Genomic DNA, 72089 nt, shown 5'->3' on the forward strand with positions numbered 1-72089 from the left:
GATAAAGGCACTTGAGCATAGAAGTACTAGGAAAAGTAGATGGGGACAAGTATAACCAAGGGAAATAGCACATGCCTTTACTCCTAGCTTATTTGCACTCGTCTCAAATTCAGTCAGATCAGCATGTACCTGAATTTGCCCAAATCTGCAACCATCCCAAGTAGAGAGTTTTTAGTTCCCAATGAAAACGGAAGCAACGATCTAAATGAATAAAATTAATCAGTTAATCACCCAGAAACATAGTAGTAAATAACAACTGAAACCAAAGAAAATGAATTAGAAACCAAATAATAATACTGGATCATTTGTATGCACTACCTTAATTGCATGCATAGCTGATTGCCATCAATATTCTCCACAATAACACAAAGAAACTCATGAAAGGCCTTTAGGTTCTTCCAAGTATTAACATGTGAAATGTTTATTAAATTCTTAGACTCGTTCAGATTATAATATTATTGTAGTTCTAGATGTGAAAAAAATATACAAGTTTTTACAATTCCTACATATTGGCTTCTAAGAAGTAGCCTCATCATACATTCCCATATTACAGCAATGTCGGTCTTACAACCAGAACCAAAGAGTGCATATTCTTCACTAGTTGCAAAATTGGTCAAGTACACCAATTATATTGTACAATCCTTGGGTTTGAAAATCAATCTACTGATATAAAGATTAACATGAAAATTATTATATGTTTGACATTCAATACATAAATCAAAACAAATGACACAGAGAATAAAGGGGAGGAAAAACCAAATCTCTACAAATGTCGACCCTAATAAGCAAAATATCTGCAGATTTTAGAACAAAGATGTCACGCCCCGAATTTTGAATAAAGTAATTCAAATCCGAAATGCGAAAACACACAAGGAAACACATGGAAAAATTTTCATTTAAAATAAGCAACTAAATAGCTGAGCTTACAAACTAGACTGAATGTAAATTCAACATGTAACCACACTCACCAACTCACTACACAGCGGAAGACTACAAGTATAAGTGCCCTTCTACACCCACGTGACGGAAAGTCCACCTCAGCTTCCATAACGGTCACTCGATATTCTAACCTGCACAAAAACCCCTACACCATAGAATAGTGCACCGGGAATGAACAAAACAAACCCGGTAAGCTTTTCAGCCCGTATGAGTAAACTCAATTAAAGTGACTCACGTCACACATGCTTATAATTCCTCAATTCGTGAGACAATTAAAGCATTAACATTTAATTCCACAAAACAAGCTTTCACTATCTCAGTCTAACAACATCAATAAGCAATTATCTCAACAAAAGCATCAAGTTCAAATAAATCTTATCATGCTCAATAATTTCAACCCAACTAAAACCTACATGCTCTGTCTCTCAATTCATTTTATCTCACTTCCCACAATCTCCAACTATACAAATAACTCCCAATATTTTAAACATTTTACGTCCCCACAATCTATCTGATCACCATTCCTTTGCCTCAACGGCATAACCACGAAATCATACTCATTGTCTCACAATAACAACCAACTGCCAACCTTAGGGCATCACAACTCAGTTCACCTCACTCCAAATCCCACAACACCACTGTACTCACAACAATCATTAAGTAAAATCAGTAATCCCTGCATAGAAACTTAGTTCAGGAGATCACATTAAAACAAACAAAAGAAATCATAGTAATCCCTGCATATAGTATAGTTCAGGAGATTACATTAAAATTAAACAAAAGAAGGCATAGTAATCCCTGCATATAGTATAGTTCAGGGAATTACATTAAAACAACCAATAAAATCATAGTAATCCCTGCATATAACTTAGTTCAGGAGATTACATTAAAACAATCAATTCAGAAACAGTAATCCCTGCATAGAATTTAGTTCAGGAGATTACCAAGAAAACAAATAATTCAATAATAGAAATAAATAGAAACATTTACTAAAAACATCCATTAATAACGCCAACCACCACACAGCTCATCACACAGATCACCAAACAGGTCATCACATACTATTGTTTCCTCATCTCCAATAGCCTCAAACAATAACGAAATCATTTTCCAAATATTGTTTCTCAACTCAAACCATCACCAAAACCATACCTATTCTTTCAAAACTCAAAGCCAACAAAACCATCTTTTATTTCCAAAACCATACATTTTCCTTAACATCACATTGCACAACAATAGTAAACTACACACTCAATTCCACCAAGATATATATATTTCACGTAAATATATATATACGTAATCATCCACTCAGGAATGACCACTAATACCAACTATAGTTCACACGTAGTAAAACCAAGAAATTCATTTTTTTATATACTTTAAAACTCATTCCTTAAAACCATTTTTCACACATAACGAATAATTGTGCAATAAGGAAATTCGGTTCGTAAATGAACCATGTGAGATTTACTCACCTCTAAACTCCCGTTGCGTCTTCTTACAGCTCAAAATCACAATCACAACCGTCCGCCAACTCAAACCGTCAATCACCTAATCACATACGGTCACAACTTAGCACACAATTCATAAAACACAATTATACGAAGATCTAACGGTCGGATCTTCATCCGTGACCACACTAGGTCATCAGGACAGTCCTACGATCTTTATATCAAAACTATAAGTCCATTGGACGGTCCGATCTTTACAGATCATAAATCGAACGATCGAAATCGATCGAAATCGTAAAATTCGTAACTTAATCATACGATCTCCAAAAATTACAAACTATATATTGAAATGCTTGTATCGACGAGTAGATTACACTGAGGAGCAGAAACTGCCCCAGAGGTGGCTGGAAGCTGCCGGAAACCACCACCACAGTGGCGGCACCGCCACCAAACCAAAGTCAAAATTTGACAAAACTTCCAACATGAACGTTCTTCATCTCAACTCCAATTGAAACATTCATAACTAGCACAAAGTCAGAATCAAAGCCATTTGACCGGAATTTACCTCGCAAGTTCAGAAATTCGAAGAACCCTAGATTCCCAATCTTTAAAACTTGAGCTCCACAGATCAAATCGCAGGAAGCCTTCTTGGATGTAGCTTCTACTTCCTCTGGGCTAGAAAAGCCCTCAAAGAACTCGAGCTATAGTGGCCGGAGCTGGGAGATTCCAGGCCGGCGATTTGAGGCGATTTGCAGCTCGACCGTGCAACTTCTCGGCCTTGTAGCGTCGTCTACGGTGCTTCCCACTACGAATCACCACCACAGACGTGTAGAGGGGACTGAGGAGAGCAGGATTCCTTTTGGATTCGAAGCAAAAGGTGGCTAGACGGTGGAGAAATCGGCCAGCGAAGGGGAGGGGGTGACTCGGGCTCGGGGAGAGAGAAAGAGAGGCCGACTGCACCAAAAATAGAAACCCTACTATTTTTGGAAATTTCCAAAAATAGCTAGGTATATATACCCAAAATGGAAACTTTTCCAAACGCAATAACGTCTTCATACCAACTCCAATTCTTGCGTTCCGCATATCCACGAACTCGTATCGACGCGCTCTACAACTTACGTGAAGAAAGTTTTTGGAGAAACCCAACGAATAAAAAGTCAACCCTTTGACCCTTCGAAAATAAAATGTTTCGAATAATTATTCGTCCGAAACACTTCCGCTCTGCCCTCGAACCACGAAATCGTACTAACGAACATTTTATTAATTCAAGGAAATTCCAAGACATTAATAACGAATTTCCGGGGTCTTACAAAAGAGAATATCCTAAATTGAAAAAAATCTTCAAAGAAGGACGACTCACAAAAATCTCGATTCTCGCACTTTAAAACTTGACGTTGAAACTGCATCAGCATTTCAATTGGTTGCTTCAAACAACTGTAAAAGATTTTTTATTTTATTTTATTTTATTTTATTTAAAAGAGGATCAAAGGATTTCACTCTTACCCCCATGGTGACTCGAACTCATGACTTCGTATATAGGTAGTGGGTGCTCTAACAACTGTAAAAGAATACATCTGAGTAAAATTTGCTTCCCTTAATGCAGACTACTACAAGCATTACACAGGGTGAAACAACAGTTGGCTTGGGATTCAACTGAAGCAGACATGGGTAGGATTTCTTCAAGGAATTGGCTGCAAAATTGCAATATTCCATGTAATCAGCATAATGGCAAAGATGAGATACTTGAGACCTCAGTGTATAGGTCTTTAAATTGAGGATACTCCGATACTTTCAACTGTTTTCTAAATTTACAGAGGAACTTGTGAAAATGAGCTATTCTTTCATTTTTCCATTAAATCAGTTTGTGATTGTAGGATTAGATCAAACAAAGTCTAAGGGGAAATATCACCAATGGTCACTGAGTTATGACTTATTCGACACTTAACTCACTGTATTTTCAACAATATCACTTAACTCACTCAGTTTTACATCCGTCTTTCACTTAACTCACTGCCGTTAATTCTACCATTAGAAACCGTTAAAATTGAGGGTATATTTGTCAAAACACTTAAAAATCATTTTTAACTTAAAAAAACTACATTTATTAGACTTTTTTTCAATTTTTTTAAATTTCTGAAATTTCTAATAAAAAATGATTTTTTTAACGTAAATATAATTTGAAAAAAAAATTGTCTTTTAAAAAAAAAAAAAGAGTTAGAAATGCTTTTTTTTAGTGTTTAGACAAATATACCCTCAATTTTAATAGCTTTTAACGTCAGAATTAACGAAAATGAGTTAAGTGAAAGACGAATGTAAAATTGAGTGAGTTAAGTGATATTGTTGAAAATACAATGAGTTAAGTGTCGAATAAGTCATAACTCAATGACCATTGATGATGTTTTCCCCAAAGTCTAAATACAAACCTTAATGGGTACGCACTATTATTTAGAAACTGAATAGTTTTAATACTTCCTCCAAGTTACAAAACTTGAAAGAAGAAATGATACACGCATTTAACTACTCATTCTACGAGGACTACATACATACACTTACTCATTCTACGAGGACTACATACATACACTTACTCATTGATTAGTTTTGATGAATAAAAATGTTTTTGGAGAGAGCCTGATCTGTAGCAACCTCTAAAGAGACTCATGCCACTTTCTAATGAATAGAAAACTCTCATCAAGCACCACATATGATCACTGCAATGCAATAGAGGCAATCAGAAATTTTCAAGAACACATTAGAAATAAAAATTGCCATCAATTGGAATATTAAGATTGATCCAAGTTCTTTCATAATATAAGTATTAAGTAGAAGTAGTAGCTCTTCTATCTTAAAGTGCCACTAGACATAGTGAATGGTAATCCAGATTGATGTTAGCTATTGAATATATGCTGCTCTCTTGCATGAATCTACAACAGAGGCAAACTCCAAGAAGGCGCGCATAGAGCCATTTTGTTTCCTTCTGAGTGATTTTAGTCACATAGTTTGAAGATGAATGTCATTTTCCTCTCTTTTTTCTTATATTAACAATTTCAGAGTAATAAAATCAATGTCAATGCCTTGTGTACTGTAGCCACTAGTTACTGCCTTAGAATAGTGCATGGACTATACATATATATGTAGGACTGCCGATGCATAGATCACTTTGAATATACATGTGTAGTGCTTATAGTATAAATTGACAAGCTTGTTCAATTCTGGAGTAAGAGTTGCTAGCTAGGCTGAAAATGTGAAACTTGCCCTTAATGCACCTCAAAACAAGCCATAGTTAATTGTACATGGTGTACATGGTTACAAAGTATCAAATTCTAATGCAGTAGTAACACACAAGATAGATCTGCCCGTCTGCTCTAAAAGAAGACTAGGCATTACAGAAGGTATAACAATGGTTGCAATTCAATTGTTAGCAGACATGGATAAGAATTTCTTCATGGAATTGGATGCAACTGAGATTATTCTCAATGTAATCAAGACAATGCTGGAGTCCCAGAGTTGAGATACTCATAGATTTCAATGCATAGGTATTCAAAATGAGGGTATGTCCTTTCAACCTTTTTCTAAAATTTCAGAGGAAGAATTGTTTTTTGAGAGGACCCTATTTGTGATGCCCCGGAAATTCGTAATTATTTTCCTAGGATTTTTCCGGAATCTAATTTTTGGTTGTTGGATGATTTTGTGGCTCGTGGATGGAGCGGAAGTGTTTCGGATGAATTTTTATTCGGAAAGAATGACTTTAGGGGGGTAGCAAAGGTTGACTTTTGAAGCGTTGGGATTCTCTGAAAACTTCCTTCACGAAAGTTGTAGAGCGCGTCGATACGAGTTCGTGCACATGTGGAACATGAGAATCGGAGTTCGTATGAGAAAGTTATGAGTGTTTGAAGTTTTGGGAAAGTTCTATAAATAGTAGTTTCCATTTTCAGAAACTTACTATTTTCATTTCTTTCACTCTTCTTTTTCGGGAAATCAGAAGCTCTGTTCTCTCTCTTCTTTGCGCGTGACCCGACGCGAACCCAGCGACCCGACCCGGGTTTTCCGGGGATCTCCGGCCACCTCTAACCTTGAAACCTGCACAGAACGATTCGCCTCTCTCGTGCGGTCGTCCCTGTGGCAGCCTCTTGCGGCGATTCGTGGTGGAGGAAGTGCAGCAAGGCGGTGCAGTTTGAAGATTTCAGACCCGGTCGGAAATCCTTGTTCCGACGTCGGCAAGGCTTCAAGTCTTCTTGGTTGAGCTCAGAGCAGCCTCGTCGATCGATCCTTGGTGGTTGTTTGGATCGTTTCACGTGAAACCTTGTTCAACTCAGTTGGGATTACTGTTCACAGCTTGTGAGGTAGTTTTCGATCCCTTAAGCTTGTTTTCTGACTTCGAGCCAGTTATGAAAGTTCACAAGCATGCTTAGATGAAGAACTTTGATGTTGGGAGTTTTGTGAAATATTGAGTTTTGGCCGGCGGTGCGCCACCACCTGTGGTGGCGTTCCGGCGGTGTTCCGGCCACTTAAGGAACTGTTTTTGGTATTATATATATTCTACTCGTTGATACGAGCGTTTCGATATATAATATGCAAATTTTGGTGTTCGTATGGAATTGTTATGATTTTTGCAGTTTCATACCGATCGATTATTCTATCCATGAGGATTTGAGCGTCCGATCGACTTGTGGTTTGGTCACATCGATCGTGGACGTATTCCAGAGACTTTGGGAGGTCTCAGATGTGGTTTCGCCTCGATTGGCGCCACTTTGGGGATTTTAGTTCAAAACAGCGGTTTCGGACTTAAATTGGTTGTGAATCGTTACTGATTTGAGATCATTGGTGAATAGGTGCTTCTAAAAGGTGAATTGGACGAGTTGTTAGTGATAGTGTTAGTTCGGTTCTGTATAGAAGACGCAGCGGGATTCTGAGGTGAGTAATCTCACGAACGGGAATACCTTATTGTTTTGAGAGTTATTAGTTAACTGCAAACTATAGTTGGTATTAGTAGGCATTCCTGAGCGGATAACTACATATATAGATATATATTTGCGTGAAATATATATGTTTTGGGTGGTTTGTGGATTTATGAAAACAATATGCATGAAATGATGCTTTTTATTGTTTTGGGGTGTGGCTTTTGGAAAACAAATGATTTGTGGAAATGATTGATTTCGATTTGTTTTGAAAAGTGTTGAGATTTGAGAAAAGCGTTGAGATTTGGGTATGAAAACAATAGGCATGAATTGATGCTTTTTATTGTTTTGTGTTATGGCTTTTTCGGAAAACAATGATTATGGAAATGTTGATTTCGATTGTTTTCAAAAGCATTGTGATTTGTGTAACATTTTGGGTCCAGTGTGACTCCTTTGATGTTTTGCTCCAAGGGACAGTGCGGTCCGAGGATCAAAGGTCTAAGACCTTGGGCAGAATCTCAGGTGACCACGTCTTTGGCTGGACGAGTGGTTACGTTTTCAGTTAGAGCTCTAATCTATCTGCCATATAGGTAATTCATGGGGTAACGGGAATTGGTTATTAATAACTCATGACATTACGTATTTTTAGGGAACAAGGTGTGAGTTGCTTCCTTATTAATGGTTTTTAAGGGGACAAGGTGTGAGTTGTTTTCCTTATTAACGTTTTGATAGATATCAAGGTGTGAGTTGCTTTCTATGGTACGCTTATGGTACAACTAATAGAATTCAAGGTGTGAGTTGTTTTCTATGTTTTATTGATGGAAATCAAGGTGTGAGTTGCTTTCTATGGTACGCTTATGGTACAGCCGATAGAATTCAAGGTGTGAGTTGTTTTCTATGTTTTAACTGATAGAATTCAAGTGTGGGTTGTTTTCTATGGTACGATTTTGGTACACATGATGGGAACCAAGGAGTGAGTTGTTTTCTATGTTTCGATTTGAAAGGAAATTAAAGTGTGAGTTATTCTCCTTTATTTCATGTTTTAAGGAATCAAAGTGTGAGTTGTTTTCCTCTTTTTGGCGTGAGTTGTGCATGTGTGTTTTGAGTTACTCATACGGGCTTGCAAAAGCTTACCAGGTTTGTTGTGTGGCAACCCGGTACACTATTCAAACGGTGTAGGGGTTTATCCTATAGGTTAGGAAAATCGAGGTTGAGGCAGCGAGCTAGCAGCTTTACGGTAGGAAACCATCTTTGTGACTTCACCGTTATTTGGACTTCCGTTGTAGTGAGCTCTGAGGAGCATTTACGTTTTATCTTGTTGTTGACAATTTAATTCGTAAGCTTGTGTAGTATATAACTCTTTGGGGTGAGTGTATATTAACTTGAGGGTTCAGGGCATCAATATGTGTGTAAGTTTAAGGGAAAAAGATTTCAGGTATTTTGTATTGGTGACTGAACGTTCACGCATGTATAATTATGAGATTATATATATCGATTTTCATGTGTAAAATTAGAGGCGTGACACTATTAGAGTGAGCTATTTATCAATGTTGTATTGATTTTACTAAATGGGTTTCTGGAATGGGACGGAGATAATAGTTGATATGAATGAGGATAACTTGGAGGAAGATAATAGTATATATATATATATATATTAGACATTCTTCTTTTCTATCACTTTTTAAACATTCTTGCTCTTGATTAGGTTCAGTTTTCTTGCTGACATTGACCATGGTTGACCGGTGCTCTACTATTATGTCTTTTTGTCGGAATTGCTAATTTGCTCTATTTTCACGTTTTTTACCTCGATTTCCACATCTTTGCTTATTACCTACGAAATAAATAAAAGGGATAATTTCACAAATGATCACTCAACTATGACTCGTTCGACGCTTTGGTCACTCAATTTTCAAATATATCACTTTAATCACTCAACTATTACTCTATCAATCACTTTAGTCACCGAATAGGCATTTTGTCTCACTTTAATCACTTCTCCCAATCATTCTAATTTAGATTTCTCAATTTTTTACTATTGGTTGGACGAAAATATCCTTAATATTGTGGCAAATAATTTTTTTTAATGAAAAGATTAACGAAATGACTAGAGTGAATAATACAGTTAAAGTTGAGTGACCAAAGTGATATATTTAAAAAGTTAGTGACCAAAGTGTCAAACAGGTAAAACTTGAGTGACCATTTGTGATATTCTCCCTAAATAAAATGAATTAGTTACGTAATAATTGGCGTCAAGATTAGCTTAATTCTTGTGTCTAGAATGCAATTACGCACATATTAATGCGTGTAACACAAAACTTAACAGAAATAAAAGTACGTATAGAACTGAAACTTATCTTATAGTGTGGAGTCTAATTTGTAATATGTATTTCGGAATAGAACCTATTGAGTTATTTTTCCTGCAGCTTTGTATACATCATCAGTGCCAATAGCAAAATAGAAAGTCATCTTTTATTCATTTATTAAAATAAATTAGAAAATAAAAATAATTGAGCAAAGTATTTATTTCCTTTTTGTTTAAGGAAAACTAAATTGGGAGAGAATTGGATGATGCTTTCATTGATAATAGAGGCCTCTTTATATAGAGGATTATAAGACATAGAATCAGAGTTGTACAAGGATAGTTAATAGTACAATTAATCGGATATCTATGAATATCTCCGAGAATATCTCCAATTCCTAACCCTATTTAGGTCAAGTAACCTAGAATTTGGGCCAGACACATATTCTGGATTTACTTGAACACTCTCCCTTGTGTCGCCCAAACGTGGTGCTTCTTTCGTTGCCTTATTAAAAACCTTGCCGAGTAACAAAAATCTTATGGGACAAAAATAACCTCGGTCGAAGGGGAAAAAGAGCACAACACACTCTTCACGTTTCGAGACCATATATGTAGACACCTCCCCATGATGTCTGCATCTCCCCCTGACGACAACGGTCATTGGAGTTCGGATAACTTCCGCAAACAATGCCACCAACATGTTTCTCGAAAGTGGAATTTAGGCAATGACTTAGTGAGCAAGCCTGCCGCACGGTCCTCAGATTGAACCTAGTTCACTGTAAGACCTCAGAAATTTGTTATTAATTCCTAAATGTTTCCTGGGATTATTAAAGTGCTCGTTTGTACGATTTCTGGGTTCGAGGGTGGAGTGGAATTATTTTCGAACGAATAATTATTCGAAGTGCATGTTTTAGGTTTTGTGAGAACTTCGTGGATATGCGGAACGCGAGAATCGGAGTTCGTATGAAGAAGTTATGGCATTCGGAAAAAGTTTCTATTTTGGTTAAATAGGAAAAAAATCAGAAAAATCAGAAGTTTCCGAAATGGGAAACTTTTTCTCTCTCTTCGGTCCCGACCCCGGTTCGCCCCCTCACCTTCGCCGGCCGATTTCTTCCTCCTCTGGCCACCTTTTGCTTCGATTCCAAAGGGAATCCTGCTCTCCTCAGTCCCCTCTACACGTCTGTGGTGGTGATTCGTCGTGGGAAGCACCGTAGACGATGCTACAAGGCCGAGAAGTTGAACGGTGGAGCTGCACCCAAGAAGGCTTGCAGCGATTTGATCTATGGTGATCGAATTTTGGAGTTTTTGAAACTAGGGTTTTTCGAATCCTTCGGCTTGCGAGGTAAAATTATATTTTTTGGCTCATAATCTGATTATGGTGTAGTTATGAAAGTTTCAATTGGAGTTGGGATGAAGAACTTTGATGTTGGAAGTTTTGTCAAATTTTGACTTTGGTTTGGTGGCGGTGCCGCCACTGTGGTGGTGTTTTCCTGCAGTTTCCAGCCACCTCAGGGACAGTTTCTATTCCTGATTTCGATCTACTCGTCGATACGAGCATTTCGATATATAGTTTGTAATTTTTGGAAATCGTATGAGCATGTTATGAATTTTCCAAGTTTTAGGGTTTTCGGTTCGAACGGTTTTCTATCCGTGAGGATTCGGCCGTTCAATCGACTTGTAGTTTTGATTTTTTGATCGTAGAAGTGTTCCAAAGACGTTGGATGGTCTCGGATGAGGATCCGACTATGGATAGTCGTATAATTGTGTTTTGTGAATTGTGTGGTATTGAGTGTGACCTTGATGTGATTAGGTGATTGATGGAATTGTGTGAGCGGAGTTTGGATGATTTTGTGCTTGTCTTGGTATTTGTGTGAAGACGCAGCTGGAGTTAGAGGTGAGTAAATCTCACGTGGTTCATTTACGAACGGATTTATTTTATTACTCGGAATTACTTGTATAATTGTTAAATCATTTTCGAAACAAATTTTAAAATATATGAACTTGATCGACAACGGTTCATGGGTAAGTTAAAACAATGTTTTGATATAAAATGATTTTCCAGAAATTTATAAAACTATAGTTGGTATTAGTGGCATCCCTGAGTGGATGACTACGTATATATATATTTACGTGAAATATATATATCTTGGTGGAATTGAGTGTGTATTTTACTATTGTTGTGCAATGTGATGTTGAGGAAAATATATGATTTTGGAAATAAAAGATGGTTTTGTTGGCTTTGAGTTTTGAAAGAATAGGTATGGTTTTGGTGATGATTTGAGTTGAGGAACAATATTTGGAAAATGATTTCATTATTGTTTGAGGCTATTGGAGATGAGGAAACAATAGTATGTGATGACTTGTGTGGTGATCTATGTGATGACCTGTGTGGTGATCTGTGTGATGAGCTGTGTGGTGGTTGGCGTTATTAATGGATGTTTTTAGTAAATGCTTCTATTTATTTCTATTATTGAATTGTTTGTTTTCTTGGTAATCTCCTGAACTAAATTCTATGCAGGGATTACTGTTTCTGAATTGATTGTTTTAATGTAATCTCCTGAACTAAGTTATATGCAGGGATTACTATGATTTTATTGGTTGTTTTAATGTAATTCCCTGAACTAAATTTTATGCAGGGATTACTATGATTTTTATTAATTCAATTGTAAGTGCGGTTGTGGTTTGAGACTTGTAGTGAGTTGTGAATGAGTTGTGAGGTCATCGTTTTGACAAATGCTTTATGTTGAGGGGAAGTGAATGTGATTTGTCGTTGAGATGATATGATATGATATGAACTTGATGTTTGGTTGTGTTTTGTGAAATTAAATATTGTTGCTTTAATTCATCTCACGAATTGAGAGATTATAAGCATGCGTGAAGTGAGTCACTTTATTTGAGTTTACTCATACGGGCTGAAAAGCTTACCGGGTTTGTTTTGTTCATTCCCGGTGCACTATTCTATGGTGTAGGGGTTTTTGTGCATGTTTGATTATCGAGTGTTCATTAACAAAGCTGAGGTGTACGTTCGATGGCGTGGACGTGGAAGGGTGCTCTTAGTTTTAAGTCTTCCGCTGGGTAGTGAGTTGTGGTGGGTGTGTTTACTTATTAAATTGTCATTCAGTTTGATTTGTAAACTATCTGTAATGTAATATGTGACTCTAAAGAACGAGTCGGTATTGACATTGTGAGTTCAGTTTGTTTGTTGCTTAGTTTAAATGAAAAATTTTCTATATGTGTTTTCTTATGTTTGTTCTTGCGTTTCGGATTTGAATTTTCTTTATTCAAAATTCGGGGCATGACATTCACTTTGATCTTGAGGAGAGTTTGTTGTTGCTGATTATACTTGGTGTAGTCGCTTTTGATGTAGCCTTGCTTCAAAACAAGCAGCATCTATCATGGGCGTGCTTAAAAGCTTGACCTTGTCAAAATGCCTAAGCATCTATCAACACGATGCTCAAGTTCTAAACCGGGACATAATCATGTTCTCCCAAAATCCTTCATCTCAAAATCAGATTTCAAGTGTTCAGCGGTTTCCCTAAACTCTTTAAGAGCTTCCAATAAAGATCATGTCCAACATGAACTGCGATAGAATCCGAAACTTGTTATGGAAACGCGCGGGCATATCTCTTCCCAAGTAGTCACTTTAGTGAGGGTTTCAACCTTATTGCAAACGCGCTTCGTGGTCTGGAGCCACTTGACTTGGCAAAATGAAGTTCACCATGAACCTTCATGTATATTCCTCATCTAGATCCCTATAGAGATAAGTAGTGACCACATTTGTAAGCTGCATGATCAGTTATTCGAAACTACCAAACTAACGAGGTAGTAGAGTGCAGTGACATCCATTACGAAAGAATATGTCTCATCGTAGTCAATTCCATGGCGTTTTATGAGAAGCCTTGCGCCAGAAGGTGAGATTACTATCTCTTTTTCTCAACACGCTTTCTAACGAAGACCCATTAGTCAATATGTTTTATATTAGGAGGTGTTGGCATCATGGCTCGAAAACCTTCCTCTTCGTTAGAGAATCCAACTTAACATGGATCACATCTTTCCATTTAGGCCAAATTTCTCTATGTTGGCATTCATTCATCAACGGAGCGTGGTTTGATATCATTGGACTCAACGAACTCATGCGCAACGAAATGCGCAACTACATCATCAATTATGATGGAGTTTCTATCCCACTTCTCATGTACACTAGTGTAATTTTCATAAAGCTCTATGTTCTCAGGAATAGGTTTTGACGTTGAGGTATCCCCCAACGATAACCATAATCTGGAAGATTGGCATGAGACGGATTTTGAGTCTTGATGATCAAAGGATTGGGATGTGCCAAAGTATCATTCGAACGCAGGGGCCTCCCATGCATCCTTGCTAGGGCCATGGCCTATAACGCCAGAGTGCCACTCTCTTTGGCGTTGTTGCCATGCCTACCTCAGTGTAGGGTGGTGCTACGTCCTCTCGTAGGGACGTCGTTCCTTGCAGGCATATTTGCAGCAGATGTATGATCTCATCACTTTAACAGGGATCGAGACGAGACTTAGTGGGGACAGGCCATGACAATTCTTGTCGTTCCTGCTGAACATCTGTGTTCTTTTCTCCCCCTAACGATGGGAAGACTGTCTCATCAAAGTGACATCCACAAATCTAGCGGTAAGGAGATCGTCTAGCAAGGGCATTAAGTGGCAGATGATTTTTAGAGTCTGCAATCCAATGTAGTTGCCCTTTCGTCTGTAAGGACCCATCATAGAGCATTGTGGTGGCCCAATTGTCACATAAATGGCACACTCAAATATGCGTAAGTACGATACTTGTACCTAGTCGCTAGCTGTAATGCAGAGGTAGATTGAGTGGCTGTAGGTCGTAGACAAATTAGCATAGCTGCATGCGATATTGCATCACCCCAAGAGGATATAAGGAGATTGGTGTGCATTATCAGTGTCCGGACTATCATTATAGTCGTTTCCGCGAGACCAATTGGGTGTGTTCATGGGAATATGATGCCCAACATCAGTCCCAATGCAATAACCATCGAAGGTCTTCAATGTAAACTTTCTAGCATTGTCAAGTCCAATTGACAGAATAGGATGATCCGGAGAGTGAGTCTGTTGTCATATGATGTGTGCTAGGAGTGTAATATACGCAGGATTTATGTGGACAATGGCACAACATGTGACCAACATGTTTGCGTGTCAACCAACATCATGAGATATTTAACGTCCGGAGGTTGGTTGAATCAGTCCACAAAATCCCCACAGATTCTATGTAAGAACAGAATGAGTATTGTCATATCCTTTACATAGGACGGTCTCAGTCCTAATTTCCTTAAGGAACCGGCTTTGTAAATGAGCGAGAGGCTTTAGAATCAACCAATGAGGATTTTGGTTGGGCCTGAGCGTCTGAAACGTTATTTGAAGTAAAGTTGGTGATTGCAACATCACCTAGGGTGCCATTACCATGATGGACGCCATCCATGGAGTCATGGATAGGGACTGTGCCAGCCTTAGGCTGGTGGTGGACAGTGGCGGTGCCCGAGGCAGCGGCGGCAGTTATACTTAGTTCAGGAATTAACTTTTTCATGCTTCCTTTCGCTCGAGAGAAATGATGTTCATATGAAGTCTTTAGTAGATAGATCATCATATCATGACTAGGATGACCTATCCTATCGTGACAAAGCCAATATGTGTCTAAATCCAAGAGATCTTTTCTCATAACTTTATTGGATTTAATAGCTCGGATAGTGACATAGAGTCCACTAGAGAGACGCATAAACTTCTCTAAGATGCGCCTTTGTTCGCAATCGTTAGAGCCATTGCAAAGGAACTCATTTCTGTTCATGCGATTTCACATGGAATCTGTTGGCTATTCATAGGTGTGATTTGCCCTAAGAGCATAGAGAGTTTTTGTGACAGTAATCAAGGTGCCATTTGGCAAGGGGAACTTGTGCTATTCCATGTCCTTGAATTAATACTGATGGCCCAGCCATCGTAGTCACAGAGTAATATGCTCAGAATCAAAATGGAGTCATAATGAAAAGAACACGAAATTTTATTCATAAGCCAATGGGATCACTCATATAAAATGGTATCAACCCCCTTACCATTGCGTATTGTTACTTATCGGGTGTAGAATAGATCTACTTCTTTTTGTACAGAATAACAAATGTACAAACTAATAAAGAGCGAGTCAATCTTCATAAATTTCATCGTAAATGTGAAATACTTAATACAAATAAAAATCTGGGAGAGATAAAAAAGATGCAGGGTCGTTTGTCTGCTTGGTTAGTCAAACATGGGTTAGTTCATAGATCTACATCATTGTATCTTAACCATTAGGAGAATCTAATCCAAATGCTTAGCTAATGCAAAATAAAGGTAGTCGTTTGACTTCTTTCAGTAACTCCAAAATAAATATGACCAGGTGAGTAGAGAGATGTTAGTGGAGCAAAGCTCGCTTAAGTACCACTTATCTCAAATCCTTCCTAGACATCATACTTATTTTGGATGAGCCTATGTGAAGAAAAACTAAACCAATGACATTTACTACAAAGTATATGACAATTGATTATTACATCTCTTGGAAAAATAAAGATTGAAACAGAATTGGCGATCTATTGATCCCAGCCAGAGTTGTAGTCTTTAACCCTTCACTCTAGATCATCTTCTTGATCTTCTTGTTCCATATAGTGAGGTTCTCTTGGTTCACAATACGCTTTGTAGGCGGTGACAATTTCTTCACGAGCTCTGCAAATGTGTGCCCAATGACCATACACTCCACATCGAGAACATACATCTCTTTGCTCAGACTCCATTGATTGAGGTGCTTTGAAAGCATCATTTAGATGGCTCTTAGTGTTGGTAGCGCCACCAACATGGCCAGAGGTGTTGCCTCCCTCTCTTTTTCCACGTTGACCTTTTCAGTTCCGTGTTCGCCTATTTTGGCGATTACCTTTCCAAGTAGAGCGATTATATGAACCAGAACATACAAATGTATCCCTAAGATTAGGGTTTCGCTCTTGGCGCCATCTCTTAGGGGCGCGACTATAATTGGATTCCGGAATATGCTCTGTTTCCATGAATCTTGAATTATAGTTCTTCACAAGGATGTTGTCATGCTTTTCAGCAACATTCATAGCTCTAATGAGCTCATGAAACCTTGTGATCCATCCTGCAATAACATCAATTCGATAGTTCTTAGCAACCATCAATGCAGAGACGGGGAAGGTAGAGAGAGTCTTCTCAATCAACATCGCATCTGTGATCTCTTTACCACAAAATTCCATTAAGGATTTAGTGCGAAGTGCTTCCGACTTGTAGTCAAAAACTGACTTGAAATCACAGAAGTGGAGGCTATGCCATCTCACTTGTAGGTCAGGAAGCAGTGAGTCACAGACGTTGCCAAATCTTTCTTCGAGTGAGACCCACAGCCTTCTGGGGTTTTCTTTATTCATACACTCATACTGGAGCGAATCATCCATATGACGAGTCATTAGAATGATGGTTTTCGCCTTATTTGCCTCTAAGATTGCTCTATTTGCTTCCAAAGCTTGAGCTTGCTCAACAGTTAGCACGTCCTGGCTAAGCTCGAGAATTGTATCCAGGATTCCATCGGCCTTGAGATGCTAGCGGACATCAAGAACCCACCTGTGATATCCAGAGCCAGATGTTCCCAATGGAGCAAAGTCCAATTTGTTCAGGTTACTCTTCCTGAAAGTGAATAAGAAAAAGGGTTAGTTTCGGAGCCGAAAAAGCTACCACGAAAATATATAAAATTTCTGATCATAGTTGCTTCCAAGAAATTAGGAATTTCTGAGCGTAATTGCTTCCAAGAAATTCAATTCCAAGAGGTATTGGATTAGATCGAAACAATGACGTAAGTGGTCGATCATAAATTCTCTACAAACTCTAAGTTTGGAGATCTCAACAAGCTCTAAGCTTGGAGTGAGCACAAACCCCCACAGTTTGGCTTAATTAGGTCTCCCCTATGATGAAGAAAGGGGGGTAGAAGAAAGGGGTTTACAAATCCCCAAGAAAAAGAAGAGAAATTGAATAAAAACTCAAAAAAGGGAACTTTTAGTAAAAAAAAAAACGTTGAAATAGGTTTCCAGACAATTTGGCAGGAAAAAGTCATAGGAAAAAGTGGCTGGAAAAGTCCCCGAAAAGTGGCCGGCGATATTTGACCAGCAGTGTTGACCGAGTTGCTGGTGTGGCAGATATGCTGACGTAGCAGTGGGTCCCGAGTGCTGACGTGGAAGTGGGTCCCGGGTGCTGACTTGGCAGAATCTGATTATGTGTCTGCTGACGTGGCAGACTCTGATGATGGGTTTGTTCTGGGCTGCATCAGTGGGCCTGTTTCTGGGCTTCTTTCTTTCTTCTTCTGGGCTGGGCCACCTGCTTCTTTCTTCTTCCCCCCTTTTTTTCTTTTTCTTTTCTCTGCCGGTTCAAGGTGCAGCATGTACTTTTAGCCGGTTCAGTGGTTAAACGGCCGGTTCGGGGGAAGATGATTCTGGGGAAGATGATTCTGGTTCTTGGATTATGGGAATAAGGCGCTACCGTTGACAAAATTTAGTAGCAATTGGAGGTCCAAAAAGTGGTGAACTGGTGGAATATTTGCAGCGGGTTGTTTGGAGCTTTTGTTGGCCGGTTCGGTAGGTTTTCGGCGGGTTCTGCCGCCTGTTCTGGATTCTTGGGGTCGAGGGCTTCAATTTGTGTGTCAGAGGCAGAAAATGTTTCAAGGTTTTGTATTCGGATTTGGGGTTTTGGCTATTAGGTTTTAGAGTTAAGGCGTCGTGCTGATAACGTGTTTAAGGAAAACTGAATTGGGAGATAATTGAATCGTGCTTTCATTGATAATAGGGGCCTCTTTATATAGAGGATTACAAGACATAGAATCAAAGTTGTACAAGGAAAGTTAATCGTACAATTAATCGAATATCTATGAATATCTTTAATTCCTAACCCTATTACAACTAAGTCAAGTAACCTAGAGTTTGGGCCAGACACATATACTGAATTTACTTGAACACTTTTCTCTCTCTCTCTCTGGTGTGAAGTGAGGGTGACCAATGGATAATTTTTTTTTTCTAGGTTCAACTTTCAACTATAGACACCCGTGCCAATTTCAAATATTTTGTTTACCAACCAGAGAGATTCTTAGGTGAGGAACCCATACCAACTCATTTCTTCAACCAACCACTTAAAATTCGACACCTCTGCAATTTTTTTCCATGCTGGCATCTGCTTGGAGGACTCCAAAATGGCTCCAAAATTTCAGTCAAATTTTATCTTTCCCTCCTCCTAAATTTCAGCTACTACTATTATGACCGTCAGATTAAAGCAACAGCTATAATTCATCTCTATCACTATATAGTTCATCTCTAACAAGATCATTTTTCCTTCTAGCCTGGGTTTCTTCTTCTTCGTCCCCCCCCCCCCTCCCTCTCTTCTGTTTCCTTCTTCTATAGCGATTAATTCGTATTTGTGAATCCTTTACTGGTCTTTATCCTCCTCTGAGGATATCTTTAATTATTACTTGTGCAATTTTTATTTTAATTGGGTTTTCTTGTTAGGCTCTTCTCCTTCGTAGGTGTGTGTATGAATTGGTTATGATGAGCTTTTTTTTTTTTTGGGTCAATTTTATATGTAAATTAACTGGGTGATTGGGTTTTGAGGACAATTTTAAAAATCTTAGGTTTTTTTAGTCTGGACTCTGGAGTATGGATGTGAGTTGGCTTTATATGTTCTAGAGTTACATATCATGAATCAAACTGTATTTTGCATCTGTTACTTAACATCTGTTAAAATGATTATAGGGTTGTATACATGGAATACAACATAATATGATGTGCAAGATCTCTATTTCTTTCTCCTTCTTCTACTAACTTGAAACATTGTGGTATTATTTTGCATTAAATTGTTTGACAGCAAGGTTATTGCACTTGGAAATTGAAAGGGGATGATCTCAATCTCATCCAAGAAGTACAGAAGCAAGGACATAATCTTAGTGAAATTGGAGCACTGGTAGAAGACATTGGGGGCTTTTTGTGCAGCGATTGCTTGAATCTTGGTTACGATCTTAGTAGGCACAGCCTAATTGATGCAGACAGATTCTATAGGGATCATTGAGCTCAATGGCTAGTTATTTGATTTGTCTTTTGTCATTGGTTCAGCTTTTCAATTTTCATGCATTGTCATGGTTGTAAACTTCCCTTCGATAAATGAATTGGATTTTCCATGTTAAGTTCCTCATTCTGTTCTATAAGCTTTGCTTCATCAATGAATTGAATCTCCGATCAAAAAGAAAAGAAAGGAACAAAAGAGGAGAAAACTTTTGCACAAAAATCCAACATACTCAATTCATAGAGTGGTCCTAGAGACACCAAAATATTTTACCAAATTTCAATCCCAAATGGTGTGGCATTGCCACCTCATTCATAGTTATTTACAACATGTAATTATGTCAATTAAATTTCATTTATATAGTTTCCATTATATATGCAATTACTTAATATTATATTAAATGAGAAAAATAATGTTTCCCTGCAATCCCAAAAATTGATCTTCAAATACCAGGGATATTATCATATACCACCTGTCATCATCATCCTCATCTCATGCTGCGCCAAAATTTGGAACTGAAGGGACGAAAAATCAACTAGGATTTGAATAAATAAAAGGTCTTGCGTATGAAAATCCAAAATAAAGAAGATGATTATGAATATAGCAACCACAAGGCATAAATTGGCTTTGTAAATCATAATCACAAGGGATTATGATGAAAAACTGTGAGTTAGCTCTTAATAAAAGATTAAGAAAGATACAAATCAATACAGAAGTTAATTTAACCAACTTGTTTTGAAATTTGAATCCACTGGATTGGTTCAAGAAATTAAAAGAGAGAACAACAAATTTACTTCTTCTTCTTCTTCTTCTTTTTTTTTTTTTTTAAACAGTAGAACAAATAATTTACTGGTTGTAGATAGATGACTGCGATATATGGAGGATGAGTTTTGCATTTTTTAGGGTTTATCAAGACATGAGTTTGCTCGCTTGTTGGATTGATTAACTTCACCGCATTTTCTTCTTCCGTTTTTTAATATCATAGAGATAAATAAACCAATTTAAAAACATATTCTAAATATATATAAAAAAATGACAGTTTGAATATTTTGAGGTTCATTAGGGCTGATGTGGTCAATGTCATGTCATTTGGGATGGTTTTTTTATATAGAATTTTGGGATCCAAAGCATTTTTCTTACTTTAATCAATAATTGATATCAAAATATGACTTAAGGTATCACATTGGTAAAGAGGTGAGTGTGAGTATCAAATTGGGCTTGGCACCAAAATTTAGAGACCAATGGTAAATTTTTCTCTTTAATTAATGATTGGCAGCATTTCCATGCGCGTATTTGAAGAAAACACTAGAATTAAAGTAAACTAATGGCAAACCCAATTAATATGTATTTAATTTAAGATAAAATGACACACAAAATTAGTGAAAATCGAAGTTTCCAAGTTCCAACAAAATAATGAAATGGTCAATACCAACCAACCATGGTTAATGCCATCGAGTTAAGCGGGACCCGACCACTATAAAAAAAAGAGACAGAAAAAGAAGAAAAAAACAAAGGAGAAAGGAACTATAAAAAAATAAAAAAAATTAATTTTAATTAATGATTGGCACCATCCGTGCCTTTCTTCTTCATGAATCAATCTTGATCAACTTGTTCAACCATTCAAATATTCAATTACACTTATTAACTGTCTACATGCATCCACGCTTTACTCTCTCAATAAAAAGAAATGAATATTTGAATTGGGTTTGCCATTAGTTTACTTTAAGAGTGGTGCTAGAGACACCAAAATATTATACCAAATTTCAATCCCAAATGATGTGGCATTGCCACCGCATTCATAGTTATTTACAACATGTAATTATGTCAATTAAATTTCATTTATATAGTTTCCATTATATATGCAATTACTTAATATTATATTAAATGAGAAAAATAATGCTTCCCTGCAATCCCAAAAATTAATCTTCAAATATCACGGATATTCTCATATACCACCTGTCATCATCATCCTCATCTCATGCTGCACCAAAATTTGTAACTCAAGGGACGAAAAATCATCTAGGATTTGAATAAATAAAAGGTCTTGCGTATGAAAATCCAAAATAAAGAAGATGATTATGAATATAGCAACCACAAGACATAAATTGGCTTTGTAAATCATAATCGCAAGGGATTATGATGAAAAACTGTGAGTTAGCTCTTAATAAAAGATTAAGAAAGATACAAATCAATACAGAAGTTAATTTAACCAACTTGTTTTGAAATTTGAATCCACTGGATTGGTTCAAGAAACTAAAAGAGAGAACAACAAATTTACTTCTTCTTCTTCTTCTTCTTCTTTTTTTTTTTTTTAACAGTAGAACAAAGAATTTACTGGTTGTAGATAGATGACTGCGATATATGGAGGATGAGTTTTGCATTTTTTAGGGTTTATCAGGACATGAGTTTGCTCGCTTGTTGGATTGATTAACTTCACCACATTTTCTTCTTCTGTTTTTTAATATCTTAGAGATAAATAAACCAATTTAAATACATATTCTAAATATATATAAAAAAATGACAGCTTGAATATTTAGAGGTTCATTGGGGCTGATGTGGTCAATGCCATGTCATTTGGGATGGTTTTTTTGTATAGAATTTTGAGATCCAAAGCATTTTCCTTACTTTAATAAATAATTGATATCAAAATATGACTTAAGGTATCATATTGGTAGAGAGGTGAGTGTGAGTATCAAATTGGGCTTGGCACCAAAATTTAGAGACCAATGGTAAATTTTTCTCTTTAATTAATGATTGGCAGCATTTCCATGCGCGTATTTGAAGAAAACACTAGAATTAAAATAAACTAATGGCAAACCCAATTAATATGTATTTAATTTAAGATAAAATGACACACAAAATTAGTGAAAATCGAAGTTTCCAAGTTCCAACAAAATAATGAAATGGTCAATACCAACCAACCATGGTTAATGCCATCGAGTTAAGCGGGACCCGACCACTATAAAAAAAAAGGGACAGAAATAGAAGAAAAAAACAAAGGAGAAAGGAACTATAAAAAAATAAAAAAATTAATTTTAATTAATTATTGGCACCATCCGTGCCTTTCCTCTTCATGAATCAATCTTGATCAACTTGTTCAATCATTCAAATATTCAATTACACTTATTGACTGTCTACATGCATCCACGCTTTACTCTCTCAATAAAAAGAAATGAATATTTGAATTGGGTTTGCCATTAGTTTACTTTAAGAGTGGTGCTAGAGACACCAAAATATTATACCAAATTTCAATCCCAAATGATGTGGCATTGCCACCGCATTCATAGTTATTTACAACATGTAATTATGTCAATTAAATTTCATTTATATAGTTTCCATTATGTATGCAATTACTTAATATTATATTAAATGAGAAAAATAATGTTTCCCTGCAATCCCAAAAATTGATCTTCAAATACCATAGATATTCTCATATACCACCTGTCATCATCATCCTCATCTCATGCTGCACCAAAATTTGGAACTCAAGGGACGAAAAATCATCTAGGATTTAAATAAATAAAAGGTCTTGCGTATGAAAATCCAAAATAAAGAAGATGATTATGAATATAGCAACCACAAGACATAAATTGGCTTTGTAAATCATAATCGCAAGGGATTATGATGAAAAACTGTGAGTTAGCTCTTAATAAAAGATTAAGAAAGATACAAATCAATACAGAAGTTAATTTAACCTACTTGTTTTTAAATTTGAATCCACTGAATTGGTTCAAGAAACTAAAAGAGAGAACAACAAATTTACTTCTTCTTCTTCTTCTTTTTTTTTTTTTTTTTAACAGTAGAACAAAGAATTTACTGGTTGTAGATGGATGACTGCGATATATGGAGGATGAGTTTTGCATTTTTTAGGGTTTATCAAGACATGAGTTTGCTCGCTTGTTGGATTGATTAACTCCACCGCATTTTCTTCTTCCATTTTTTAATATCTTAGAGATAAATAAACCAATTTAAATACATATTCTAAATATATATAAAAAAATGACAGCTTGAATATTTAGAGGTTCATTGGGGCTGATGTGGTCAATGCCATGTCATTTGGGATGGTTTTTTTGTATAGAATTTTGAGATCCAAAGCATTTTCCTTACTTTAATCAATAATTGATATCAAAATATGACTTAAGGTATCACATTGGTAGAGAGGTGAGTGTGAGTATCAAATTGGGCTTGGCACCAAAATTTAGAGATCAATGGGAAATTTTTCTCTTTAATTAATGATTGGCAGCATTTCCATGCGCGTATTTGAAGAAAACACTAGAATTAAAGTAAACTAATGCCAAACCCAATTAATATGTATTTAATTTAAGATAAAATGACACACAAAATTAGTGAAAATCGAAATTTCCAAGTTCCAACAAAATAATGAAATGGTCAATACCAACCAACCATGGTTAATGCCATCGAGTTAAGCGGACCCGACCACTATAAAAAAAAAGGGACAGAAATAGAAGAAAAAAAACAAAGGAGAAAGGAACTATAAAAAAAATAAAAAAATTAATTTTAATTAATGATTGGCACCATCCGTGCCTTTCCTCTTCATGAATCAATCTTGATCAACTTGTTCAACCATTCAAATATTCAATTACACTTATTGACTGTCTACATGCATCCACGTTTTACTCTCTCAATAAAAAGAAATAAATATTTGAATTGGGTTTGCTATTAGTTTACTTTAAGAGTGGTGCTAGAGACACCAAAATATTATACCAAATTTCAATCCCAAATGATGTGCCGTTAGTTTACTGTCTTCATTAGGGCTGATGTGGTCCATGCCATGTCATTTGGGATGGTTTTTTTGTATAGAATTTTGGGATCCAAAGCATTTTCCCAATTCATAAGGAAATAAAAACTTGTCAAATTGCTATGTAAGAAAAACTTGGTAAAATGATAGCTTCATATTCCAATAATAAAGAGTTGGTAAAGAGCACATATGTTATGATAATTTCAGCTTCATACCATCTAAAATTTGATGAAACTAGATCGTTTGCTAATTGTCCCATAAACTAGCTATTCAAAAAAAAAAAAAAAATTGAAGTCCGATCTTGACCAATTCATATCTCACATAGCTGGACGCAAGGGGGTAGGCCAAGAGGGCATTTAGAACAGAGTATACTTCTTCCTTTCACAATACTCTTCTATTAGTACTTGCATAGTTGCAGAGTTGCAGGAGTTCTGTACAAAATAGGGAACTAAATATTTGCATACCTGGCTTTAGTGATCTCCATCTTCTCCAACAATCTCCTCCATCTCTTCATAATCCAATTAAAGTCTGTCAAAAGGAAAAAACCGTACCAAATATTTAGTCAGTAAAACACAACAACATAATAAACAATTAATTAGATTTAATCAAGAACTTGCTCCCATTGCATACTATGATATTTTAAGAACTCAAACAATTAAATTATGAGGTGAAGAAAGGGGGGGGGGGGGGCAAACCCAACACCTAGAAGCATAACAATTATTCATAGTCTCTCAAACTCATTCATACAAACACTCACAAACCTGGAACAAGATTGCACAAGTATTCAAATATATATATATATATCCTCAACGGAAGAAAAAGACCAGCTAGTGATTCACATATAAGGATTAATTGCTGTAGAAGATGGGGAAGAAAAAAAACAAAGAACAACCCCAGCAAGAGAAATCAATAAATATAAAGAAAAATCATATGAAGAATATACCTGGATGATAAGGTTTAGCTTACTTTGCACAAGAGAAAGAGTGATTTCTTTTTTCTTGGAATGAAAATGGTAGGCTTTAGGTTTTTGCCAGGAGACGAACTCTCCCCCCGAACTAGAACAATAGAGTTTAGGAACTATAGCCGTCGCTTTAATCTGACGGCCATAATAGTAGTAGCTAAAATTTAGGAGGAGAGAGATAAAATTTGACTGAAATTTTGGAGCCATTTTGGAGTCTTACAAGCAGATGCCAGCGTGGAAAAAATTGCTGAGGTGTCGAATTTTGAGTGGTTGGTTGAAGAAATGAGTTGGTATGGTTCCCCCACCTAAGAATCTCTCTAACAACCAATGTGCTGTGTCTTTAGCTTCACAGAAAAAGAGAGAGAAAAACAAAAAAAGAGCCAAAAAAGAGAGAGAAGGGAAGACTTTCCTTCATAGCTACTTTCTACCAGAAATCGTGATCTGCAGGAGCAATGGGTAACATCTTCTCAGTTAATTTGACTTGCGATACCCTATTTTCTCGCTGCTGGGATTCCATAGCTAAACAAGAACAACTCTGCATAAGTCTTGAAGAAAACCGTGAAACTCTGCAAACTTCCTTGGATGATTTGTTGGCTTTAAGGAATGATGTGAAGCAAAGGGTTGATGATGCTGAGAAGCTGCCGCAAATGAAGCAGACAGAGCAGGTACAACGCTGGATCTCAAAAGTGGAAACTGTAGAGACTGCAGCTAATGCAGTTTTAGCCAGTAGCATTCAACAAGTCGAGAATGGAGGCTGCTGTTCTAATAACTACTTATCCAGTTACAAGTACGGAAAAAGAGTGACTAAATTATTGAGAAAAGTCACTAAATTACAGAGCGAGGGAGTTTTCAAAGAGGTGGCAGCACATAAACTACCAGCAGCTCTGGACAGTGAAAAACCTATGGAGCCAACAGTGGGCATGGAATCGTTGTTTGATGAGGTTTGGGGCCACATTGAAGATGAAGATGTTGGAGTAATTGGCTTATATGGTATGGGAGGGGTCGGCAAGACCACTCTCCTCACCAAAATCTATAACAACTTCCTTCACACTCTTAATAATTTCCATTATGTGATCTGGGTGGTGGTCTCCAAGGACACCACAATTGATATCGTTCAAAATAAGATTGGTGAACAGATTGGGTACTCAACTGACGCATGGAAGCATAAAGAGCAGCATCAAAAAGCTGAAGACATCTTCAGAGTCTTGAGTAGAAAGCAGTTTGTTTTACTATTGGATGATATATGGAAGCCGGTTGAAATAACCAGAGTAGGGGTTCCTATTCCTAACAAGCAGAACAAATCAAAAATGGTCTTCACAACTCGTTCTGAAACTGTTTGTTGTCATATGGATGCCCAAAAAAGGATAAGGTTTATGTGTTTGTCACGGGAAAAAGCATGGGTTTTGTTTCGGGAGAAGGTTGGGGAAGAAGCTCTTTCAATTCATCGAGATATCCCGGAACTTGCAAAAGCTGTTGCAAATGAGTGTGGTGGTTTGCCACTAGCATTAATTACAGTTGGCCGATCCATGGCTTGCAAGAAGACACCCCAAGAATGGAGTCATGCAGTTCATGTTTTGAAGAACTCTGCTGCAGAATTTTCAGGTATGGGAGATAAGGTGCTTCCTCTTCTGAAATTTAGTTATGATAATTTAACCAGTGAGAAAATCAAATTCTGCTTCTTATATTGTACTCTATTTCCGGAAGATTTTCCCATATATAAAGAGGACTTATTATATGGTTGGATGGGTGAAGGGTTATTAGATGGTTATAGCAGTATAGATCAAGCACAAAACGAGAGCTACGATATTATAGGCACTCTAGTTAATTTATGTTTGTTGGAAGCTGATGGAGCTTGTGTAAAAATGCATGATGTGATTCGTGATATGGCATTGTGGCTGGCCTGTGACGTTGAAAAAATAAACCAGAGGTTTGTTCTGCATGCAAGTCTCAAATTGAGTGAAGCAATACCAGATACCATCACAAAATGGAGCGGAAAAAGAATGTCATTGATGTGCAGTGGTATTGTTTGGCTAGATGCTGCACCAAAATGTCCCAATCTGCTCACCTTGTTTCTTGGAAGAAATAATCTGAAGTCTATTGTGCGCGGATTCTTTGATCAGATGCCAGCCCTCCGAGTATTAGATTTGTCTGGAAATCCAAATCTAGCAGAATTGCCGTCAGGAGTTCAATATCTGGTTTCATTACAACATCTCAATTTGTCAGGAACTCGTATTAGAGCCATTCCGGAGGATCTCAAGACCTTGGTGAAGCTAAAATATTTGAATTTGGAACATATGTTAGAGCTTGATTATCTACCTCAATATATCATATATTTTCCGGTGCTTAGAGTTTTGAGGATGCTCAATTCAGGTTCTGTTGACCGAATTCTTTTCTGTGGTGATAAGAAAGCCATGGTAGCAAATCTCTGCATTTTGGAACGCCTTTACGTCTTTACTTTGAGCACAGAAAGTACCTCTTGTTTCCAAACCTTGTTCAATAGTGACAGTTTGTTGACATGCACTCAGTCTCTGCACATCAATGACGGCAACAACCAATTGAGCTCTCTTGATATTACAAATTTGGGGAACAGGAAAAATCTTCATTCTCTTTGCATTTCCAATTATCCTAAATTGGAACAACTGGAGATTAATTGGGCAGGCGCAGCAGCTAGTACAATGAACTCAAGGGTCAGAAACCAGACTCGCTTCCTTGGCCTTCAAGTTGTTTCTGTATCAAAATGCACGGATCTCAAGGACTTGACATGGCTCATTTTTGCTCCACGTCTCATCCATGTAAATGTGACTGTCTGCTACAAAATGGAGAAGGTGATTGATTTGGAAAAACTGGGTGGAGTGGCCAATGCGCTAGATGAGTTGAACCCATTTGCAGAGCTTACATTTCTGAATTTGAAGCATCTTCCAGCGTTGAAAAGCATATATGAAAATGCCTTGCCATTTCCATGTCTAAAGGAAGTCAAGATAGCTTCATGTCCTGCATTGAAGAGGCTGCCACTCAACTCTAGCAGTGCCCGAGGATGTAATCTTGTTATTGAAGGAGGAGAAGAATGGTGGAATGCCTTGGAGTGGGGGGATGAACTTGCTCCAAATGTTTTCCTTCCCAGCTTCAGAACCCGTAACTGAGGGGCTTTTCTGGTGTCCACTTCCAGGTAACTAAACTACTTTTACCAATTTACTTGAATGTAATCTAAAAGACATGAATATATTCTGAAAGATGCCCATGTTGTCACATGAATAAGCTATGAAAAAACCAATTCAAGTTAAATTCATCTGCTTAGTTAATTCCCTGATTTGTAGTTAGTAAAATGTATAGGCGGTGATAAAAATGTTGGAAATTTGTGGGGTGTAGATGCTCCTTTGGACATCCTTCGATCATGTACTTGAATTTTTTTTTTCAGCTAATCCGGCCCCCGATTTGGTGTTGGCAGAACAAGGCTCTATTCGTTGCAACTGCGACTTGGACTGAGTTCATGTGAAAGATATTGTGCTATAATTATGGATTGCTTGTATTCTGTTATATTACTATTATTTTACGAGACTCTAAATATCTGAGATTGTAATAAGCTCTCTGGGACGAAATGGTGTTAGCTCAGTGGTTAGAGCACCCGCTACCTATGTACGAACTCATGGGTTCGAGTCACCATGGGGGCAGGAGTGAAACCATTTGATCCTCTTTCAATTTTAATTTTAATTAAAAAAAAAAAGGTTCTTTGGTTTCCTGGACTTTCTATTACTTATTTGCCTAACATTCATTTTGGGTAAGAAATTACATATGCGTTATGCTTTAATTTTCTTTTTATTTTTGCTTATTTAATTATGATTTATGAATTCCCTTCAACTTGCCTCTTCTCACCTCATTTGAAAAACGAGATACACACGAAAATGGGCAAATTCCTAGCCACTTCTTTTGGCACATTTTAAATTTTCAAAAAGAGAATGAACAGCAGGACATTTTTAGAAAAAAAAACTAAGAGACGGATTTTTTGTCGTCATCTGCCCGCTAAAGCTAATTGTTTCTTGTACTCTTTTATTTTTGGATTAGGATTATCCTCAATTTTATCAATAGTACCTTAACTTCATTTTAATTACAACCAACACCTGAACTTATCAATTTCATCTTTAATGGTACTCATCGCTAATTTCCGTTAAACTTCCGTTAAAAATTGACATGATCTCTTTTTAAGGATAGTTTGACTAAGTACCCATTCAAATAATTTTGTCTATTAAAAAGTCTTAAATAATAGAGATATTTAAATCAAGGTCCAATTTCGTAGTTCAATAGTAGATGCAGTCCGGTCACTTTTTCTTTATTAATTGCAGTCCATTGACTATTTGTTCTGTCCAATTTGCCCCTTCAAGTCAAGAAAGGAAACAAATTTAAATTACCTGATTTTGCGAAATTTTCATTATTATTATTTTTTATTTTTCAAATATTGAAATTGAAATTATTAATTATACATAATCATTCCAAAAATCATGAATAAATATAAGAGATATTTAAATCAAGGTCTAATGTTGTAGTTCAATAGTGGATGCAGTCCGGTCACTTTTTCTTTGTTAATTACGGTCCATTGACTATTTGTTCTGTCCAATTTGCCCCTTCAAGTCAAGAAAGGAAACAAATTTAAATTACCTGATTTTGCGAAATTTTCATTATTATTATTTTTAATTTTTCAAATATTGAAATTTAAATTATTAATTATACATAATCATTCCAAAAATCATGAATAAATATAAAATGAACATAACTAAACAATATAAAACTTAAAGAGAGTTTCTATTTGGACCTCCAAATCTGCTCACTTGAGCTCACTATGTTATGAATTATTAAATGACATATATAACCTACTATAAAATGACTATTAGGGACAATAATTATACCAAAAAAATGGTTATATTTATTTTCTCTAGACTTTCCAATTCAATAATATTAGATTGCATTCTCTATTATTTTCCCTATCTATTTTCATTTTCCAATTTCACTACGTACTCATTAAAGCATTCATATATATATATATATATATATTAAGAAATAAAACTATGATTAAGATAAAAATGTATGATATGCATATTGAACGCATATTGGTCAGGGAGAACAAAATAAATTGTATTATGCTCTAAATCTAAATCTGTCTATTATATTTGTAAAAAGAAGAAGAAGAAAAAAAGAGCTAGCAAATAAAAATAAATAAAAAATATTTAAATAATTAATCATGAGGTACAGAAAATAGAGAAACATTAAGAAAAAATTATTAATCTTTTTTTTTAACAGCTAAAAAAGAAAAAGTAAATAAAAAAAATCACATAATAGTTCATGTTATTTTATTTTTATTAATTTTTAAAACTCAATACCTTGTGTTTGATTTTTTTTTATTGGATAAGAGATTTATGTTATCTGATTAAGGAATAGAGATGTAATTAAGATTTATAGAGTAATTAAATCATTGAAATGACTAAGTTTTTTTATTATAAAGATCTTAGTTTGTTTGTAAATTAATTATATGAGTGAGGTTATTTGAGGAACTTTAGTGAGGTTTAATGAGTAAATTTAGTATTTGAAAATTTGATAGGAGGTGTAAAAAGCATAGAGGTCAAGTGAGTAAATTTGGAGGTTCCAATAGAAAAACTCAAACTTAAAACATCAAGTCAACCTAAGTAATAATTAAAAATCTTGAAATTATTTAAGGAAAACTGAATTGGGAGAGAATTGAGTCGTACTTTCATTGATAATAGGGGTCTCTTTATATAGAGGATACAACCATAGAGACAGAGTTGTACATGGAAACATAATCGTACATTGATTGGATATCTCCTAAAATTCTCCGAGAATATCTATAATATAAACCCTATTTCAACTAGAGCAAGTAACCTCGAGTTTGGGCCAGACACATATTCTGGATTTACTTGAACACTCCCCTCTCATTGCCTCATTAAAACCTTGCCGAGTAACAAAAACCTAGTGGGACAAAAATAACCTCGGTCGAAGGGGAAAAGGAGCACAACACACCCTTCATGTTTCGAGACCATACATGTAGACACCTCCCCCTGATGTCTGCATCTCCCCTTGACGACTATGGTCATTGGAGTTCGGATAACTTCCGCAAACGATGCTACCAACATGTTTCTCGAAAGTGGAATTTAGGCAATGACTTAGTGAGCAAGCCTGCCGCACTGTCCCCAGATTGAACCAAGTTCACTTTGATCTTGAGGAGAGTTTGTTGTTGTTGATTATACTTGGTGTAGTCGCTTTTGATGTAGCCTTGCTTCAAAACAAGCAGCATTATCCTATATGCTCGTAGGCTCATCTGTGGTAGACTTTAAACCACAATTGTTTCGAACATGCGTAATTATGGATCCAATCCATATACATTCACGAACCACTTTGTGAAGAGCAATAATCTCTGCATTGTTCGAAGATATAGCGACTAGGGTATGTTCTATAGACCTCCAAGATATCACGGTCTTTACCCATGGTGAACACTTAACCAGTTTGGGAATGACCTTTGTATGGGTCAGAGAGATACCCAACATCAACAAAACCTTCCAAAACACGTGTCGTTTTGGGATGGGGATAGTGGACGCAGGCTAGTGTTAGCGGCGTTCCTGGTGTGTGATGGGTCCGAATCCATCATCTCTTTCTAGGGATAGAACAAGCCCATATCAATCATACATCTCAAGTATCGAAAGATATCTTTTACACCAATCCAATGGCGTCGTGTTGGCGCATAGCTATATCTAGCTAATAAGTTCATGGCAAATGAGATGTCCGGTCTTGTGCATTGAGCTAAGTACAATAATGCGCATATTGTACTCAAGTAAGGCACTTCTGCCTCTAGCACATCTTCAGGATCAAGACTACGGACGATTATGAGGGTGCTTGAAGGCTTGACCTTGTCAAAATGCCTAAGCATCTATCGACACGATGCTCAAGTTTCAAATTGAGACATAATCGTGTTCTCCCATAATCCTTCATCTCAAAATCGGATTTCAAGTGTTCAGCGGTTTCCCTTAACTTTTTAAGGGCTTCTGATGAAGATCATGTCCAACATGAACCACAATAGAATCCGAAACTTGTTATGAAAACGCGTGGGCATATCCCTTTCCAATCAAGTAGTCACTTTAGTGAGCGTTCCAACCTTATTGTAAACGAGCTCCGTGGTCTAGAGCCACTTGACTTGGGTAAATGAAGTTCACCATGAACCTTCATGTATATTCTATATCTAGATCCCCATATAGATACGTAGTGACCACATTTGTAAGCTGCATGTTCAGTTATTCAGAAACTACCAAACTAACAAGGTAGTGGAGTGTAATGACATCTATTACGAGAGAATATGTCTCATCGTAGTCGATTCCAGGGCATTTTGTGAGAAGCCTTGCGCCATAAGGCGAGATTGCCATATCTTTTTCTCATCACGCTTTCTAACGAAGACCCATTAGTCAATAAGTTTTATCTTAGGAGGTGTTGGCATCACTGGCTCAAAAACCTTCCTCTTAGTTAGAGAATCCAACTTAACCTGGATCGCATCTTTCCATTTAGGCCAAATCTCTCTACGTTGACATTCATTCATCAACGGAGTGTGGTTCGATATCATCGGACTCAACAAACTCATGTGCAACGAAGGGCGTGACTACATCATCAATTATGATGGAGTTTCTTGTAGATACCAAAAATTTAATGAAAATAAAATTCATTAAATAATTCGGTCAACACTTGAAATTATGACCGAACAAATTTAGTAGGCATGTGGGTCCCACAAAATGTGCACATGGCTTATGAGTAAACAGAACCAAGCAGACTCACGGAATGACACGTGGCGGCATACAAAAAGCCCGACGGCAATAAAATAAATTTGTTCCAACTTAATATGTTGATATTAAGGCGGATCAATTAAATTAAATCAATTGATTCCAAGTCAAATAAAGTATTAAATTTCGTCCGTTGATTAGATGTCAATTTATTTAAATTGATAATCAAGATGAAAATCAGCCATCAAATTAATTGGCTAATTCCTTAATAGTCGTGATTAAATCAGTTAATTAAACCTGATTGATTTGATTATACTATTAATGAAATACAATTAAATTCAGCCATCAAATTAATTGGATAATTCCTTAATAATCGTGATTAAATCAGTTAATTAGGGCTGATTGATTTGATTATGTTATTAAGGAAAATACAATTAATTACGTGTCATCAAGGCATTCCAAATGAAGAGAGACGCCGACACTATAAATACCCCCTCTCAACTCGAGAGAAGGACTTCAGCCAAAAATAGAGAAGAAGACACTCTCAAAATTTCTAAAGACTCCCAAGCTCGTGTGAAGAACCATCAAGCTGCCAAATAGCCAGTTCCTCACCAAACTCAAGTCAAAACGTTCGTCACGTGCCAACTCTCGTGACCATCTTCCAACTCAAGATCAAGCGTCAAGCCCTTGAGTGAAATTCATCGTCGCAGATTGAATCAGAGGATTACCAAAGATTGTAACCCGCACTTGAATTAATCAAATTATTATTTTTTGTACACGTGTTTGCATCTTGTTTGTTTTCAGATTTCCGTGTTTACTAACTGGCACAACCAGTGGGACCTCTGTGCCTCTCATCTCCTTCTCTGTAAGACGATTCCAAACAAATCCGTTCGAGCAATGGCTTCCAAGAACACTCAAGTCATCTCGAAGAACAAGTCCTAGACAACGACCTCAAAATCGAGCAGCAGCTCATCGAGTCACGTCACTCGAAGCATGGCAAAGGTTCAGCCTACAACATTTGTGGCTTTGCCTTCGAAGCCTCGCCAACCAATCATCACCCTAGAAAGTTTAGGGGCAGGGAAGCATGTCCCTCGAAGTGAAGAGAGAGAAGCTCCAAATACAAAATCAAGGGAGCGGTCGTTCTCACCTGCCTCTGATGACAATTCAAGCACTGGATCATACCATGGAAGTCCTGATCCTGAAGAAAATAACACTTCTGGGATGCGGTCAGACAATGCGTGTCACCTCTCAGCAATGCAAGTCATGATGACTGGGGCAACCACGCTCGAAGAGCAGGTAGCTAATCTGATGGAGGTGGTTCAAAAGCTCACTAATACCATTGAAGAAAAAGATATGCAGATTGCTCAACTTTGGAGCAGGCTCGAGAAACAAAATGATGAGGATTCTGCTAGGATTCCATACAAGAATGACAAAGAGAAACAAGAAGAAACTTCAAAGACAAATGACAAAGACAGTGAAAGTCCACTTGGTTCTTTGTTTGTCCAGCAGCTGCAAGACATAATCAATAACTCCATTAGAGCTCAATATGGAGGTACCTCTCGTGATTCTCTCACATACTCCAAGCCATACACAAAAAGAGTGGATAGCCTGAGGATGCCATATGGGTACCAGCTGCCCAAGTTTCAGCAATTCTAGGGGAAGGGCAATCCAAAACAACATATTGCTCATTTTGTCGAGACTTGCAACAATGCTGGGATGGAGGGAGATCATCTTGTTAAGCAGTTTGTACGTTTATTAAAAGGAAATGCCTTCGAATGGTACATTGATCTGGAACCTGAGTCGATCGACAGTTGGGATCAGATGGAGCGTGAGTTCCTGAATCGTTTCTATAGCACAAGACGTACAGTGAGCATGATGTAACTTACTAGTGCCAAGCAATGGATGAATGAACGCGCAATTGATTACATCAACAGATGGCATTCGTTGAGTCTCGATTGCAAAGATCGACTGTCAGAAGTATCTACGGTGGAAATGTGCATCCAAGGCATGCACTTTGATTTGCTATACTTCCTAGGGAATCAAGCCCCATAATTTGAAGAGCTGGCTACGCGAGCACACGACATGGAGTTGAGTATAGCTAGCCACAAAGGGAAGAAGGAGTCAATTGTTGACCAAAGGAAAGAAAAGGTCTTCGGAAGCAAGTTTGACAAGGCACTGAAGAAATCTACAAAAGAATCGATGGCCGTCAACATTGCCCCAATCAAAATCTCTACACGAGATAAGGAGGTTATGAAAGCAGAGCCAATTCGCACCTATGACAGGACAAAGCGTTCATTGAAGGAATGGAAACAAAAGACATATCCCTTCCCATTTTCTGACGTGGCAGGCATGTTGGAAGATTTACTTGAGAAGAAGGTAATAGAACTCCTAAAATGCAAGCAACCCGAGGAAATGCATAGTGTCAAGGACCCGAAATACTACAAGTACCACAGCCTCGTCAGTCACCCAGTGGAGAAATGCTTTGTTCTGAAAGATTTAATAATGAATCTCGCCAAGCAAGGAAGGATCGAGCTAGATGTCTACGATGTTGCTGAGGTAAACTACACTACCATCATGTTTGGTTCATTCAAGCCTGCCCCGTTGCCTCCTCTTCCAATGAAAGCACCATATCAGCTTTCGAGAAAGACATGCATGAAGTCAAAGTTGGAGGAAGTCAAGCCAACCCAGCAAGCGAGCCTCGCACCGGTTGCAACCCCTAAAATTGACTCAGTTGTTGATGACGAGGGATGGATACTTGTCACTCGAAAGAAGGCACGCAAGAGCCCATCGCCATGGGTACCTATCACTTAAGAAAAATATAAGCAGTCACAAGAAAATCGTCAGTGTCTCGAGAAAGATAAGACAAGATTTGTCAAAGAAAGGGGTGATCCTTTTGTTCGAAGACCTCATCAACAAAAGCCTTTCCCAAGAAAGGCAACAAACAAGAGAAGGTGAGAGCTGCCCACATGACAACAAGCTATGAAATTGGTTCGAAGGATTCTGCCAAGGCTGAGTTAAGCACGGTCAATACGAACCAAATAACAGAGGAGAACGAGGTGTTGAAGCAGTTAGAAGACCTGCCATTGCACTTTAGCATTTCCGATCTATTGCAATTGCCAAAATCGACAAGATGTGCTTTGGCACAGGTGTTGATCGACATGGGCAAGAACTCCACAGACATTAACAAGGTGAAACCGAAGGAATGCATCACGTGTATTGCAGATTGTGATGCCATCCACTTTACGAATGAAGACCTTTAGTTAGGCTCTAAGCCGCATAATAGACCTCTCTTCGTGTCAGGGTATGTGCGAGATCAAAAGATAAACCGCATGCTTGTAGACGGAGGGTCCGCTGTAAACATCATGCCAAGATCAACTATGAAGCAACTTGACATCAACATGGAGGAGTTCTCCCGAAGTCGGCTCATGATTCAAGGCTTCAACCAAGGGGGACAAAGAGCCATAGGCATGATCAGAGTAGATATGACAATTGGAGAAATGAAGTCGAACACTTTGTTTCACGTGATCGATGCGAAGACCTCCTACAATTTATTGTTGGGGCGACCATGGGTTCACGAAAATGGTGTCGTTCCCTCCACTCTTCATCAATGCTTCAAGTTCTATGATGGTGGAGTAAAAACAGTAGCAGGTGATACTAAACCATTCACTGAACCTGAATCTTACTTTGCGGATTCCAAGTTCTACATGGATGATGAAACAATAAAGGAAGTTCTCCCAGTTGGAGTACCTTCTACAGGGAAGACTGCAGAGGTGTGTAATAAGGAAGTGGAATCCAGCATAGCAAGAAATTCCACTGAGGAACCACATAAAGTTTCGTCGGAAACTAAAGTGACAGCTTTAAAGAACAAAATCAGCTCCTCTGCTCCAGTTCTTCATTACGTGCCAAGGTCTAGGCGAAAAGAAGGGGACTCTCCTTTTGTGGAGGCAAATGAGCAAGAAAGTCCACGAAAGCTAGATGAGAAGGACGTAGAATTGTTAAAAGAAACATCAACCATACCGTTGACGAAGTTAAGCAACGTAACTCCCACCAAGCAGCCGCTAAAGGCGTTTGTCCAAGCGATTCAAGGCAAGACAGAGCATGGGACACTTCCTGACAAAAGGACAAAGGAAGGATTCAACCCTAACGCTTACAAGCTGCTAGCAAAGGCTGGATATGACTTCGGTTCGTCAAGCAAGCAAGGTGGCCAAGTAATCCCTGGTAAAAAGGTGCATGAGCTTAATGAATCTCAAAGGAGGTTGAGAAAGCAAGGATGCACAGCTGACCCTGCTAAAGCAGGTCTTGGTTTTGTACCAGGCAAACCAATTAAAATTTCAGGAAGAAGAAAAGTTGCGAAGGCAAACAAACAACACATTAGTGTTGAAGTAATAGAAGAATAGACTCAAGGATCTGAAACTGCCCCTCTCATTTCTACACTTGATCGCATTCGTCCTAATTCTCAAGCTGCGATGCCTGAACAAGTTGATGAGCTGGCACCTCGAGTCTCTGTATTCGATCATGTCAACACTTCAACAAGCCGAGTCTCAGCACCCAAACGACTACTCGAGCTTCCGTGTTCAATAGGTTGTCATCTTCCGATGAAGGAAATAAGAAATCTGAGTCAGCCCCTCGAAAGTCAGCACTTGAGAGGATACAAGCACCCAAAGAGCAGCGAAGGCGAAAAAGAAAGGAGATTGATGACCAAGGAAATGACAAAGAGATCCGAAGTCTCATTCCGTCACCCATGAAGCGACGCTCTATGTTAGAGGTGAGCTCAAGCGAACAACTCAAAGTGAAGGAGCACACTATCGTACTCACTGGCCAAGTTGGAACTAGTAATGTTGATGGCAATGGCGAAGATGAGATTGTACAATCTGCCTATCATATCACGGTAGCAGAAGCAGATGCTTTTGAAGAAGATGACCATGATCATTCCGAGGATGAAGTAGATGAAGCTCCTCCAGAACTGGAAGACGGGGGGCAAGCCACTGTCGACGAGCTTAAAGAGCTCAATTTGAGAATTGAGGAAGATCCAAGACCTGTCTTCGTGAGCGCTTCGCTGAGTCATGAAGAAGAAAAGAAATACTATGATCTGCTGCTTGAATATAAAGACGTCTTTGCATGGACGTACAAAGAAATGCCTGGTCTTGACCCAAAGGTAGAGGTTCATCGTCTTGCAGTTAAACCTGAGGCTCGACCGATCAAGCAAACACAACGACGCTTTCGGACAGAACTCCTTCCTCAAATTGAAGCTGAAGTTGATAAGTTGATTACTGCGGGTTTCATTAGAGAGGTTCAATATCCTAAGTGGATTGCAAACATTGTTCCTGTCAAGAAGAAGAACGGACAACTCCGTGTATGTGTGGACTTCCGCGACTTATATGACTCGTGTTCGAAAGATGACTTCCTTTTGCCCATCATTGAACTCATGGTGGATGCAACAACAGGGCATGAAGCTTTTTCCTTCATGGATGGGTCATCTAGGTACAATCAAATTAGGATGGCCTTAGAAGATGAAGAGCTTAATGCGTTCCGTACTCCCAAAGGCATTTATTGCTACAAAGTCATGCCATTCGGGTTGAAAAATGCTGGTGCAACATATCAACGTGCTATGCAGAAAATCTTCGAAGACATGCTTCACAAGTACGTGGAATGTTATGTCGACAATTTAGTGGTCAAGTCAAAAAGGAGGACGGATCACTTCCAAGACATACGAAAGGTGTTTGATAAACTACGCAAGTACCAACTCAAGATGAACCCCCTCAAATGTGCTTTTGGAGTTAGTTCAGGCAAGTTTCTTGGATTCATTGTGGAACATCGTGGCATTGAAGTAGACCAGTCAAAGATTAAGGCCATTCAAGACATGTCTGAGCCAAGAAATCTATGCGAGTTAAAAAGTCTCCAAGGACGACTTGCCTTTATTAGACGGTTTATATCAAACCTCGCAGGCCGTTGTCAGCCGTTTAGTCGACTTCTGAAGAAGGATGTGCCTTTCGTATGGGATGAAGCTTGCCATAACGCCTTTGAAAGCATAAAGAAGTACTTGGCAAACCCTCCAGTGTTAGGTGCACCCCTCCTTGGGAAGCCGCTTATCCTCTACATTGCTGCTCAAGAGCGATCACTCGGAGCACTCCTAGCCCAAGAAAATGAAGCAAAGAAGGAGAGGGTGTTGTATTACTTGAGTCGAATTCTCATAGGACCGGAACTAAACTATCCGCCGATAGAGAAAATCTGTCTCGCACTCGTCTTAGCCATCCAAAAGTTAAGACATTACATGCAAGCTTACACAGTGCATCTAGTGGCGCGAGCTGATCTAGTCAAGTTTGTTATGTCACATCCCGTCTTGACAGGGCGAATGGCAAAATGGGCACTACTCCTCAATCAGTATGAGATCATCTACATACAGGCCAAAGCGGTTAAAGGACAAGCATTAGCTGATTTCCTAGCAGATCATCCTATTCCTGTGGATTGGGAGATTTCAGATGAGTTGCCAGATGAAGAAGTCTTTAATACAGAAGTCCTCCTTGCTTGGCAAATGTTCTTCGATGGGTCTTCACGAGCAGATGGGGCAGGAGCTGGTGTGGTCTTCATTTCTCCGCAAAGGCAGATATTGCTTTATGCCTTTACTCTTGGTGAGTTATGTTCCAATAATGTTGCTGAGTACCAAGCGCTAATTATGGGACTACACACCGCAACTGAAATGAAAATCTCAAATCTAGAGGTGTATGGAGACTCGAAGTTGGTAGTTGATCTATTACTAACTCTCTATGAGGTGAAGAAAGATGATTTAGTTCCTTATTTTCAGCTCGCCGCACAACTCTTAAAGGGTTTTGATGCTGTCACACTAACGCATGTGCCAAGAAAAGAAAATCAAACAGCAGACGCTTTGGCCAACTTAGCAGCAACTTTGGCATTATCAGAGGATGAAATCATACACCTTCCAATCTGCCAACAGTGGGTCGTACCTACAATCTCTGAGCTTTGGCATGAAGACGCCAATGTTGTCTCTGTTTACGTGATTGATGTGGATGACTGGAGGTACCCGTTGATTGATTACCTTAAGCGAAATAAGTTGTCTGATGACCCAAAGCAACGCTCAGACATAAGACGAAGAGTATCACGTTTCTTCTACTATAAGGAGACTCTTTATCGACGACCATTCGAGGGATTACTTCTTAGATGTCTGGGGAAAGAGGAAGGTGCTAAGGTTATGGAGGAAGCTCATTCAGGAGTATGCGGAGCTCACCAGTCAGGTCCTAAGCTTCATTTTCAAGTGAAGAGGATGGGTTACTATTGGCCCACTATGGTTAAAGATTGCATGGAGTATGCACAAAGGTGTCAAGCTTGCCAGTTTCATGTAAACTTCATCCATCAACCACCATAGCCATTGCATCCAACGATTGCTTCCTACCCCTTTGATGTGTGGGGACTTGATGCTGTTGGGCCCATAACTCCGAAATCCTCCACCAATCACTCATACATTCTAGCGGCTACGGATTCCTTTTCAAAGTGGGCAGAGGCGGTACCACTTAAGGAAATAAAGAAAGAAAATGTTGTAGACTTCATCAAAGGGAATATCATTCAACGATATGGTGTTCCTCGCTGCATCATCACAGACAATGCCAAGTACTTTTCCAATAGTGCCATGGAGAAACTCTGTGAGAAATATCACTTCAAGTTACACTTTTCTTCTATGTATAATGCCCTGGAAAATGGGTTAGCTGAAGCATTCAACAAGACATTGTGTAACATTTTGAAGAAAGTTGTCGGCAAAACAAAAAGGGATTGGCATGAAAGAATGGCCGAGGCGCTCTGGGCCTATAAAACGACATATCGAACTCCCACGAAAGCTATACCTTACTCCCTTGTATATGGTGTTGAAGTTATCTTACCCTTGGAGAAACAAATTCCATCTCTAAGGATTACTTTGCAAGAAAGACTAACTGATGAAGAGAACGTCAAGTTACACCATCAAGAGTTGGAAGCCTTAGATGAAAAGAGACTTGACGCGCAACAGCACTTGGAATGCTATCAAGCTAGAATGTCACGAGCTTTCAACAAAGGGGTTCGACCCAGATACTTTCAAGTTGGTGATCTAGTGCTTGTCGTGCACAGACCTATCATCATGACACACAAGACTGGTCCTAAGTTTCAGTCAAAGTGGGATGGACCTTATGTAGTCCGCGAAGTCTGCACCAATGGAGCCTACAAAATTGTGGCTGAAGATGGCCTGAGGATTGGCCCCATAAATGGAAAGTTTCTGAAGAGGTACTACGCTTGAAGAAAGTAAGAAGACGCTCCTAGCCAGCACGAGTCTAAACTGCACATGGCAAAAAAAAAAAAAAAAAAAAAAAGTCTGTTAAGTTGAAAACCTGAAAGGGTAGCTCAAGCAAAAAAAAAAAAAACGGGACCAAAAAATTTCACTTCATCCATAAACCCTTGAACTACGTGATGACTTGATTCCTTCATTGGAAGGATACGTAGGCAGCTTGGGAATAACAATCTCAAGTTCAGTCAAATCAAATAAAAAATAAAGGGTTTGTTTACTATTCATGAAGTAAATAAGTAGAAAAATACTTATTTTCATAATAAGTTATGACTGTCAAAGTTTGACTTATTACAAATGAAAAAGGAAAATGAACAAAAAAAATCATCATAAGTTACAAATGGAGAACAGCTTTTCACACCCAAGTCAAACCCTTAAAGCTATTGCGGTGGTTCTCAAAAGTATCTCGCAATGATTTTGTCGTCTCAAGCTCTGCAGTGGTCACCTCGGGGGTCTCTTGGATTTGAGCCTTCTCTTTTTCTAGGTCGACAAGCTTCTTCTCCTGTAGTAGAAGTCTCTCGTCTAGTAAAGTCACTGTTTGCTCCAATTTTCGCTGCTCCTCCTTTAAATTCTCTAAAGACTTGAGTGCAGATTGACTATGATCAGAGTCAGCTTGACGAATTGAAGTGACCTTCACAATTTCTGACTCTGTTTCAGCCAGATGTTGATTACGTGTGCCTGGAGTAGCCTTGCGTGAACAAGAAAGTCGAGCCAGGTTGTATTGGTCTGCACTAGTCAACAATCCTTCAACTTTTCCCCTTACGGATGAAGGATCAATCCCATAATGGCTAAGCTCAGCTATAAGCTTGTCAAGTCCCCCCTTGCTGGAAAGAATTGTCTTTGAGGAGTGCTTCATTATCATATCTTCAATTTGTTCACAAACTGCAGTAGCAGCTTGTTGACGAATATCACGAAGTCTTTGGCTGGCATCTATAATAGCAGCTCCACCAAGAGAAGCCTCAGAAAAGGCTATGGTGTTCAGAGGCTTAGGAGGATGCACCTTGGTAAGTGGACCTGTACATATATCATTAGTTAAAAAAAAAAAAGGGGGCTTAAAGTGCAATGAAAATACACAAGAGTTAAGAATTGTACTTGTAGAGTCAATTTACTGTGAGTCATTCTTTGCATTGGATTTTCCTTTCGTGGGTAAAGCGTAAGCCTCAAGTTCCGCTACAGAAGGAACACATATAGGGTCTGAAGAGGCGTCATCGTTCCCCCAAAGTGAATGATCATCAATCTCTGCACCCTGAAAAGATGGGAAAAGAACAATTCAAGTTCCAAAAAAAAAAGACCACAAAAAGAAAGAAAGAAAAAAAATCTCTGATGCAAGTCCAAAAAGAGTTACCTCATTTCGTTGTAGCATCTGTTGTGAAGAAGTTGAAATGTCACCAAGAAAGTCAGTATTCAGAGTGAACTCAGCATTGGGATCACAATAAATAGGGCCAAGACTAGTGTCAGTTTTCCGACGCTTAAAGTGCACTTCACTATTATTGCTACCGCTGCTTCCACTATGCCTTCTTTCTTTGATGGCAGGTCTTTTCAACTTAGGGGGATAAGCCAAAGCAATGAGAGAATCTAAAGAGTCCCCATCATCATCTAGAGTGTTGAGTAGATAGGTCTGGCAATCACTACTAGGAAGCAAAGTCCTATTAGGAGGCGCAGGGACGTTGGTGCTACATTCAACTTCACGAGGAATCACATTTTTGTGATGAGGTGGTGTTGCACGGGTGACGCTCTTATCTTCTTTTGCTTTCAGAGTCTTGTGCAGTGGTTTACTAGTATGCGCTTCTTTCGTTGCCTTCATTGGTGTAGAACGGTACACTTTAGACCACCAATCAACATAGTCTCGAGTAACCATGTACTCCGTGATAGCACTCTAGATTGGCAACGTTACCATGCACTTGGTATTCATTCTGGTGCAAGAATCCCAATGCTCAAAGCCCATATGCCGGTGCGAATGTCATTCTTAAGGCTGCCAGGAATGTCTTGGACATAACCAAACTGTCGACTGAACCGATAAGGACTGTATGGCTGAATGACTCGTCGGTTATCTTGTCTGAGTGAAAGATACCCAGATCGAAGGCTGATGAGATATACGAGGTCTAAATGGTAGATGTTATTGCGGTTGATAATCACCCTGCTTTCCGAAAATACCTTGGCAAATGCATCCATCCTCACATTGTCCCACAATGTTTAGCTGAAAATTCTCCGGAGAAGCGAACCATACGGGGCCTTAGGTCATTGGGAAGTGGAGACTGAAAGCGGGTGCCAAAGTACTCCACTAGCCATGCATAAATATAATGAAAAGGTAGGGCAGCAGAGCAGTTACCTGGATCGCTGGAAACAGAAATCTCGCCTAAACCCTGATAGATGCTGGCCAACACTGGTACTGCTAGGCAAACTATACACCCTGTGACATTTTGCTGGAAACTTTGAATACTCCTGGATGAATCAAACCAGTGTCGTCTCTGGGTAAAACAAACAGACACAACCAACAAGCAAGAAAGGCAGCCAAATAGGTGGGCTCTACATCTTCACTCTCAATGCCTAAGTCATCAAACACCGCGAGGTCTACAGAAGTACGTTGTCGGATCTCATGGATCTTGCCAGATGGATTAAACACATTCTGGGGCGGATCTCTTTTGTTCCTGGTGCTTTTGTTTAGAGGCCTCTTATAATGCAAAGCTCCTCTATACCAATATCGTATCCATGAAGTTATCTTCACTTTCTGCCCTTGGCCTTCTTTGCAAAGCTTATGGTAGGCGAGAAACAAATAGCGGCAGCTTTGTTGACTCTCTTTGCTTGCTGCAGTAAGCTCTTCAGCAGCTAGAACCACCTCATCATAAAACCGTCCAGCAATGGGAAAACCTCTGAGTTGGTCCAAATCCCAGAGGGAGATGGACATTTCTCCTCTAGATGTGTGGAGAGTATTCGTCGCGGGGCACAAGTACTCGCAGAAAGCCCGTATGATAGATGCAACATGGTCATAGTTGAATAGTGAGGCGAATATCGCTCGATAGAGACCGGCCTCCCGAGTAAGCTTGCCATTTATGCTTAAGATATCTTCTACCCATTCCCAGTAGAACTCTGTGTAAGAGAAGCCCCCGTTTGCACGAAATGCACTGCTCCACTTCACTGAACCGTTGCGTACATGATCCCTGAGAAGCTTGAATGGGGTCTGAGGAGTGTTCTGATCATGATGCGAAGACTTCAGCAACAGTACATGCGAGTTCTGTTGGTCTCTTCCAGATCTGGGTTGTCGAAACATAGCTAGCTGGCGAGGTACCACATGAGTCCACTAGAGGATGTGAGATGAAGGGTCATAAGGAGGGACATCAATTGCTTGAGGCCCAGTCAATGATGGATGCACTTGTAGAGTAGTGCCATCACTTTGAGCGTCCTCCGGATCCTCGAGGATGGTGACTGTCCCTTTCTTGAAGCAATTGAAGAAGGCCATGGCCACAAAAGGACGAGAAGCGCGATCGCAAGTGCCTGACGATGTACGTGAAGCCTAACCGCTTTCAGTGGACCCTACCACGCACAAAAGTGGAGGAATCCAAGCGTTTAGGACGTCCGCGTTCTTCTCTTCGCGAACCACCAAATACGTAAAGCCCAACCGCTTTTGGTGGACCCTACCACGAGCAAATGTGGAGGAATCCAAGCGTTTAGGACGTTCACGTTCTTCTCTTTGACGTCGACAAACACGCAAAGTCTAACTGTTTTGAATAGATTTTCCCACGATCAAAAAGTGGAAAAATCCAAGCATTTAGGTCGTCTGCGTTCTTCAATTGTCACCAAAACCCTGAAAAAGAAAGAAACAATATTTGTATACATATGAAATTGTGCGATATTAAAAAATAGAAGGTGACGTCATGAAAAAGAGAGAGAAAAAAATATATATTTTTACAAGTGTGCAACATTTGAAGAAAAAAAAAAAAAAGCAATTACGTCATGGCATATAAAAAAAGGAATGATCAAAGATGAGTCATGAAATTAATAGATCATGGTTGATCAGGTCTACAATGCATGCATATAATATTAGAAGGTGGATAAAGGCTAATTAAAAGAGGAAGATCAACAAACCTACCTCTGCCATTGCCAACAGCTCGCGTCCAATCAAGGTCCCAGAAGAAGCAAACACACCAGAAACAGCAAAGCAGGAGGGAGGATTCTTCAATTATCACCAAAGCCCTTAAAAGAAAGCAAAAAATATATATTTAAAATAAAGTTTCAGAATGCTTGTCCAAAGTGAAGAAGAAAGAAAAAAAAAAAGAAAAAAAAGAGGCGCTGAAGTCAGCCGGGCAAAGAGCACATGGGGGCATTTATATATATATATATATATATATATATGTTGTCAGAACTCCACATTTGAACAAGAATTGATTGAGGCAGATTAAATGAAGATCAAGGCATCTAAGAGCATCAGCAATGGGGACCCAAATTTGGGTCCAAAATCAAAATTTGAGTCCAAAACCAAAGAAGTGAGGCTGCAATGGGTCGGAATAATTTGGACCCATAATTATCGGAGACCCAATGTTGGAGCTAATCTGATCCAAGAAAGGAGCCAAAAAATTTTGGACTCAAATATGGTGGGACCCACGTGGGTGCTGATGCATGTGTTGCAGCATGCAAGTGGGAGTGGCAAGTGGGAATGGATCAGAAAAGGAGTGGGTCCTGCAATTTAAAAAAACCAACGGCTCTTTGGTTTTGAAATTAAAGGTCATGATTGAATTATTAATTCAATCTGACGGTCAGAAAATAATTGAATAAAAATTTGACCCAAATTTGAGTCTAAAAAAATTAGTCTAAAATATGGGTCCAAAAATAAGTCATGCACCACTGCAGCACCTAATAAAAATAAGTCCTGTTATACACTATTCAGATGGACCCAAATCACTATTCCAGCTTATTTGGACCCAAATTTGAGTCTAAAAAATGAGTCTCGATGCTCTAAACAAACAGAAGGGGGGCAATGACAAGATTGGTGGCCTCAAAGTTGGAAGAGTAATCTAGATCCAAAAAATCTGCAATTTAATTGGAACGCAGCCAAAATCCGAATGAGTTGAATACTTGACAATTGGCATGATTATTTGACAGTTAAAAAAAAAAAAATCATGCTTTGGGGTCTGCACAAGAGGGGCATGTGAAAGAAATTAAAAAAAAGAAAAGTGGGCCAAGCTTTGGACGTGATCGGAAGAGGAAGAAGTTGAAAGGCACATGTGAACAAGAATGATTAATCATCAATCATGCTTTTACTTGTTATTGGAAAAAATAATAAGTAAATAAATTCATGTTTGGCTGCATGTGCGCGTGTATATATATATATAAAGAATGAACCATGGCATTATGTCAGAAGCTGCACTCATATATATATATATATAGGATGAATCATGGCTGAAGTCATGGTATGCATGAAAGCGACAATAATCAAATAAATGTTACGTAAATGTTAACAAACAGAGGAAGACAGAGTTGCTGAGCAACCTACCTTTGCCTCTACCAACGGCTCCCCTGCTCACGTCAAATCAAGGTTTTTTTTTTACTGTAGCAGCACTTCTGTCAGAGGAAGTTCACTGATAGTTAAGAAATGCCAAGGTTGAGAAATCAAGAATTCGACCAGTTAAGATACTGTTCACTGTCACTGGACATGGGTTTTTCTTGACCGGTCAAGACTGTTCATCTTTCACTGTTCATCAATTTTAACTATTCATTTTCAACTGTTTATTTAGTGTTTTAACTGCTCATTTTACTGTTCACTTATTATTATTTTTTTAAAATTTTAAATTAGAATATATTTGATGTAAATAGATGATAATAATGGAGATTTATGTAATTTACTATTTTGAATATAGGGTGTGTACTTTAATAAGATGAATTTTCAAACACAACTTTTATTTCATAAAATTTATGCTTACATAAATGAAAAATTATGAATAAGTACAATACAATTAACAACATGCATAATTACCTAATTATTCAAATCATAATCAAAATCCTCATTCTTTCTAGGAATCCAATTTGCGTTTGAAGGGTGATTATTAGGGTTAGGGTTGGTGGAATCATCCGTTGAGAAAGGTGAAAATTGTGGTTGTGTAGGATATCCCTCGGGATAAGGTGGTTGCGGATAGTATCCACCGGGGTAAAGGGGTTGTGGGAATTCACCGGTGAAGGGAGATGATGGGAATCCACATGTTAAGGGAGGTTGTGGGAATGCACCGGGGCAATGTGGTTGTGGGTATGCACCGGGGTAAGGTGGTTGTGGGTATGCACCACCAAAATTGGGTTGCGGATAGTATCCACCCATAGAATGTGGCTGCTGCTCGTCAAGATCTTCTTTCTCCGCTATCTTCTTTTGTTTTCTTGACCAATAACGCTTTTTATTTGGCGTCATTTTACTTGTATCAATCTCCATAATACGCTCTTCCCTCTCTTTATTTCGCTATTCTCTCTCTTTAATTCAATCTTGCCTTTCTTGAAATAGGAGTTGCTCTTTTCGCATTTCGATTTGCAAGAGGATACATGCTCTTTTCTCTTCCTCTTGGAGACTTCGAGCGAATTCGTCATCGAGTTTTTTCTTGCCTGCGGTTGCCTCTATTTGGTTGTTCGCTATACTCTCAAGAGTGCTTGACAAAGGACTTTGATCTTTCGCTGCCTTCTTTCCTTTCCGTATTACTTCTTTTGCAGCCTTCCTTCCTTGAGGCCTCACATTAGGATCTGCAGTTTCACCTGCAATTACCTCATCTACATCCATGTCCAAGTTGATGGGAGAATTTCCAGGAATTGGTTGTGTACGCATATGTTGATTTCCTTCATTTGATGTTCCTCCGGATGTATGGCTACGGATGTCTTTAAATTGTGCAAAGCCCTCCACAACAGCGTAACTATCAAAACTCTGAAACATGTGTCTTTTGGCCTTCCCTTTTTTCTTCATCCCGTTATGCCACAATTTCTGTGCTTCATCTTGCTACGTAATTACAAAAATTAATAACAAATGCAATTAGTACAAATATAAACGCTATTATGAAGGGTCATCTATTATAAAGGTCATAATTTTAATAAGAAAGTATCTCACCGTTTGACAATAAAAATCAATAAGTACAAATATAAACATCGTTGTAATTACATCATTATTTATCAACTAATTATTTTAATTATAAATGAAAACAATTATTACAATTAAAACGATATTATAATTACTACATTATTTAGCAAGACATATTTTACTATAATGTATCAACAAATTATATGATTTATAAAAAAAAAATAAAGGTCATAATTTTAATAAGAAAGTATCTCACCGTTTGATAATAAAAATCAATAAGTACAAATACAAACATTGTTGTAATTACATCATTATTTATCAACTAATTATCTTAATTGTAACGAAAAGCAATTACTACAATTAAAACGATATTATAATTACTACATTATTTATGAAGACATATTTTACTATAATGTATCAACAAATTAAATGATTTATCAACAAATACATACCTCATCAACCGCATTCGAACCGCTCTTGTACCAATTTTTCGCTTGTCTTAATGCACAATGCCACTCAAAGAGTTCAACCTTCAAAATTTTCCACCTTCCCTGCAAAGATTGGGTTGATTGGCTCTTGGGCCAATTTGAGTTAAAGTGTCACTTCACGCGCAACCATAAGTCGTTTTTTTTTCTGATTTGTGCCCACAGCCGGACATTGGCTTACAGCTTTCCAAGACTTGCACAATTGAACATCTTCCTCATCCGTCCATCTCCTTTTCTCTTCGGTATTATCATCTTCACTTTGATCTCCCACGTGTTCGGCCACTGGACGTGTGTTTCCCCTTTGTTCGGCCATATTGAATATAAACGAATTTAGATGATGAGAGCTATATGAAGAGGAGGAATGTGTAACTATGAAGTAAATTTTTTTGGGTGTGAGATGTAAAGAAAATTGTATGTATTTATAGATAAATTTTTAGAACTTTTTACATTTTTTTTCTTACCGTTTCTTACCGTTACAACCATATATATACATATTAATTCCTAAACCGTCAGATTCTGAACATTAATTGAAACCAACCGCCCAGATTAAAGGACCGTTGGTTTCAAATTTTCTGAACAACCTAACGGCTACATGCCACCTGTCCCCTGTCTAAACCCACTCACTGTCGCTACGCGACAAAAAAACGGATGCAGACGCGGTCGGCCACTTGGCGCTTCTCCATTCGTCCGTGTCCTCCACGTTGTGCCACTTCCGCGTCTCTCTTTGCGCGTCACCGCATGACATCACCCACGATCTCATGTGGGCCGAGCTGGCAGCCGGATGACCTTGGGAAAGAAAATAGTCATGGCTTTGGAGTTTTTCTTGGCTTTGGTCAAGCAAAGCCAAAGTTTGGCTAGGCAAATTTGGGCCGGTGGACTCTATATTTTCAGTTTGCCCAGTCAACACATCATCAAAATGATGTGGCAGCCGGTCAAAGAGAAACCGCAGCACTTGCTCTCAGAAAATAGAAGGGAAAAAGTAAGCCAAGCTACATCTATCTAGATTCCTAACAAAGCATGAAGAAACAAGCAAAAATAAATCACCTTAATTGCTGGACAGCTTTTCTGCAACACAAGGACAAAAGTCAACCAAGCGGGGAAATGGGGAACCAGCAGCTGAGTCTAGAGTCACTGTTGTTGAAGAAGACAGGTTGGAAAAGTACGTGTGAGGAGGCCGTCCTTTTATATTAAAAGGCTAGGGTTTCACACTTCATTAATTTCCAAGTTGAGACTAGGAAAATATGGCAGAAATCCTAAATTTTCTGCTATATATGGCAATAATATATTGATTGCAGAAATTTTAGGAATAAATATTTTATTTGGAAAAAATCTTGATTTATTCCGTAAATATTTAACAAAAAAAATACTCTTATATTATGGGCTTTGTCACTTGCCCATTTGGGGTCCTTGCCATATTTTACAAAACTAAATCTTGATTGCAAGAGAATCTCTAAATTAAATCAAGATTTTGGGAGACTCTCTACAATTTTAAATTAAAATGCCAAAAGAATCTCTACAACTTAGAAGTTCTAGAAGTTGGCTATAGCGAAGCAAAGTACTGCATCAAGTTATGAAAAAAAAAAAAATGAAGTCAAATTCAAACTTCAAGTCACACCTCAAACATGCGGCAACATGTTTACAGCGCACCTTGAAGTGAGGGCATTTGTAGATACAAAAAATTTAATGAAAATAAAATTCATTAAATAATTCGGTCAACACTTGAAATTATGACCGAACAAATTTAGTCGGCATATGGGTCCCACAAAATGTGCACGTGGCTTATGAGTAAACAGAACCAAGCAGACTCAGGGAATGACATGTGGCGGCATACAAAAAGCCCGACGACAATAAAATAAATTTGTTCCAACTTAATAAGCTGATGATATTAAGGCGGATCAATTAAATTAAATCAATTGATTCCAACTCAAATCAAGTATTAAATTTTGTCCGCTGATTAAATGTCAATTTATTTAAATTGATAATCAAGATGAAAATCAGCCATCAAATTAATTGGCTAATTCCTTAATAGTCGTGATTAAATCAGTTAATTAAACATGATTGATTTGATTATAATATTAATGAAATACAATTAAATTCAGCCATCAAATTAATTGGATAATTCCTTAATAATCGTGATTAAATCAGTTAATTAGGGCTGATTGATTTGATTATGTTATTAAGGAAAATACAATTAATTACGAGTCATCAAGGCATTCCAAGCCGACACTATAAATACCCCCTCTCAACTCGAGAGAAGGACTTCAGCCAAAAATAGAGAAGAAGACACTCTCAAAATTTCTGAAGACTCCCAAGCTCGTGTGAAGAACCATCAAGCTGCCAAATAGCCGGTTCCTCACCAACCTCAATTCAAAACGTTCGTCACATGCCAACTCTCGTGACCATCTTCCAACTCAAGATCAAGCGTCAAGCCCTTGAGTGAAATTCATCGTCGGAGATCGAATCAGAGGATTACCAAATATTGTAACCCGCACTTGAATTAATAAAATTATTATTTTTTGTACACGTGTCTGCATCTTGTTTGTTTTCTGATTTCTGTGTTTACATTTCTATCCCACGTCTCATATACACTAGTGTAATTTTCATAGAGCTCTGTATTCTCAGGAATAGGTTATGACGTTGAGGCGTCCTCCAACAATAACCATAACCTGGAAGATTCTCATGAGATGGATTTTGAGTTTCGATGATCCAAGGATTAGGTTGTGCCCAAGCATCCCCACGGGCCTCCCATGCATCCTAGCTGGGGCCATGACCTGTAACGCCAGAGTGCCACTCGCATTGGCTTTGGCGCCATGCCTACCTCCGTGTAGGGTGGCGCTACGTACTTTTGTAGGGACGTCCTTCTTTGCAGGCATGTTTGCAACATATTTGTGTGATCTCGTCACTTTAGTAGGGATCGAGATGAGACATAGTGGGGACAGGCCACGACAATTCCTGTCATTCCTGCTGAACATCCATGTTCTTATCTCCCCCTAACAACGGGAAGACTGTCTCATCAAAGTAACAACGCTCAAATCTAGCGGTAAGGAGATCGCTTTGCAAGGGCATTAAGTGCCGGACGATTTTTGGAGTCTCAAATCCAACGTAGTTGCCCATTAGTCTGTACGGACCCATCATAGAGCGCTGTGGCGGCGCAATTGGTACATAAATGGCACACTCAAATATGCATAAGTACGATATTTGTACCCAGTCACTAGCTGTAATGCAGAGGTAGATTGAGTGGCGGTAGGTCGCAGACGAATTAGCATAGCTACATGCGATATTGCACCACCCTAACAGATATAAGGAGATTGGTGAGCATTACCAATGTCCGGATTACCTTCGTAGACATTTCTGTGAGACCATTTGGGTGTGTTCATGGGAATGTGCTGTCCAACATCAGTCCCAATGCAATAACCATCGAAAGTCTTCGATGTAAACTCGCTAGCATCGTCAAGTCCAATTGACGGAATAGGATGATCCGGGGAGTGAACCCGTTGTCATAGGATATTTACTAGGAGTGTAGCATAAGCAGCATTACAAGTGGACAATGGCAAAACACGTGACCAGTGCGTTTGCGTATCAACTAATATCATGAGATATTTAAACGTCCGCAAGTTGGTTGAATCAGTCCATAGAATCCTAATGGATTCTATGTAAGAACATAATGAGTATTTTCATATCCTTTGCATAGGACTGTCTCGGTCCTCATTTCCCTAAGGAACGGGTTTTGTAAAACGAGCGAGAGGCTTTAGAAGCAACCAATGAGAATTTTGGTTGGGCTTGAGCATCTGAAATGCTATTTGAAGCAAGTTGGTGATTGCAGCATCACCTAGGGAGCCATCACCATGATGGACGCCATCCATGGCGTCATGGATAGGGACTGTGCCAGCCCTAGGCTGGTGGTGGATGGAGGTGGTGTCCTAGGCAGCTGTGTCGGTCACACTTAGTCCAAAAATCAACTTTTGATTCATGCTTCGTTTCGCTCGAAAGAAATGATGTCCATGTGAAGTCTTTAGTAGACGGATCATCATATCATGACTAGGATGATCTATCATGTCATGACAAAGTCAATATGTGTCTAAATCCAAGAGATCTTCTCTCATAACTTTATTTGATTAATAGCTCGAATAGTGACATAGAATCCACTAGAGAGACACATAAACTTCTCTAAGATGCGCCTTTGTTCGCAATCATTAGAGGTATTGCAAAGGAACTCATTTTCGTTCTCTACATGCGTTTTCGCATGGAATCCGTTGCCTATTCATAGGTGCGATTGGCCCTAGGAGTGTAGAGAGTTTCTATGATAGTAATTAAGGTATCATTTGGCAAGTGGAACTTGGGCTATTCCATGTCCTTGAATTAAAACTGATGGCCCAGCCATCGTAGTCACAAAAGTCATATGCTCATAATGAAAAGAACTCAAAATTTTATTCATAAGCCAACAGAGTTACATCATTGTCTCTTTGACCAAAGAAAATCTAATCCAAAATGATAGCTAATGCAAAAACAATGGTAGTCGTCTAATTTCTTTCGGTAATTCCAAAATAAATGTGACCAGGTGAATAGATAGATGTCGGTGGAGCAAGGCTCGCTTAAGTACCACTAATCTCATAACCTTCTTAGATATCACTGATAAGAGCACAAAGTGTGACATTTTTAATATGTATTTTCCCTCATTTGGCTAAGTTATTCTCTTAAAATTAATAATGATAACATAGTTTCTGTTTTTAGGCACTTCAAGGACGGAAATGGAGAAAACAGGCGAAAAAGAGAAGAAATGAGCATAAATTAAGGACAAGTCATTTTAGAAACTTTCCTCTTTCATTTTAGGAAATATTTCCTATTTTGTTTTAGGGAACTTTCTTCATTTGAACTTTCCTATTGCTGATTTTCTTGTTTTAAAGAGAGAATTTATGAGTCCATCAAATTAAGAACTCTTGAGTGATGAATTCAAGGAAAACTTAAAACAAAAATCATGAAGAATTCAAGGAGATAAATGGGAGTGTTTATAATTAATATTTATTCTTGATTATCTTATTTAGTATTGATTATAACACTAATTAAACTCTAATTTTTTCTTGATTGTAGGAGTTCATTATGTGCACAATTGGAAGAAGATATTAGTGCAATTTAAAGGAGAGGAATAAGGGATGTATCTGGTCACTATTGAAGGAATATACAATGAGTCATTAAGGGAAAAGAGATCAGAAAAATCAAGACTTTGTTATGAGAAAATCAAGCAAATTTGGAGGAGAAATCACCTCAAGATGATTGGCCATGATTGCATCACAAGAGATGAGAATTCCACTATAAATAGCAGTCATTCTCTACTCCAAAATGATCACTTCTTCATACAAAATTTAGTTCATTAGCTTAGCTCTCTTCTCTCCAAAACCCTCTCCAAATATTCAGAAAAAGCCCCTTGTTGTGAAGAGCTTTAGGAATTCTCTAAGGCTGTTCGTGTTCTTGAAGGCCAAGCCTTGTGTTCTCTTGACGGTCTCCAAGCTTCCTTGAAGATCAAAAGTGTAATCCATGGCCCTTATTTCTGTTTTCGTACTCTTTAGTATTGAATTTCAGATTTCGTCTATGAACTTTATCATTGGAATTGGATTTTTGTTGAGAGTGAGTTTATGTTAGTAATTTTCAGATTTGTTTCTTTATGTTCTTGATTTGTTTATGATATCTTTACAATCTGATTTTGTGCCATCTTTTATATCTTTAAGCATATGATTTTAGTTAAATAATGACGTTAATCTGTAGGTTAATAAAGCCAAATTTGTGTTCTAATTCACCTAATCGTTTTGGGACATAAATTGAAGTGGTAAAGGCTATGTACAATGGTCGAGATTATATGCTACATGTTTGTGCGTTTGTAACTTCTTATGGATGCATACATGTTTGGATTCAGAATTCTAACTGCTCTTAATGATTCATATTTAATGTTGATGGATGTTCTTCAGTATTAACATGATGTTTTGTATGAAATATTTTAAGTTATGGACTTTTCCTAACTTAGGAGATTAAAGAAGAATTAAAGTGGTACTCGATCTCTTCAGACTTGTACTTCTAATTCATTTCTGATATTTAGTGTTGGCACGATTTTAGGTTGTTTAGATTGAAATAATTCATTGCATGTTGATATGGTTTGGAAATTCTGATTTGAGTGTGAAGAAGTTGATCACATGTATATATGTATCTTTTTGTTTTATTTCGTAGGAATTTAGAAACCAAAAGTTGAATCCCCCCTTTTTATTGTTGTTTCTTGTGTAAATTTGTAGATAAATACTTGTTTTATTAATTACTAATTTAAATTGACCTTTTTGTTTAGGTGTACCCTACAATCCCCGGACTGAATGATCCCTGCTTATCCTATACTAACAACTACATTTTGCAGGGTTAAATTGTGAGGCTATGTTAGCAGCATCAATCACACTTACTTTGAAGAAAAACTAAACCATTGGCATTTACTACAAAAATATATGACAATTGCCTATTACATCTCTTGGAAAAATAAAGACTTAAACAGAATTGGCGATCTATTGATCCCAGCCAGATTTGTAGTCTTCAACCCTTCACTCTAGATCATCTTCTTGATCTTCTTGTTCCACATAGTGAGCTTTTCTTGCTTCACAATATGCTTAGTAGGCGATGACAATTTCTTCACGAGCTCTACAATTAAATGTGCCCAATGATCAAACACTCCACATCGAGAACGCACATCTCTTTGCTCAAACTCCATTGATTGAGGCGCTTTGAAAGCGTCATTTAGATGGCTCTTAGTGTTGGTGGGGCCACCAACATGGCCAGAGGCGTTGCCTCCCTCTCTCTTTCCACGTTGACCTCTTCGGTTCCGTGTTCACCTATTTTGGCATTACCTTCCCAAGTAGAGCGATTATATGGACCAGAACGTCCAAATGTATTCCTAAGTAGGGTTTTGCTTTTGGCGACCTCTCTTTGGGGCGCGACTATAATTGGATTCCGGAATATGCTCTATTCCCACGGATCTTGAATTATAGTTCTTCACAAGGATGTTGTCATACTTTTCAGCGACATCCATAGCTCTAATGAGCTCATGAAACCTAGTGATTCGTCTTGCAGTAACATCTATTCGATAGTTCTTAGCAACCATCAATGAAGACACGGGGAAGGTAGAGAGAGTCTTCTCAATCAACATCGCATTTGTGATCTCTTTACCACAGAATTCCATTAAGGATTTAATGCGAAGTGCTTCCGAGTTGTAGTCAAGAACTGACTTGAAATCACAAAAGCGGAGGTTATGCCATCTCACTTCTAGGTCAGGAAGCATGGAGTCACGGACGTTGCCAAATCTTTCATCGAGTGGGACCCACAAGCTTCTGGGGTCTTCTGCATTCATACACTTGTACTGGAGCAGATCATCCATATGACAAGTCATTAGGATGATGGCTTTCGCCTTATTTGCCTCTAAGGCTGCTCTATTGGCTTCCAAAGCTTAAGCTTGCTCAACAGTTAGCACGTCCTGCCTAGGCTCGAGAATCGTATCTAGGAATTCATCGGCCTTGAGATGTTGGCGGACATCACGAATCCACCTGTGATATCCAGAGCCAGTTGTTCCCAATGGAGCAAAGTCCAATTTGTTCAGGTTACTCATCCTGAAAGAGAACAAGAAATTAGGGTTAGTTTCGGAGCGTAAAAGGCTACCACGAAAACAAATAAAATTTCTGAGCATAGTCGCTTCCAAGAAATTAGGAATTTCCGAGCGTAGTCGCTTCTAAGAAATTCGATTCCAAGAGGGGTTGGATTAGATTGAAACAATGATGTTTGCGGTCGATCGTTTTATCTCAACAAACTTTAAGTTTGGAGAACTCTACAAGCTCTAAGCTTAGAGTGAGCACGAACCCCCACAGTTCGGCTTAATTTGGTCTCCCCTATGATGAAGAAAGGGGGGTAGAAGAAGGGAGGTTGCAAGTCCCCGAGAAAAAGAAGAAAAATTGAATAAAAACGGGAACTTTTAGTAAAAAATAACTTGAAATAGGTGGCCGGAAAATTTAGTCGGAAAAAGTTTCCTGAAAAGTCGCTGGAAAAGTTGACCGGAATCGGTCAACAGGCGTTGACCGGTGCTGACCGTCACTGACGTGGCAGTGGGGTCCTGATGCTGACGCAGCAGTGGGGTCCTGATGCTAACGCAGCAGTGGGTCCCTAGGTGCTGACGTGGCAGTGGGGTCTGATGCTGATGTGGCAGTGGATCCTGGAAGCTGACATGGCGGTGGGCCTGCGTCAGTGGGCCTCTGGGCTTCGGGGCTTTTGGGCTTCCTTCTTTTCCTCTTTTTTTTTGGTTTCTTTTCTTCTATTTTCTGCCTGTTTTCTGTAGAAGATTTAGTCGACCGGTTCACCCACTTTTAGGCAGGTTTTTGTGCTTTTTCTTCTGGTTCCTGAATCTTTGGCTTGAGAGGCTTCTAGTATCAAAATTTGGTGGAAATTGGAGGTCCGGAAGGTGGTGAACCGGTGGAATATTTGCTGCAAGTTATATGGAGCTTCCGTGGCCAGTTCGGTAGGTTTCGGGCCAGTTCTTATGGTGGGGCCGCCGGTTCTAGACTCCTGGGGTCAAGTTTTTGAAGGTGTGAGGTGCAGGAAGAAAAGGCTTCAAGGTTTTGTATTCGGATTCAAGGTTTTTAGCTTCTTGAATCAGGGTTTGGCTATTTGTTTCAAGGTTAGGGCTTCGTGCTGATAACTTGTTTAAGGAAAACTGAATTGGGAGAGAATTGAGTCGTACTTTCATTGATAATAGGGGCCTTTTTATATAGAGGATTACAAGTATAGAGATAGAGTTGTACATGGAAACATAATCGCACATTGATTGGATATCTCCTAAGATTCTCCAAGAATATCTCTAATATAAACTCTATTTCAACTAGAGCAAGTAACCTCGAGTTTGGGCCAGATAGGTTCACTAAATATTACCGCTCAAGTGTTTAGGGGGTATATGTGTTTCACTCAAAAACAATTTCACAACACGCGCCGCCATATGCTTCCTCTTCGATCTCATCTCCGCTATGTAACCCACAACATTCAAGATCAAGAGGTCTTTTATTTGGTTGTAATTGGGCTAAGGGCAAGTGGCTATAAGAAATGAAGGATAGGGAAATACAAAGTCCATGGAAGCCCGTGAAGCAATTCTCTCTTGTAGAGATATTAGACTTTTGCTTTCGAAGCTAACTCACTCACTCTAAACCCAATGTACAACCCACACTACACTATACTATAAACAAAAATAATACTAGCTATTTTTTTTTTCCAACACCTTTTTTTTTTTTTTTTCTTCTCTCCTTTTCTACTTTCCTTTTCCTTGAGCTTTCTTTTTATTTTCACAACTTCTTCTACTTCTTTTATTTTTTTATTTTTTTATTTTTAGAACTTTCTTTTCTATATAAATCACTCACCCCCACACTTATTCTTTTATAACCTCACACTTTTGACTTTTCTTTTCTTTGGAAGCACTCAAACATAAAGTCATTCTCTCTAATAGCTTCACCAACTACCACGGAAGGGTAGGATAAAAGTGTTTAGGCTAGGTAGGGATTTGTGGTGCTAATGAACAAAAAGGTTAAATATATAAATAGGCTCAAAGTGACAATCTAGTGGTAAATCTCTTTGGGCACATGCTTCTTTGGCCATGGTGATATTATGCCTAATGCCTCAATCCTTTCTATCCCATCACAAGCTAACAAGCAGCCTCGAGAGGTCTCAAGCAAGTTCTAGATACACAATGTCATTAAATTGTACACACATGAAAGAAAAAGTGAATGAACAATGCATACACTATAGATATAGGCACAAAAACTCACAAATAAGGGCATGCAAGTTATTCAAATCATCTATATGTTTCTCTAATTATGATGAACCAACCTAACCATAGGCTATGTGCACACATATAGTCAAGCATAGATCACATATACACTTAATCACAAAACAAATTCAAAGTACTAGATCATGCTTAATCTATTTACAATCATAACAAGTTAAGTCCATAGTTCGTCATTGGGGTTGGAAAATGCATTAATTAACCACTAAAATATAATTACAAAAAGCTATCTAATTTTTTTTTTTTAGGGCGCCCAATTCCTCACCCCCACACTTAAAACCAACATTGTCCTCAATGTTGTAAAGTGAGCTCGAAAGCTAACATCCACGTCAGATTTAGGCATGAGAGTGAAGTTCGGGCAAAGGCACAAAAAATTAAGGGCTAAATACTGATTACTACCTTGTAGTTTGGGTCCATTATCAATTCAGTCTCTGAACTTCTAATTTCATCAAAAACACCCATGCACTTTCAATTTTGATATAATAGGTCCAATTTGTTAGTTTTCCAATAATTGAAGTTATTTAACTTGTTAACGTGGCTCATTTATGGCCTATGTTTTATGATGTGGTGTCGAGGTGGCCTGCATAGTCCATTTAGGAGTGAGTCCTACTATAAAATAAATAGTTTTTTAACAAATAATCTAACTATAACTTGAACTCATAACATAATATTAACGAATTGGACCTATTAGATCAAAATTGAAAGTGCATGGGTGTTTTTGATGAAATTAGAAGTCCAGGGACTGAATTGATTTTGGACCTAAACCATAGGGTAATAACTAGTATTTAGCCCAAAAATTAACTATGAAAATGAAAATTTAAATGCGGAGAAAAGATACGGAAAACCCCATTTTGTAGACCTCCATTGCTCACGACCTACGGAGAAGACACCAACCACAAGGCACAAGGCCTTGACTTCCTATTATGCTCCAAGGTTGTGCAAATAGCCCAAATACCAACATAAAAATGGACCTCACACAACACCATGAAAACAGTAACTTGCAGCTTGACCTCTGCATATGAAAACTACTCTCTAGGGCTCAATGTAGCTTCAAATCAAGTGTGGTCAATTGTAACAGAAACTAGACCCCCTGAGCTTTAAACTCATGTAAATTTCTCCTTTCGAATCATTGTGAGTCAAGAGATATGGATTTTCAAATATGACTGAGCTGCAGTCCCAGTTTTGCATTCTATAGTTCTGATCCTTGACTCTTTGAATGGGAACTAAAACTTCACCCTTTCTCTATTTGGAAATCTGATTAAATGATAAAAAAGTAGAGATCTGGAGCTTGAAGTTTCATGTATGAAAGTCCCCAATATTCATTGTAGATTGCTCACAATAGCTAGGCAAATTTGACACACTGTTTCTGACAACTGCTGCTGATCCCCAGTCACCAAAACTGCAATAACTGATGCTCCAGAGACGCAAAGGGGGTGAGACTACTTGGAAATGAAATCTAACACATACTACTGTTTTTCCATAAAATTTCACTTTTAAAATCTTCCTCATCTGGGAATAGTTCTCCTTCAAATTTGACTAATCTGCACTTCCAATTTCTGCCTACTCTGGATCTGACCCTTGCCTACTTGGAACACCAAATATGAAGCTAGGAATTACCAACATGAAAACTGTTCTCTGAGATACAATAGACACGGTAAGGTACAACTCCTAAAAATTTCAGCTCAAAATTCGTTCAGATATAGGAGTTGTAGCTTCCCAAAATCATTGTACAGAAGCTGCTCTGATTCTGACCTTCATGCAGTAACTACGGAATAAATGGAGTTCCAGGGCTTCAAACTGAAAACTGTTTTTGAGGCATATAGTGAACACATGGAGCTACATTTCTGGAAATTTTCATGACAAAAATCTTTCTGAGTTGTGAAATATAGGCTCCCAAATCCACTGTAGAAAAATGGGCAGAAATAGTACTTCACACAAAGTGAATGCTTTTTGATTTCTTCACTTCACACACCTTCCTACCACCCAATGATGGTCAAAGAACCTTATTACCTACAAGGTGAAACTCAAAAGATCAAACTACCTAGGGTTGCCTCCCTCGAAGTGCTTGAGATTAGAGACATCAAGCCGGTCTTCAAACAACACAAACAAAATAACGAAAGTAAACACGAGAAAGGAAAAGAAGTGGAAAAGCGGCCCAAAGCTACCTAAATAGGGGTATTACCCCGTACCTTAAAGTTTTTACTAATTACTTTTTACCGTTATTGACCGAAGAGTGACTTTTTCTTTAGCCCGGTAAATTAGGAATCTCCTTGTGAATGTCATAGGTTATGAAAAATCGAGTTCGTGGACACATAGTTTGTCTAGATCGGAGTTATTTCGGGGAAGTTGTGATTTAATGATTGAAGTTACTATTCATTTTTTAAAAATTTATTTACTGTTTTCTAAAAGAGGAAAGTGGGTAAATAAGAGGAAAGAGAGAGAGTGAAAAATCAGGACAAAGCCCGATCTCCAGCCCTCCCCCTTTTCTTTTCTCTTCTCCTCGGACCGGACCCAAATTCCGGCGAAATCACCGCAGCCAGACCTTGTTGGACTCGTCGCCGGCCATCGAAGCTTCCTCTCTTCATCCTCTTTCATCTCAGCTTGATTTGGCCGGAGGAAGTGGGATTGATGATGAACAGTGGTGATGAATAGTAGCTCGTCGGTTTGCTTGGTTTCGGGTTGATTTTCCGTGTGGATTTGTTTGTTGTTGCAAGACATACTGAGCCCTCAAGTGAGGAGGACACGGGCAGGCAGCGGGATTAGCTGCGAGACTCACCTGTGAGTGGACTTTTATTTTATTTAAATAATGCATGCAGGATGGTATTAAGTTTTTAATGGGATATTATTTGAGTAAATGTGGTATCATGAAAGAAATGGATTTAAAGAATAGAGTTGGCAAGGAGGCTATCTTTAGCGCATGCGTATATTACCTAGTTGGCAGTCCCTTCTAGGTAATAGTTTGGTTGGCAGTCCCTTCCAGACTACATCCCGGTTGGCAGTCCCTTCCGATGCGTCATCTGGTAGGCAGTCCTTTCCAGATGACATGAGGTAGTGAGCTGGCAGTCCCTTCTAACTACCTGTGGCTAGTTGGCAGTCCCTTCTACCCACCGCCTCCTATTCTGGTTGGCAGTCCCTTCTGATGCGTCATCTGGGTAGCAGTCCCTCCCAGATGGCATGAGATGATTAGATAGCAGTCATTTCTAATCATCAAATGAGTTTTCTTGAAAAGGATTGAGTTGGAATTATTGTGGAATCTCGCTGCATGTTGGTTTTGTTAACAAAAGAAATGGGGAAGCATTCAATTAATCGTTTCATAACTTATTTCAGTTTTGTCTGTCCACTCACTCTAACGGATTTTAAATGTTTTCCCCTGGGCCCTTTGTTTTTCAAATGCCCAGATTTCAGATTTGCCAAGATCGCGTCCAGGAACTTGAGGCATAGGAATCAGCGCTTCCGTTTTTGATTGTAGGTTAATACTTAACCTACCTTGTATGATATCGGCTTAGTTATGTAGCACTGCTCTGACAACCTTTTATTTTGGAGAATGTTAATGCTTGAGAATCTGTTATCGTATTGAAGTTAAGGTGGAGTTCGTACTTTCTGAATGTAACTTTTACATGTGGAATGTAAATATTGGATTGTGCATGTGAGTAGGAGTTTATTATTAACTATGTCCAGGTTTTGTGAAAATTTGGGTTGCCTATTTTAGGGGAGGTTCTGACGATTTTTCGGTAGAATTTCACCTGTAGAATTTCACCTGAAGTGGGCCCCACAGGCTCGTATCTAGGTTTCGGGGCGAAACTTGGGTCAGGTCCTGTCAGTTGGTATCAGAGCACTAGGTTACTAGATTCTGTGGCTGATATCTTGTTATAGTTTTCTTACATACTTGATTGTATTCAGTACATTCCGAGTGATGGCCCGACTGCAACGGTTCCCCATCATATACTCTTCGATGCTGAAGTACATATCAAGTGTGTTAGATGATTGATGTTGGTGTAAATATCTTGGTGTAACTAAATCATGGAAATTTCAGGTGGAATGATACGCAGACGCAGATCTCGTGCCGGAAGGGACCTTCACCCGCTGGTGAGGGTGATGATGAGCAGGTCCCTCGTGGGTTACTACGGACTGTGGAGTGGTTGTTTGAGCATTTTGTAGTGGCACTCCCTAATCCTAGTACTGACTATACAGTGGAGCGTGCCAGACACCATGGGGTGTATACCTTTTCCAGTGCTCCTACGGAGTCCATAGCAGGAGATTGGATTACTCGTATGGAGAGAGTATTCGAGTCCTTGGGTTGTCCAGCTGCTAGGAGGGTTCCTTTGGCTATTGATCTCTTAGACGGGGATGCATGGATATGGTGGCATGGTACCAGGAATATGGGTTTTGACCCAACTACCATGACTTGGGAAGAGTTCAAGGCGGAGTTCTCGAATCGGTATTTTAATCAGGCATCCCAGCATCGTCTACGACTTGATTTCAGGCAGTTGAAGCAGACTGAAGAGATGACTGTGTTGCAGTATTGGAGCGTTTCATTGCTTTATCTCGGTATGCACCTGAGTTGGTGGCGACAGAAAAGTTGAAGGTTGAGCAATTTATTAATGGTCTCCTACCTATTTATAGAGACTGGTTGGCACCTCACGATTTCCCGACTTTTAAACTAGTTGTGGAGGCTGCTATGAGATGTGAGGCCAGATACCTAGATGGTTCCCGACCTTTGGAGAGTGGCGGTCCCAGCCAGGGGCCATCCAAGAGAATTACATCTAGTTCGGGTTCTGCAACATCATCAGGCAGTAGATCGAGTACTAGACTGAGTAGTTCAGACTCTAGCTCTCGTCAGCATTTCAGGGGACGCTTCAGGAGGCCTGGACAATCTGGTAGCAGGCAGTCCAGGGGTGGCACTGCTAGTTCCAGTGGAGTTTTTAGTAAATAGTCGATTCAGAGAGACTATCCCCTATGTGCTACTTGTGGTAAGTACCATTTAGGCCAGTGTCAGGCAGGTGTGGGGAATTGTTACCAGTGTGGCCAGTGGGGCCACTACAGGAGGGATTGCCCTCAGTTGACCCAGGGAGTCCTCACTACATCTGATCAGACTGTGGGTCAGACCACTGTGGGTGCTGCTAGTACAGGTTCTCGTGGCAGTTTTTCAGGCAGGAGCAGTACTCAGCCGGGTCGAAGACAGAGAGGGCGTCCAGTGACCCAGGCCAGTCTTTATGCTATGACCCAGCAGGAGGGTCGCACTACACCGAACGTCATTATGGGTACGTTAATTGTTTTTGGCCAACCAGCTTTCATTTTGATTGATCCTGGAGCCTCTCATTCCTTTATGTCTAGGAGGTTTTCTTTCTTTGCTAATGTGCCCTTATCTCTCCTTTTTGGAGAATGACATGTTGTTTTACCATAAGGAGAAATGCATAGAATTGAATGGGTATATCGTTTTTGTGGAGTGTTTGTAGAAGGAGTTTGCTTAGAGGTAGATTTGATTTCATTTGAGTTAGTGGAGTTTGATGTAATCCTAGGGATAGATTTTCTTCGGATGCATCATGCCTTAGTGGATTGTTTTTGTAGTATGGTGTTGTTTCGGAGTCCAGGTAAGCCAATTGTCACCTTTTATGGTGAACGGGAGGTTCTCCCATCTTGCATAATCTTAGCCTTAACTGCTAAGAAGATGTTGTGTAAGGGTTGCCAAGCTTATTTGGCACATGTGGTGAATACAGATGCAGAAGTTATGGATCTTAGCCAAATTCCGATTGTTGATGATTATCCAGATGTATTTCCAGATGAATTGCCTAGTTTTCCCTCGGTGCGAGAGATAGACTTTACCATTGATTTACTTCCTGGTACAACACCCATCTCTCAGGCACCTTATAGAATGGCACCGGCGGAACTAAAGGAGTTGTACTTACAGTTGCAGGAGTTAACTGACAAAGGGTTTATACGACCTAGTGTATCTCCCTGGGGTGCACCTGTGTTGTTTGTGAAGAAGAAAGATGGCACCTTAAGGCTTTGTATTGATTATCGGAAACTAAACAGGGTGACTATAAGGAATAAATATCCCTTGCCCCGCATTGATGATTTGTTTGACCAGTTGAGGGGTGCTAAAGTATTCTCAAAGATTGATTTGAGGTCTGGATATCATCAGTTACAGATTAAGGAGGAGGAAAAAAAATAACAGAAAAAAAAATTATTAAAAAAAAAAAAGAACTGAGGGCATAATGGATATTTTGGTGTCAAAAATTGACGTCGTGTACTGATAGTGGGTCGAGTTTCAGATTTCGTGTACCGAAATGTTTGGTTTGAAACTTTGTGTGTAAGAATTATTAGTGGCCTTTACTTGGTGTACTGTTTGTGAAATTTTCCCATTTGAAAATCCTAAAGCGTTTATCATGCTTCATGGTTATAGAAAACTAAACATCAATACATAAACTTTATTCTCATATATTGTCGAAACATCCATTTAAAACAAAAACCTAGAACGCTAGTATAATTGTTTTTAACGTTACAAAACAAAGAAACCAAAAACAAAAGATAGAATGATATGGTTACACTTTTGAAGAGATTCAAGGATGCAAGAAAGACTTTAAAAGGATGGAGGACGTTGATGATAACTATGGCAAGGAGATGGAGATGCTTTATGGCTTCAATGCTTGAACAATGGAGAGGGATTGAAATTTAGAGAGTAAAGGGAGATGATTTGCGTTTTGATTCTAGGTTTGATGATGATGAAAATGTTGCTCAATGGTCTCTATATATAGAGGAAGCTTTAGATGTCAACCCTAGCTCTCCTTCTTCAATTTTGATTCACTTTCCTTCTTTGTGTTGATGTAGATTTCCTATTGAATTTTCTCATTGGTCCACATCATCATGGCTGCAATATATCCTCAAAATCATATCAAATATGGAGTAGAAACCTTCCCAATCTAGTCCCAAAAGATATTCACGTCCAAACTCTCCTTATTCACGCAAAACAGATTCTCGGGCAGATTGACCTTCGTGTACTAAATTGGCCATAACTTCTTCTAGAAAATTGATATTGATGAACAGTACAAAGCTTTGGAAACTAGACATCCGTAGCTTTCCCATATAAAGATCATAATTTTCTTCTTTTTGAGCTGCTCTTAGAACTCTGTCGAAGTTGACTAATCTACACAGACAGATTCCTAATTTGAAACGAATTTGACTTTGATGTGTTGTATCTTGTGTCCAATTAGGATTCCTTGTCTAATCTTGATTGCTTTGCCACCACATGCCTTACACATGTCGTCCATGACATCATCTAGAAGCTTCATGAATGTTCTTGGGCTCTCTTAGTCCACTCAGGTATCCTTGTATCATCAGGACTCCTAATGTCAACAAGTTTCCTAGTCCAATTAGGACTCTTGCAATTTCGCCATTTCTCATCATTTCCACGAGTTTGACTCCTAGTAGAATTGGGAAAACTTCATTTCTCCATTTTCGCTCATTTGTGCGCCATTTTTCCTCCTTGCCTTCATTTTTGACTCAAAAGTACCTTAAAACAAAAACTAAGTTAGAAATGATAATGTTAAGAGAATAACTAAGTAAAATGTAGAGAGAAATGTACTAAAAACATAGAAAATATTAGTCCGATCTCTAGTTGTTGTATGACTATTTGTTGCACCTTTAGACTTGTTCAATCCACTATTTGCACCATTTTGCTGACCATACACGTCACATAGGTCGATAACAAGCTGCTTCACTTCATCACATTTCTTCTTGATTTTCCAACTACTCAAATTCAACATTGTATCACTCATATGAGCAATGTTTCTCAATTTATACCTAGTGTGAGCCCCGGAAAAATGTATCGAGATTAATTGATAGTGCGAGGAATTGTTTAATGATCTCGATAATCATCTAAGTGCTCGAGGAAATATTCAGAGATTTTCATAAAGTGACATCCTCAATTTAGGAGTTGGATAATAAAGTACACGACATGTTGAGTTTGTGGAAATTTTCGGTTTATGTTTTAGAGACTCGCGGCACTGTAACGTACTCAAGCTGGTGAGCTGCAGTTTGGGGCGTTACAAAAAGTGGTATCAAAGCAATGCTTCCGAGTTTTCGATTTCAACAATTTAAAAACCTCTAATACCCAGAAAAAAAAAAAAAAAAAAGTTTCGAAAAAGTTTTGGTAAGAAGGGTTGACTTCCCGTTACTGTTCAAACGTTCTGGATTTCGGTGTTTACTAGTTACGTGCTTAAACCTGTACTGACTTTGAAATATGTTTTGTCAGAAATATGCTTTGTGCCTTAAAAGGGCAAGTTTTAGTGGAAATTGTTGTTTAACTTTAACGTGGGTTTTTACATTTGACGTTTTTGAACAAAACCTTGCACTAATTTAAACAGTTTTTCGAAGTTCGTCTAGTTCGATTACGTGGGAAATTTTAGGAATTTTTTTACCATGAAATTCCGGTTCACTCCTTGGTTGTGAGAGGGTAAAAAGAGAGTTTACATGAAAGGATTGTTGCTAGTGTGTGTTCAAATAATTACAACTCTTCATTCGGTTTAGGCCCGATTGGCCACCGGATCTCCCTAATCTATACCGGGGTTGAAAGTTATTAATTACTGAATACAACTTGCGACAAATCAATGGCTCCAGAGTTATTCCCCGAAGCTTCGACTTGTTAGTCGGAACTATTGTTTGTTTTCCCCTTCGGGTCCCTTAATCCGACAATCATTATCCCTTCTTCGAAAGGTTGACTTATGTTCTGACTTGTTTTTGTAATTGAACTTGTGTTTGCCATTGCTTTGTTCAATGAGTCTGGTTTGTTCAAATTGTGCTTGTCGTTTATCGTTGTTGGACTCGATTCTTGAGCTTTTCCTTATAATTCTGTTAAGTCACGTTGGTCTGATTGCTCTTGTGGACTCAATTGTTGTGATTTGTTCTATAATCTTTTGAGTCCAACTATTAAATGCTCGTATAATAATTAATTGAACCTGAGCAAGTGATGCCACCCAAAGCTCCTCCACAGTGCACAGACCGCGGCAAAGTTGTGGGCCCAGTATGAGGTAAAGGCAGAAATTAAAGAAAAGGTACAAACGACAAACTTTGAGTCCCCACAAGTATAGTTGATGCTCGGTGAAATGTTTAAAGTTGTGTTGTGGATTTCTTTGTTGTCCAAGCAATGGTTATTGGTTCTTTTCTGGTGATTTTGATTTCAGAAAATGAAATCATTTGATTATGGGACCATTTGAAAGGTCTAGTTGTCGTAGCGATTAATGCATGATGTTGAGCGTAACACATTGATGTCTCTTGTGTCTTGAAATGCGTGTTGTGGAAAAGTGGAACTTTAACTTCATGATTATAAATTTCTAGGTTTGACCCAGGTCATCTTGTGATAGACTTGGAAGCATATGGATTTCTCCATGAACGCTTGAGCAAGTTAATGCGTATTCAGCATAGGCCAGAAGCGTATCATAAAGGAAGAAGGAGCATAGGTGTGTGTGTCACCGTGCGACCTCTATGGCGACGTCTCGAATTATGTTTCTTCAACTCACTCGTTTGTGCAGTGGAAACTCCGTTTCAATTATGGCTATAGTTGATTCGAGTTTTTGGACGTCGAAATTCCCGTACATACGAGGAAACAAGGCTACTTTGTTCCGAGGACCAAATGGTTTGACTCTAGGTATCGACAAATTTGGTAGACGTCGACGTGTTTTGACTCTTGCGTGGTTGAGCTCGTTCGACGCTTGACCATTTACCAAAGCCAATAATGAAAGGTCATCGAGTAATACGTCTATCAAGGAAGGGCAGGCGACTCTCTGGGATTTTGGCCGTCTACAACAATACATATTACTGGAAAGAATCCTAGAAGGATTTCAAGTATTTTTCCTTGCTAATAGTTATGTTGACTTTTATTCCCTTGTATTGGTTGATGTTGCTTTACGATTCTCCAACCTCATTAAAGTTCTGGTTGGTTGAAATCATGGTAGTTCAAGTTGTTTCCAAGGTTTAGAAAAATCTTGTGCTTTGAGGGTTCAGGTTGCAAAATTATTTTGACTAAAGTGATTTCAAAATTGTTTTCGGTTGCTTATCCATATAAGTCAAGTTCAACGTAAACTGTAGTGAGGGAGGATAATCTCTACACTACTAGACGATTGGCAACTGAAGATCAAGAAAGAGATGTGCCAAGAACAAAAGGCGGAAAACTTGCGTCGTCACCACCAGGAACACGACTTATGGCTATCTAGCCATTTGGCTAGATATGGTCTTGACGACGTGCCCTAGAAAAGTGTTTTGACGACAAGTTACGAGTGTTGTTTATGGTTGCTTAACCATGAGTTCCTCTTAGGTTTGGTGAAGCTTTCGGGATCGACATTGTGCTATATATGGAAGCGTGTGAGCCTTCGGTCTCCAAGAGGTAAACCTTTAACAGTGATCCTCGAATTTCGTCAAAGCATGAGGAAGCGCTTGTTGAAGATCGTTATCAAGGTTGATCGTCGGTTCAACAATCTAGTGTCCAAAGGCTTGTTGGCAAGTGGTTGTTGTGAGAAAGGCAACATAATTCAATGTTGTTAACACGACGCATATCATCCACGTGGTTGGTAGGTGTACTTCACCTTCGAGTTCGTGGAATGGATGCATTAGCCAAAACGGCGGTCATAAACGAATACGTAATGAGCTCGAGTATACTGCGAGGTAATTCATAAAGTGTCACCGTGTGGAAATCATTGAAATAACTTTTAGAAATCGATTGTAAGGTTCTGTGTGCATTCCTTGTAAAGCGTGATTAGGGAAGACAGATGCTCAACTAGTTCTGGATGTGTATGTCCTTTTGAGGACAGTGGCTTCTTCCACGGTGAACTGCGAGTTATATGTTAGTGAACGACCGATGAACTCCAAACAGAGAGTGTATTCTATTAGACGATAATAGTCGTCAAAGCTACATATCGCAGCGACAAAGTCGACTTGTTCTTCATAGTTGACGTGGGTCCTGCATGAGGAACATAATTTTACCTATTGGTAGTTGTATTTGACTACAAGTACTTAAGTATGTCCTTTGACAAAACTGCAATTCCAGGAACATTGTACATGTAATGAGCGGGAATTGGATGAAGACGTGAGGTTGCTATGAGTTGCCAATTGTGGTAGAATTGTGTTGGGGTAACAAGGTTAGTAGTTACCTAGTCTTATTTTGTATAGACACAAATTGTCTGTGGAAATGACAAGTATGGTGGTGTTACGAGGAGAGTAATGAAATTGTTATTTACTCAGTTCTGTTGCTATAAGAAAAGTCTTGTGGGTACAGAAGAATAAAATTAAACGGAGCGAAGTGTATCCTGTGGGTGATGAATAAGGAACACTTGGTAAAGAGAAATTTTAGCTCCGCTGTTGATGTGTATGACTAGAAATAGTCGAGTTGTACCATAAGAAATCAGAAATTGGAAATGTTATGGATACTAGAGTCCGACGTGAAAAGTGAACTATTGTTGACCATTTGACCAATCATGAAATTTCGAGGATGAAATTTATTTAAGGGGGGTGGAACTGTGAGCCCCAGAAAAATGTATCGAGCACAATTGATCGTGCGAGGAATTGTTTAATGATCTCGATAATCATCTAAGTGCTCGAGGAATTTTCATAAAGAAATGGAAAATAAGTGGAGCAATCCTAGCCTCCCATTCCCCCCCCCCCCCCCCAACCGCTTGATCCTAGCCGTCCATTGTTAATTGGACAAGTCTATATAAGGCTGTGAATAGTGGGAAGAGCCAGAAGAATTGAGAGAGAGGGACAGCTTGGTGCTCTCTGACCCGCCACCATACCCGGCCGGCTCTCCACCGTCCGGCTACTTCAAGACACCGCGCGGGCACCTTCTTCTTCGTCTCGTCCTCTCCAACAACCTCCTGTCCTCGGATCATCCATGCATTGAACAGAGAAAGACAATCGAAGACCCGAAGCTTCGAACTCTCTCTAGCAGCTTCTGCAGTTCCCAGTGACTCCGGCCACCATCTGAGCTGATTGCGGTATGAAACTTCACCTCCTCGTTGTGCTCTACACTCTAGTATAATTAGATTTTCGGTTTGATCACGTTTTGACGATTTCGTTTCTGGGTTGCTTATGCCTCCGTCGCAGTTCCTCGCTGCCGGCGGCTTCTCTGGGCCTTTCTGGCTTCTTCTCGTACTCGATTTGAGGTCTAGGTGAGATGGTGTGACTGGGTTGTAGCATGAGGAATCACCAGTTCATCACTATTCCAGTTTCGGCAGTGAGCTCGGGAAGCTGAGTTTGGGTTGATTCAAGGGATTTATGATTTCAAAGGTATAATCTCGAACTAGATTCTTGTGTTGGTGACCAGAAGTTATGAAACTGTGTTTGGCTGGATATAATAAAATGGAAGACTCTGTTATTGGTTTGGTTATGTGGTCTTGTCTATTGTGTTTCAAGTTATGGCAAGAAAATCTGGAAAGTTATATTTGAATTGAGATTATGGACTTGTTGACCAGCTAGAATAGTGAGTTAAGAATTGGCACGAAAGGTAAAGAAGTTGATAATGGTTGTGAATGATGGGGCATAATCCTTGTGTATATGTTGGAAGTGATAATAAGTAAAGAAAAGAAATTAATATATATTGGGTGGCCTTAGTAAATTCGGATGCACCTAATATGTTTGGAATCAAGTCGATGTTTGTTTTACTTCAATATAGTCGTATTTTGGTCGATATAGTAATTTCAAGTAAATGTTTGTTAATTTGGGTTATTTATCAAACGGGTCTCGATTGGTCAAACAATGGTCAAATTTGGTCAACTCTTGGTCAAACCAGGAAAAGTTGGTTATACGATTTGTTTAGTTCAATACAATATTAACTATCAAAATGTCAGAATCTAGGATTTCCAGTTACCCGAGGAACGGAAGGTTCGTGAGTCTCGGACAATGTAAAAGGTTAAAGTATTGGAATCTAGGTAGGGGACTTAGGACTCATTCGGTTAGTTGTTTTCTGTTTTGAATTAAATGTTTATGTATGCATGTTGAGCTGCATGGTTTGGTTATTGGTGGCTTGAGAGTGAGTGGAACATAGCGATTCCTTGGGCTTCGATCCCCTAAACCTCCGGAGGGGCCATATGGACAGAATGGTGTCTGACATCCTCTGAGGTGTGGCACTATTTCTAGGTGATATGGCGTAAGTGGACACTCTCACTATGCTTACCTAGTGATGATTTTATTTGAGGTAAGGCCGTGTAGTTGGTCTATGGGA

At 38.7% G+C, this 72089-nt stretch overlaps 1 protein-coding gene across 1 annotated transcript; it reads left to right on the forward strand.

Moving 5' to 3' along the window:
* The first annotated feature begins 25793 nt into the window (after window positions 1–25793).
* Window positions 25794–28994, forward strand: LOC112200845 (probable disease resistance protein At5g63020). The gene is made up of 2 exons (XM_024341850.2): window positions 25794–28591; window positions 28841–28994. The coding sequence occupies exon 1, from the start codon at window positions 25878–25880 to the stop codon at window positions 28563–28565; it is 2688 nt and encodes an 895-aa protein (XP_024197618.1). The 5' UTR covers window positions 25794–25877; the 3' UTR covers window positions 28566–28591; window positions 28841–28994.
* The last annotated feature ends 43095 nt before the right edge of the window (window positions 28995–72089 follow it).

The sequence above is a fragment of the Rosa chinensis genome, chromosome 4 (assembly GCF_002994745.2).
Source record: "Rosa chinensis cultivar Old Blush chromosome 4, RchiOBHm-V2, whole genome shotgun sequence".
NCBI lineage: Eukaryota > Viridiplantae > Streptophyta > Magnoliopsida > Rosales > Rosaceae > Rosa > Rosa chinensis.

What these genes read in the sequence shown, in the direction of transcription:
- LOC112200845 (XM_024341850.2), top strand. Translation starts at nt 25,878, where the DNA reads ATGGGTAACATCTTCTCAGTTAATTTGACTTGCGATACCCTATTTTCT.